Raw genomic sequence first — 71,007 nt, forward strand, 5'->3', positions numbered from 1 at the left:
GGCAATGAAGAAGCATGATCCGATTCATCCATTTCGAGCACATAAAAATATGCTGGGAAGACTAAATGATCAACCTGCACCAAAACGTCTTCCAACACTCCCTTTGGATAAGCGTTAGATCTATTGGCCAATTGTATGATTACACCATCATGTTTCAACTCACCTAAGTTCATAGATACATAAATGGAGTATGGCATAACATTTATAGAGGCTCCTAAATCTAGCATGGCAGATTTGAAACGAGTGTTACCAATGACGCACGGAATTGTAAAGCTACCCGGATCTTTGCATTTGGGGGGTAGTTTACGTTGCAAGATGGTGGAGACATTTTCACCTACCTTCACAACCTCCTTGGTTGAAATCCTCTTCCTAGTGGTGCATAGCTCCTTTAAAAACTTAGCGTATCTCGGGACTTGCTTAATGGCATCCAACAAGGGTATGTTGACTTGAACTTTCCTAAGTGTCTCAAGGATGTCCTTTTCAGCTTCTTCCTTCTTTGTTTGCACAAACCTGCTAGGAAAGGGAGCATTCGAAGGCACAACATTAGTAGAAACCGAATTTGACACATTCTTACCTTTATTGGATGAATTGGACAGATTTGGAGCCATGGGGGCTTGCGGCATAGGTGTGTCCACCTTTGCCGTGGGTGGGCATGCTTCCTCCTCCTCAAATTGAAGTTTTTCATCCTCTTTGTGACCTGTTTTTTATGAAGAACCTGCCCCAATCTCTTTTCCACTTCTCAAGAGTATGGCCTTTGCACTTTCAAAGCCTCCCTTCGGGTTTGGAATGGTAGAACTAGGAAGCCTTCCTTGGTCTCTAATCTACCTAACAACCTCGGCAATCTGCCCCATTTGTTTCTTTAGTTGGTCCACTCTTTTGTTTTGATTTTCCTGCCCATTAGTCAAAGTGGTTAGTAACTTAACAAGTGTATCATTATCCAAAGCATTACCTGAAGTATTTGGGGCAGATTATGGTTGGACTTGAGGGGGTGCGTATGGTTTGTTGTAGAAGCCCGGGGGTTGTTGCCTAAAGCCTCGTTGTGGTTGGGCTTGTTGTGGCTCTCTCCATTTGAAGTTTGGATGGTCTCTCCACCCCGGATTATACGTGTTGGAATATGGATCATGTCTTGGCTGATTTTGGCTTTGAAACCCAATGGCATTAGCACTCTCCCATCCACCATTCTCAATGAGTTGAGGACACTTTTCGGATGCATGTCCTTGGATAGAACATACGCCACACACCATGGGTCCTTGAATCTTCATTCCCTCGGCCATCTGTGAAACAAGAGAAGATTAGCTAACTGAGATTGAATATTGGAAGTGGAACTTACCTCATACACTTGTTGCCGTGGGGGTCCTCTTTGGCCTACACCCTCGTATTGTTGAGCGTTCAATGCTCGATTAGCAATCAAGATTTTTGCAACCATGGGCGTTTTGTCTACCAATGCTCCACCCGCCGAGGCATCGAGCATTTGACGTTCTAGTGGTAGGAGCCCTTCGTAGAAGTATTGCAAAAGAAATTCCTCCTTCATCTGATGCTGTGGACAAGAAGCAACAAGTGATTTAAATCGTTCATAATATGTAGGAAAAGACTCACCTTCATCTTGTTGAATTCCACTTATTTTTTTACGAAGAAGAATGATGTGAGAAGTTGAGAAAAACTTCTCCAGAAACGCCCTCTTCATACTCTCCCAAGATGTAACTGTACCGGGAGCCAACTCGTATAACCAATCCTTGGCTTTGTCCATTAAAGAGAATGGAAAAGCCTTCATCTTTAAAATACTTCCGTCAACGGTAACCGGAGTCATACTTGAGCACACCACTTCAAATTCTTTCAAATGTTTGTTCGGATCCTCCATGGACAGCCCATGGAACTTTGGAATGTGGTGGAGCAAACTTGACTTTAACTCGAACTCTTCGGTTTTACCTTGAGCAGCCATGGGATATTGGATACACAATGGTGCGGCATTATCCAAACCTGAGGCGGCAAGCTCCTTGAGCGTACGTATGTCCATGGCTATACCTTGCTCTTCTCCACCCACTTGTGCCGTGGGATCCTCCTTGTGCTGTTGTTTCCTCCTTCTTCTCAAAGTTCTCTCGAAGTCGTCATCAAAGTCCAAAATATGCTCACGAACAGGTCGGGAACTTCGAGTCATGCACTAGTACCTAAAAACAAAGAAAACAAAACAAATCAGCAACTTAAACAGAAACTTAAACAAAATACAATAATTCGAAAGAAAACAATCCAAGAGATTAGCAAAGTTGCTAATCCCCGGCAACGGCACCAAAATTTGATGTGAAAAATAAGTTAACACACAAATTAACCCTCTTGTTGACAATTATAGTATGGATAAGTAGGGATCGTTCTTAAACCGGGGATTAGGAGGGATTGCTAAAACACTCTAAACTGACTTGAAAACGTAAAAACAAAGTTTAAAACACTAAACTAGACTCAAAGAATGCAAAACTAAACTCTAAAACACTAAAACGAACCAAAAGAATCAAAACAGCAACCAAACACTCAAAACTGCCTAAAAACCACTTTCTGGGTAGTTTTGAACACAAAGCATCAAATTGGACGAATTTGGGTTTTAACTTGTACCAAAACACTTAAAAACATAAACCAACACACTTTCCAATTAATCTAGGAATTCAAAATAATTGGGGACTTGATTTGGACGAAAATAAACTTAAATGGCAGATTGTAAGAGAAACAAATTGTAATACAAAGTTATGTAGAATCAATGGATGATGGAATGGCTAAGGGGTTCTTCTCCACACATGAAATATATGCAACGTAAATCAATTTCCAGTTATCAATTCAATAAGTTATGAACCTCAACACTCCAAGTTAATTAGGTCCGCTTAAATTAACCTTCAGATTTCCCTAGGATCATTGAATTGGATGAATATGCATCGCAAACAAATTATTCCTAACAAGTTCTTTATATGAACAGCATGATAAAGACACAAGTTAGAATCATTACGTTCTTTGGAAATCATAAGCATCGACAAGGCATTCGTAACTATGAAAAGCATGATACTCTTGCCAGGAATCTACTTAACACGATCGTGACTAGCGACCTTCACTACTTACAAATATAAATTCATAACGATTAGGTGAAACAAATTTATATCCTAGCATCAAATTCAAGCATGCAATTTAAGCGTGCACTCTCAATCAACATACAAGAATAAGTTCTAAATCAAATGGTTAAGCAAATTGTATTCACGACTTATGTAACAATAACTGGAAGTAATCAACTCATTTCACATATATAATCATGGTTTTGAATACACCCTTAGCCAAAAACGAAATTAGCCAATCATACTTAAAGAAAAACAAAGATTACATGAATTAGACATTAAAATCCAAAGAAAGAAAACACCTAGAATGCTCCAACTTGGCAACAAGTGCATCCAAGATTCCTCCTTTCCCTTGCTTGCGGCAGATTAGGTTATGGACAGGTTTTGGGTAGTTTTATGGTGTAGAATGGATGGGGAATGGTATGGAAAGGTTTAGGGTGAGTGTGGAGGAGTGTTTGATGGTTGGAGGGTGGTAGAAAACTCGGCAAAGATGGTGGAATAACGTGGAGTGGCTGTTATGTTTTCTGGGCACTAGAATGGTGTTTTTGGGGTGTTTTGCTGCCTAGGGTGAGTATGGACGAATTTTCTGCATGAATGATGAATATGGGAGGTTCAACCCTTTGCCAAGGGTTGTAAACATGTATATATAGGCCCCAAAAAAACCCTAGAGAATCAGATTAGGCTGTGGGGGAAATGCACAGCAAGGAGGGTGAATTTGTGGTGTGCAATGGTCCAAGGATGAAAATGGAGCAATGATGCAAAGTATGGAGGGTAAAATGGAGTGGTATTTCAGTTAGAGAGCATGAATGATTGTGTTCATTGCATGGAAATGAAAAGGGGAGGTGAAATGTTTCAGAAATTAGTCAAAGGTGCAGCAACATGTGTTGCACATGGCATTGGATCCCAAATATGGATGATGGAGCATCAATTGGTGCATGGAATGGTTGTGAAAGTTGTGTGAAATCAGATGGGTGAAGGGAACAAGAGGTATGCAGCAATTGAGTGTGATAATTGAGTGTATTAGGGCATGAAATCAGAAATATTTTAGGGGACAAAGATGATTAAGCATGCATGGGAATCCAAAGGGAATGCAATGTGGATTGCACGACAAAGATGCTCTTGTTCTTTTGTGGCTGAATTCATGATCCTTTGTACACTAATTCTTCACACTCTTAGCCTCTTTAAGTCTTCAATTTCGTCCAAACCTTGGTTCCAAATATGTGACATGCATTCCAAGCTCCATTTTGCTCCAAAATGCTCCAAAATGCATCTTCTTGCCTACTTTGTCCTTAAAATCTGAAAACACATGAAAATGACTTTAAACATTAAAATAACTAAGGAAACACGACATAAATGCACAAGAACAAGTCAACTAAGTCGCATAAATATGCTCCTATCAGAATGTCATCGGAAGTGGTGTCTGCCTCCTCTTCAGGTGGTACCAGGTCTAACATAAAAAGCTGTTTGGTATGGCATTTGTGACCTCGAGTCTACTTTTCATCACAAAACCAACAATCTCCTTGTTCACGTTTTTTTTTCTGAATGTCCTCAGGGGTCAGACGCTTAATAGGGAAATTGAATGCCCAGGGAGGTGGGGGTAAAGGGGTAGGGTTGAGAGGTGGTCGAAATAGGGGAAGGGGTTTGGCAAAACCAGATTTTAGAGCAGCAAATTTAGCATCCAATTGAAGAGATAAGGCAATAGCATCATGCACAATATTGGCACGCAATAACTTGACATTAGACATGAGTTCACATTTAAGGCCACCAATAAAACAACTCTTAAGCGGATTAGGACCCAAATCTGAAGTGCAAGTGGCCAAACGGTGGAATTCAAGTATATAATCCTACAGTGTACCGGTTTGGCGAAGTTTAAAAAGGGCATCCGCATTGTCCTCGAAGTTACTGGGGCCGAATTCGTGGCAAAAAGCTCGAGTGAAGTCCTCCCAACGAGGAGTAGATTGTAAACAATCCATCAACCGAAACCATTACAAGGGTTACCGTCAAGATGGAATGAGATAGTGATGACCTTCTGATGATCCGGAGTGGAGTAGTAGGTGAAAAATTGATCAGCCCTGTAGATCCAAACGAGAGGGTTATCATCCGAAACAAAGCGAGGGAAATCAATACGATGTTGCTGTTGGAAATGTGCCCTAAAACCAATCATATGATGATACTTTCCGGACATTTCACATGTTAAACTAATCTAGTTTAATATCAAGGGCAAAGATTATTGTTTGAGCCATCTCATATAAATGTTATACGCCTAAACGATAAGTCCAAGGAATATGTGATTGGGAGAATGCGATCTAAAGAAGTTAGATTCATGAGACCATTCTTTCGTAGACACATCATAAACGTTCCTGATCATAGGATTGCCAATTGGGCATTGACAGTCCGTTAAGATCAGTACGTGCTATGTCTTCTCTCAGGGAGAGTGAATAGCCTCGAGTCATTGGTGTGTGTGACATCAAGACAAGCATGTAGGTGCTCAATAATGAATGAGTCCACTGAACACGATCAACGAGGAGTTCTCATTCTCATGTCACATGAGAACTCATGGTTGGGATAATGCAAAGTAGTCCTTTGACCTGAGGCATCATAGTTGTCTTATGGTTAAGTCCTTGATCTTTGATTATGTCAAAGTCACTCCATCAGGCGGGTGTCCACGGCATCGTCGGGGTTAAGCCACTTAGTCATGGAGGCAAGTGAATGCGCAACAAGGGATCTTTAACCTTCAAACCGTTTGGGGGAGAATACTCTATGATATGATTATGAATCTCTGGCCAGAGTATGAATGAGATTTAGGAAGTCGTTCCAAATCACATTCAAGGTAATCATATAAGCACACGAATCACATTGGATAGTAGACATGAATAAACTATCAAACCAAACAATGTGGTCAAGAGTATTGTATTAGAGAAATACCATATTGCATTTGTAATCCTAAACTGAATAGGTTCTCCACCTCTTCTGATTAGCTTGGGTAACCATGATATGCTGCTAGGTGTCACTCATGGTTTGTGGAAGCCCTAAACGTGTATAATTACTAAAGGGAGAATTGAAAGTAAGTTTCAATTCACAATCAATTTGAAAGAGTTTTAATCGCCCACTGCCTCGCTAAAAGGAACCTAATGGATCGTACACCGTGTAAGGCATAGATTGAAGAAACAATGGAGATGAGTAAGAATAATTAAATGGTTTAATTATTTATGGCAAGGATTAATTAATATGTTAATTAATCAAATGAATCAAGTTCGTTAAAAGACCACGGGTTAGTTTTGGGCCTCAAGGCCCAATGGGCTTCGAACATCAAGTCAATTGACTTAAGTTGTATGACAACTTAATGACAAATAATTCACAAAGGCCTTAAAAGCCCAATGAAACCTTATGGCCGGCCATTTTGTTAAAGGAGTGGGTTTTGGACTTAATTACAAGTTTGCCACTCCAATGAATAAAGGTATAAATATGACTTTATAGCCAAAATTCATTAAGGGTTTTCTTTTGGGGAAAGGATGAGAACATAAGCTCTCCTTTCTCTCTAAAGTGGCCGGCCTCCTTGGAGGGTTTAGCTAGCAATCCTACTACTCCAAGGTCACTCATTTCTTCTCCAATCTAACCTTGGTGAAGCGACTTAGAGGTTCTCAATTTTGGGAACTTGGAGAACCATTTCATCCATCCAAATCCATGGATCTAAGATGCAAGGAATGAAGGCCCTCTCTTTGGGTGATTAGCCTTTGCTTATGCAAAGAGTAATCTACAAAGGTATAATTTCTCAACTAACAAATGTTGTTTTAAGTTGAATCAAGGTTCACCAATCTACTAGGCTTTGAATTTCATGGTTAATGTTTTGTTTTTGAGTGCATGCAAGCATGATTCCGCCTTTTAATTGTTTATTGCATGCTATAGATGTTGCTCAAATGAACATGTTTTTCACAATATTTCCTTCAGTTGCCAAGGGGTGTGGGGCGAGCCACCCACGTCGATGAAGGCACGGCGAGGAGTGCGAGGGGATCTAGGTCTCGCGAGTCAGGAGACTCGATGTGAATTGGAGGAATGACGTTAGTCGCACCGGAAGAAAAGTCGATACCACCACGGTGACAAGTGAATTCACGACGAGATTGCTTGAGATAGGCGGCGAAGCGGGCGTCCATGGAATCTGCGAGGGCCGCGACTGAAGTGGTGAGATTCGACACCAAGGTTTCCAAATCAGCAACGCGAGAATCCATAACGTTGAGATGAGTGTTGTGGTTGTGGCGGGGCATACAATGAGGGATAGCACCAGGATCGAATAAGGGTGATACCAATGATAACAACCAACCTAAATCCGGTAGCTCAACCTTAACAAGTTGCAATAATGGAGGAAAGGCGAAAGGAAGAAGAAGAGCACGGAGAACGTGCTTGGATATTGTTTATATATTTTCTTTCAATTTTTCGTTACAAAAGCAAGGGAGTCATTGCTCCATTTAAAGAGTTTGGCCCAAAGTGCCAGCTCAGCCTATGAAGACTCGAAATTTTTTTCCAAGTATTTAATTATTTATATTATAACACTTGGTTTATTTAGTTGTATTTTTTATACATCACAAATATCTCATATTTTTCTTTTAGCAAATTAGCACCCAAGAGTTTGGCTTTTACGATGGAAATTAGATGGTGCTTAATTCAAAGAATTTTTAAGTATAACCATAATTATTTATATTATAGACATTTTAATATAAATTAATTAATATTAATTTTTTAATCAATTAATTACAGAATATTTGGTCGAATTCTTCTATATGCTTTTGTAGAGTATGTTTTTGCATAGTTTTTCTATTTATCAGTGGCATTCTTCCTTGTTGAAGTCTCTTACGCGATGGGCTCACAATTTTATATGGTCAGATGAGGTGACCTCAAAGAAGATTGTCATGGTTTCTTGTTCACAAATTTGTGCACTAAAAATGAGGGTGGTTTGGGATTACGTGATCTTTGCTCTCCAAATACTATTGTTCTCTTAAAACTTGGATGCGTTATTATTACTTTTGATTCTCCATGGACTGTTTATTTTCGAGAGCGACTCCAGCTACATGGTCGTTTATACTCTTCTTGTTACAAACGATCTTTTATATGGCCTGGTGTTAAATCCATTCTTCATATCTTATTTCATTATGGTCGTTGGGTGGTTGGAAATGGCTATAGTACTTCTCTTTGGGTTGACAAGTGGTTGGATATGCCTATTATGGAGGTTATTGGTGCTACTGAACTTGCTCATTCTCTATCTCGCACTAAGGTCTCAAACATTATTCACATGGGAAAATGGATTATTTCTTCTATTATTTCTTCTACTTTTCTAGATTTGACTAAAGAGATTTTAGAGACACCTCTTCTAATTGATGAGGACAATGACGTGTCATTTTGGGAAACTTCTACATCTAGAGTCTTTTCATTTTATGATGGCTATGAAATTGTTTGTCATCGGTTTCCTGTTAAAATTTAGGCTTCCATTATTTGACGTCATTTCATTCCACCTCACTAATCTATTTTAGTTTGGAAGATTCTTTTCAAAAAACTCTCAACGGAGGATCAACTTCAACGACGAGGCATTCCTCTGGTTCCAATATGCCAACTATGTTACAATAACTCTAAATTTATGAGCCCTTATTCTTTTAGTTGTGAATTTACACAACATGCTTGGTGTTGGCTTGCCACTCAATTTGGCACTATTTTTCAGCTTACTGATTCCTTCTCGGATTTATAGCTTGCTTTTGTGTCAAGCAATTTTCTCCACAACTTTGCAATGTCTTACTAACATCAGGGTTTTTCTTACTAATGACTATTTGGAAGATGCGTAATAAAATGAAGTTTAAAAGTAAGCCTCCTTCTTTTTCATGCCTTTGTCGTTCCACCTTGGCATGGATTAGGCAGGTGTGAGTTTTCACTCATGGTCATGTCTATGTTTCTGGATAAGCAACTTTTAATGTCTTTTGCATCCCCTCCATTTTCCCAGGTCAAGTGAATACAAATGGCCTTACTAAGGTAAACCAGGTCCTACAGCTTGTGGTGGGGTTTTCCAAGATTCTACAGATTATTTTCTTGGTGGTTTCTCACTGGGCTTGGGGCATCATACTTCTTTCTATGTGGAGCTTCATGTTGTCATTTTTGCTATGGAATTGGCTCACGAACAGGGTTGACAAAATTTATGGCTTGAAAGTGACTCTTCTAGTGTGGTATCTTACTTTGCTTCTGGTTTTTTTTTTTTTTTTGTCCTCCTTGGCCGCTCTAGACTCATTGGAAGAACTGTATTTCTCGATTATAGCACATTTATTTCATTGCTCTTATACATTTCGAGAAGGGAATGCAGTTGCTGATAAATTGGCCAATTTATGGCTTCTCTCATCTTCATTTGTTTGGCATACTACTCCTCCTATAAAGATTCTTCCTTCTCTAAAATCAAATTTCTTGGGTATGCTGATCTACATGTGTCCCCCCTTCTTGATGTGTGGTTTCTTTTTAACTTTTTTTTGTTGGATTTTCCTTTTTTATTTTGCAGCTTATCTTGCAGGTTATTACCTTTTAGGTTTTATTTTGGAGAGGTTTGGTCCATGTCCACTTTCTCTTTTTCTTGTATTTTGGGTTAAGGTCTAGTCCCCCATTTTTTTTCTTGTATTTTTTTTTAAGGAGGGTAAGGTGTATGCCCCCCTCTGTTCTTGTATTTTATTTTATTTTTTAGTTTTTTTTTTAATTTTAGTACTCATGACAACAAAATAAGAAGGGTGTATTTAATTGAGTTTTTGAGGGAATTTAAAGAATTTATAAATTCATAGGTTGTGATGGAGTTTAATTGATTTGTAGAGATTCCATATAAAATTTTGATTCAATTTCATCGAAATCTAAAAAGAGAGGTGAGATTTATTAATGCTTAAAATACATTACGAAATCCCTCAAATTCTCTCAAATTCCTTAACTTTTTAAAATTCTTTAAAATAAATTCATAATTAAATACACCTTATAAACTTCTTTAAAATTTTAATTAAATGTAGTTGGATTTCAAATGATTTTATCAAATCATCTTAAAATCTTAATTGAATACTGGTTGTGTGAAATCCCGTCCCTGAATTTCACTATTATAAACTACGTATGTGTATTAAGGAGTTATTATATTAATTTTAGGATTTGTATTAATTGTAGAGTGTTGAGATTGTGTATTCAAAAGATATCATGGTGAAAAAGCTATAATTAAAAAGTTGCCCTTAATTAATTAAGGAGAAGAAAACAAAAAAAAGAAAAAAAGAAGGGGAAGAGAACTCTAGAAGCTGCGGGATGGCAGCAGGGGAGAGGGAGAAAAGAAAGATGCGGGAAAGAGATCGAGGAGGGGAGAAGGGGAAGAACCCTCGATTCCGTCGACTCTGATTTCAGCGTTTCAAGGAGAACATCTTCCACGGGAGGCTCAGCCGATGGGATGGGCGATGAGGTTGCGAGTGGCTTGGTAACTTGCGCAAGCTTTAGAGTATTGCAGCAGTAAAGGGCAGGCATTGTACCATGATCTGAATGCTTACAGAGTCCTCTTTGGTAAGGTTGCGAATCCCAGACTCTCGGATTCCTACTGTATCAAATCAAATCCCCAAATCCAAACTCAATTCGATAATTTTGTGAATTTTTATTTGTTTTAGATTGGTTTGTTTCCTCTAAAATACCCACATCTCAAATTGTGATTTTATGTGATTTTTGATGGGTTTGGAAGTTGATTTTTTTAACAAGAGTATGAATGGTAGTATGCTACTATAGTTTTCGTAGGGAATAATGTTCTAATGAAAATTCATGTGGTGGTATGGTATTATGGATCTTGAGATGCATTTTGTTATGAAAAATAGTATGTGAATTTAATGCCCATGTTATTGGGTAAAGGTTACATCTTGCGTCTAGTTGGACTTTAAAAACATAGCTCCCATTTCTTACTTCCAAAAAATAAAAAAACTGATACGCAACTCAGACGAAAGCCATACCCAACTGCTGGAAGTTCAGTAGCATTTATTGCTTCAGTAATGTATGCAAACTTGAAGCTCAATCATTCGTATTCTTAAAATCTTGCACAGTTTTAACAGAGGAACTGTTGTATGTATTATGATCAGTTCCTTCCCTGCAGCTGGCTGTCCTACCTGATATTGAAGAATTCGCATACAAAAACGTGAATACATCTACCAATTCAAGTAAGTATATTTTTGACAACACTGATTATATGTTTTGGGCTTCCTGGTGAAATGAGCTCTTGCTGGCTGATGTCAAATTGAAGAAAGTTATGAACTATGAAGTACATTCTGTTCCAGTGGATACATTATTAGAGAAATTGGTTGCAATTTGAATTTGCACCGTTGCTATAAAATTTTATTGCTTTGCCAGCACTCCTCATGCTTTTATCATTTTAAAATGATACATTGAGTGTTGTGCTTATCGCAGGGTGCTACTTTCTTTCTTGACCATTTCATTGCTTCTTTTGTTTGGGCTAAGACAAGACTTAATTGATTGTGCTTGATATATAATATGTTCAGGAATTAATTCTTAGCCTTAGGAAGTGTATGTATGATTAGAATGGTGATATCGTATGCCCAGAAGGCTATGAATGAATGTATCATGTATTCTTTGTAAATTTGTTCGGATCTTATCTTCTGAAACTTTGTTTAGATGTTGCATCTTAATCAAAATAAAGTAAGACTCCATCAAAATCATACCTAATCTCTACTTCTCTTCCATCAATATTAATTTAAAATCAATGATTTTTTTGTTACTGAGGAACGACATAAAGTATAGGCGTCATGAATTAAAGCCCAAGGACAATATATGTTTTACAATCTAACCACAAGATGTGTTTCCATAATTCTCCCTTTTCTCTATCCTGTGTGTGGACCATTTGATATAAACATTTAAAAGGCATTGGCCAACCTTCAAAATACTGTCTCTAATCCCTGATTAACAGAATATGAAAGGTTTCAAGAAATTTCATGCATGGTTGGATTGGATACTTGAGAAGCTTAAATACAATAAACTGGAAAAAAAGGATTTGAGGAGAGAAAAAGAGGCATACAGAAGTTATTTAATCATTTTCCTACACCTACCCGTGGACAATTTTGATTTTCTAATTTTTTTTCTTCACCTTCGTCATTTGTCAAATCTTACATCTAGTTTAAACTGATTAAGATCCACTGTCTAGATTAATGGGTTTGTACTTAGTGAAGCTTCCTAAGAATTGAATAAATAATTCATAGGAACATTGGTGTATCTCAAGGTTCTATTATGAAATCGCTTCTGGAAGTGGAAGCTAACAAAAGTGTAGTGTGTTGCAGGTGAATGTCATGCTTAAGGAATTGCCAGAGGAGATATTTGGGCCCCAAATCGGTATTAGAGAATACTCATTCTTTGATAATCCATTGATGCCAAAACAGGTAAATGAGTCTGAAATTTTTAAGTCAAAAGCATCAGTTTTATTGATTCTGTCACTAAGCGGAAAACTTCATTTTTAGGTGAAAGAATCATGGCTTGATGTCCAGCTTTGTCAAGAAAGAACCCGAGGCTGTGTTGCTTTAAACACTACCAGCCCTTTAGGAGCACTCAGATTTCCAAGGAGAAGCAACGAAGAAATGGTAATCTGAATTAATATGTGTGTGCACGTTTGTGCGTGTGTGAGTGCATTTTATTTCTTTCTTGAAAGAGTATACATTAATATATGTGTATTTTATACCCTATTAATAAGTAGTGTCTTCTGAATCCTGATGTTCTAACTCTGAGTAACTTACACGAAATTGGATTTCACTTGTATATGCAGTTCAAGACGGTATTCTCCTCATTCAAGGATGTAAAAATAATTCAGTTTTCTTCTATGCAAGATGCATTCGCAGGTTTCACCGACAAGGCAAGCCTTTTCATCGTCTTTGGTTTTTCTTTTTTACTTTGGTTTTGTATTAATCCCTGAACATGCACTACATGCTTAGTTATCATGTGCTGATGTGATGCTTTGTGAAATTTATGGCCAGGCAACGGTGCTGTGTGGCCGAACACACTCCTGGTCACATATACTATGACATGTACTGGGATGAGAAACCAGGTTGGATACCTATCCCTCCTCGAACCCCTGAGGATGATCACCCACCACCGTGAAACCTAGCTACCCGTCAAAAGAAATACAAATCCGAGGAGCATTGGGGAAACGAAGAGGATTGCCGCATCCATGTTTGTACACGGAGCAGAGGCTCTTCCTTTTATCCATCCATATTAAGAATCTGTGTATCAATCAAATTGAAGAAATATTTTTCAAGTGCATCACTCATAATCTTCATATATAGCTCCAATAAAAGAAATGGAAAACTTTTTATTAATCTGCACCGTCTATTATTATTTTTTAAATGAAAATGGAAAAGGATTGGTGAGATTAACTCTTCGTCAATAATTGTGGGCGAGGGTTATTTAGTACTACAGTCTAGTAGTATTTCTCTTCAGTTGGAAGTGAGAGGTCGTATGTTCGATTCTCGTCAAAGACGTATTTGAAGCATAATATTGCTATCCCATCGTAAGATTTAGCCCACTTTCCTACTTCTTTGATGTAGATAATATTGTTTGTTAAAAAAATTAAATAATAATTGTATGCGAGGCATCAACCCTCTTCTGAAAGGGAAAGGACCATTGGACCCAGGGTAGGCGAGATTGGGTGTCTCTGGGGCTTTAGTGGCCGGAGCCTGTCGGGGTGGGAAATCTAGAACTTCCTTTGAGGGTTTTCCATAAAATCCAACCCAAATTTGTCGGGTTTAGACCTAAATTATGAGGGAGATCGAATGGCAACGACATGAGGGTCATTTGGCACCTTTGCCGTTGTCAAAGATGGCTGGAAACTCAAAATGTGGTCGGGTAGGGGCGCAGGTCGAGGGAAGACCCGGTTTGCAAAACTTTGTATGTATGTACTCACCTGATACCAGTGTGAGATCCAAATGCTGCAGATTTCATGGGTGACACGAGGGTCGGACAGGGCATCAACCTATTGGTGGAGGAATCGCTCTTGCCTGCAATGAACATTTAGATCATAAGCAAGCATGACGTTTGAATACATTTATTTCCACGTAGAGACATCATAGGGTTGCTAGGTACCTATCGGGTGCCCAAGATCTGTATCTCTCTCCAGGTTGCTTGAAGTTGTTCTCCTTCTTAATGATGCACTGCATAACCAACGAACTGATGCTCATCAATCTATGTTAGCACATGAGTCGAAGTTGCCTAATGCGACCTGTACGACAGTATTGGGTGTAAATGCGACATGTACGACAGTACTGGGTGTAATCAGAATATACACTCTAGTGCTACAATCACGTGAAGACTGTCCCTATTCGCGATCACCTACGAGTCAGAGTTGCCTAATGCAACCTGTACGACAGGACTGACACCTACTTGGATCCAAGGCGAGCGTGCGGTGCAGAAGTGAACATACACGTGAAAGATTGGCCCTGGCCCTGGGCGAGCAATAACACCGTGGTGCAGCAATGATGAGCTGACTACATAAATATAAGCATGGCACAGTGATTCGATGGTTCTAATTAACATACTAACATTCATAGCCGTAGATATAATTATGGCATCAAAGATTATAAGTATACCTGTGCATCCCATAGGATGTAGCATATTTCATAAATTCCGTCATTTTGCTAATTCTTATAAACTTTAGTCTAATCCAGGCGTACTTAAGAAATTCTTTTTCAAATGCATAAATGGAAACCATCAATCATATATATATACACACTATAAAAAGGAAAAGACCCACTCACCTGAAGTCCACGCTACAACTCCCTAGCACGAATATCGAGGTGTCACGAACGATCGTCACCTAGAACAATTATCAAATCACGTCTCATAATTCTTATTGATAGAACACGTAACTTACATACAACACATCCCTAATGACATTCTAGAATGATTTGTAACCCATTAACCAAAAGTCAACCGTCGTCAAACGTTGACGGTAGGGTCCACAACTCTACGTAACTCGATCCGAAAGATCCGCACCTCGGATTTTCGATCTGTAACTTCTCAAGAGTTTCAATAAGCTTCTAGAACAATTGCTAGAATTGGTAGAATTGGGTTGCTTATTGAAACCCTACGTAACTACGATTCAACGGTCGGATCTCCGCCAATTGCTAGAATTGGGTTGCTATCAATGTTTTATTTTACGAACTTACAAATCCAATTCGGGAAGATCAGTACGTTGGATTCCTGATCTGAAAGTTCCTATGGTCCTTAAATATTACGTACTATAACATACTAAGGTTTGGTGACGATCCAAAGGTCGGATCGTCGATTCACATAATGTTCAAGTGGTGGACCTTGGCGAAATTATACCCAACCAATGAAATTTCATTAATCAGATGTCAAATATGGAATCGGGGCATCCAAATTAGCCTAGGAAGGTCAGGTGGGGTCTCGGCCCATGCGGCGGATGGCCGCCCCGACTCGTCGGAAAAATTCAACTATTTCTAAAAATTCTCAAATTTTATAAGAGTGAAGATCTCAACGAGTAGAGCAAGTTTTATACATGTGGTCAAGTCTAATTTGGCCGGGAAAAGCTTCAAATCGCCATGAACCCACCAAAACCCTAGAATTTGGGTGTTCTTGATTCGTCCTCAAATCAACTCCGATGCTCCAACCAATAATTGGGCATTGTTCCTGAGCTAAAGGGAAGTTTTTTGATGGTGGATATCGACGGGAAAGGTTGCAAAAAAGGGCGAATTGCAACAGGGTGTCCTCGAAGCCGTCGGCTTCGTTCCTAGTGAAATTGAGGCCAAAACCCTCATAATTTAAGTGGAAATGAGAGAATGGAGGTTAGGGTTGTGTATACAGGTAAGGGTTGGGTAGAATTCGTTGGAAAAATGGATGAGAATCACCGGAAAACTCTCCGGGTCGAAACTGGGTTACGGGTCGAAGGGGAACTCGGCCGGTTCCCTCCTTCCTCCTTTCCCCTCCTTTCTTCTCTTCTCATTGGTCAGACTCTCCTCCCTTTTCTCTTAATTGATCCATCCCCCTTTTTCTCTGATTGGGTAGCCAATGCTCTCCTTTCTTTCTCTTCTTCTTATCTTTCCGATTGGCCAATGCTCCCACTCTTTTCTATCAACGAATAATAAAATAATAATATAATGATTTCAAAACAAATGTGTTGATGCACAAAATCAGCGAGGACTTTGATACAACAGAAAGTTTTAAGTTTGAGACATTCGCTAGATTGCTCCGGTCACTAGTGTGGATAAGTATGTAAATGGATAGGGATAGGGAAGCAAACACAAGATGTACGCGGTTCACCTAGATTGGCTACGTCCACAGAGTAGAGGAGTTCTCATTAATTGTGAAGGGTTTACACAAGTACATAGGTTCAAGCTCTCATTTAGTGAGTACTAGCGAATGATTTAGTACAAATGACATTAGGAAATATTGTGAGAGAATGATCTTTATTTATAGAAGAGAGTTTCTAGTTTTATTCTGACATTGACACGTGTTGTGTTGTGATTGGCTTCTGATGTTGACACGTGTCGCTCTATGATTGGCTTCTGATGTCGACACGTGTCGCGCTGTGATGGCCTCCTGGTTGGAGGGAAACTCTTATGGGTTCTTGACGGTATAACGTTGACTGGTGCACAATAGTTTTGGGATTGGTCAAGTATGGTACAAACAAAATGTATAAAATATAAATTACTAATTTTTCACAAAAGTAATTCTCGGATTCGTAGTTCCATAAAATTTTCATCGCAATTCCAATCTTGATTCCGCTTGCGCTTTTGGATTCGTAGTGACGAGCACTATGAGGATACGCTAAAACAATGTTTCATATGTTTCCCAATACACAGGTCAACACAAGTTAACACCTTCACCTCAAGGGGTATTTTTCGTCAAGTCACTAATTTAAAATAAATAAAATCATAAAATTAGGGACGGGTTGTCACAGAGATGTTTAGAGTGGTAATTTGTTGGAATTTTAGTTGATAAACATAATTTTATAAATATGTAGTTTAAATAAATCTAAATAAAGACATTAGATATGAGAGATCGTTAACACACAGTTCCTCAACCTTTCTTCATCTTCTTATTGCCTCACCTTCCTTTTCCCTCTCTATATTTTAGGTCACATGTTAGAATGGATAAGGATCCTCTTCGGATCCTTTTTGTAGGGATCCAAAAATCAATCAATCGTGTCCGATCATCGTACACCGTGTAGTTAATTTTCATCATGTATTATTTATATTTAATTTTAAATTAAAAATTAAAAATAATTTCTAACCACACAATTTATAATGAACAAACACGATTAATTAATTCTCCAGATCCACAAAGAGAATTAAAAAAGAATCCTATTAAAAATCACCCCCACTGATTCTCTCAATCTCTTTTTTTCTATTTTTTTTATTTTTTTATTCATTTCAACTTTTCTATTTTAGAAAGACTTGACTGTTCGAGATTCCTTTTCATTTTTTTTCTCCTCTTCAATTTATTTGACCGATTCAAAGAATGTCATGCCTATTATAAAATATTCAGTAAAAATTATTTTTAAATAAAATTAATTAAAATTAATGTTATTTAGTTGACTAAGTATACTTTGAATTTTAGTCAGCAAATAGATAATCACAACAAATGACTTAGTGGTAAGAGCGCAACTCTCAACTAGATAAAAAATGTGAAAGGTTTTGAATTTGATGTTTCGAGTTGGTGAGTCTGCTTAATAGCCAAACCATTTCATATATAATTATTTTTTTACAAAATTAAAACAAATAAATAAATGATTCGTAATTCATTTATCGAATCTATGTATATATTTCTATACCGTTGGATAACCAAATCATTTCATATATAATTGATTTTTTACAAAATAAAAAATAATTTATAATATAAAGACGTTTGAGCGTAAGCACGAAATTTCAAAATATGGGCTGCACAGAGAATTGAAAGAAACTCGTCATTCCTTCATCTTATATAACGATCAAGCTCGCTCTACTGACTCAGTCTCTGTCTGTGTAGTTTGGTGAGTTACTAGTTGACTTTAAAGCAAGAAGTAGAATGGCCATGCTGGGTTGCTACGTGTGTGGTGGGGTCCATTTGTTCTTTCTCACACAATGAGATTGCCTGGATTGGAATCAGAATATATTCTTAGTTTCTTCAAGGAAAAGATTGAAACTTTGGAATTGTGGGAAACAACCACCGCTTCAATCCAGAGGTCTTTTCTGAGGTTGTTTGTTGTTTGTTGTATTGCGGACAGCATTTTTATGGCTGAATAAAACCAAGAAAAATAAAATAAATACCCACTTCTACTTGACCTGGGTATCTACAAGAATCTTCACCACAGTGAGTTATTCTTATTCCTTTTTCTTTCTTTTTTATTTTTTGGGTTTTCTGGGTCTCAGAGACTGGATTGCTTCTTGTTTAGTGGAACTGCAGTGCTTGAATTTTCAACTGGAATCTTGAAAATCTGTGGGAAGTGGGTTTTATTTAATTTCTTGTGTTTTTGCCTTTTCATTTGAATCATTGACATTGGAAGATTTGAATCATTGCATCAATCTATTAATTATTGATTAGTTCTTGCATCATTGACTCGTATGGGATTTCTATGAGTGGAAAACAGAATATAATCTTAATCTTTGTACAGTAACAGATACATACACAATTTAATTCCTGTTTCTTTGCCTTTGTTTAGTTAGTTTTACCTTGTTAATTCTATGAAACGAGTTGTTTGCAATTTCTTATGTTATTTGTTCTTCTCTGAAGAATTTTGTTTATTATTTTGGGGAATTCAGACGGACTCGGATTTGAAGGCCGGGCACACAAGACTTGAATTCTTGCCAATATTAATGAGTTTTCGAACCTAAAGGTTGGGGGATACAGCGGAACTGAATCCGGAAAGTGAGGCTTCTGCAAGGGGCTGTAATGGATGATGGCGTTCTGTCACCAGCTACCATGCTGGGAGCTCAACCTGATTCCGCTATGGATTTGGATTTCATGGATGAACTCTTCTTAGAGGGATGCTGGTTGGAAGCGAGAGATGGACCTGAGTTTCCTAATCAGAGCCTCCCCAATACCCCCTTGAACCCCTCCTTTTTTTGGCATACGTTGGAGACCAATGGCAATATGGCCATGACCCCGTCTCAAAACAGTAATCAAGAGGAGATGCAAACCCCATTCTTTAAACAACTCGAGGAAGGTCCTGTGAATCCTCAGTCTCCTTGCCAGAGTATGATAGAAGATGTTGTGGCCTACTCTGGTCAATCAGAGGATCCTACAATAGGTCGTGAATTGAGCAGAAGGTGGTGGATTGGTCCCACTGGAAATGATGGGTCTGCATCATCTGTGACGCAGAGATTAATGACGGCACTCATGTACATCAGAGAGGTCATGAGAAACAAAGATGTCCTAGTACAAGTATGGGTGCCAGTGAATAGAGGGGGTAGAGATGTTTTAACAACGAATGAACTTTTCTGTCTTGATCCTAACTGTTCCAGGCTTGCTAAATATCGAGATATCTCTGTTAATTACCAGTTCTCAACTGGGGAGGATTCAACAGAGATGGTCAAGGGATTGCCTGGCCGGGTTTTCTCGGGTAAGGTTCCTGAGTGGACTCCTGATGCTCGATATTTTACAAGTGATGAATATCCACGGGTTGGCTATGCTCAACAGTATGATGTAAGTGGAACTCTAGCCCTTCCAATCTTTGAACAAGGTAGTAGGACTTGCTTGGGTGTAATTGAGGTTGTTACGACCGACCAGAAGATAAGGTATCAACCTGACATTGATGGCATTTGCAAGGCACTTGAGGTCTGTACTCTTTCCATGTATCATAATTTCATTCATTTGGTTTTCTTTCTTTTGTTGAGAATGAGTTCCACATTGATGGGAGGATGGACCTTGCATGGGCTTTAAGAGGTTGGGCTACTTCCTCATATTGCCAATTGGTTTTATAGTGGAACCTCAACTTTTTTCATGGTATCAGAGCAAGTTGTGTTATCCATGTGTTAGGCTCAAAAATTCGCCATATGTGAGGGGGCGTGTTGAGAATGAGTCCCACATTGAGAGGTTGGGCTACTCCTCTTATTGCCAATTGGTTTTATGATGGAATCTCAACTTTCTTCACCTTTTGACAAATAATATTACAAGAGTTTCCCATGATTCTTAGAGATGATATAACTATAATCAAGATGTCGTATCACACTATTTCTTTAGTTTTTGATGACTTTCAATTTTTCTTAAGGGCATCCTCATACCAAATCAAACTGTATGCGTGGCATCTAACTTGACATTGTAAAGGTTCTTGCTTTATCTTCTTTTGTGTTCATGTTAATGGAGCAAGTTTCTCTTTTGTTAATCCTCTAAGCCTGTTTTCCAAACTGAGAGAATAGTTAATGGATTTAAACTTTTAAAAGATATTCCGTCACACCCATGAATTGGAAACTCAATTCTGGTGTTTATCACTATGAGCTTCTGAATTTGAGGATGGACATACGAGTAGAAACCTCTTTTTTCCGTTCCTGTGTTTATTTCGTTCAATTTACTGGAAAAAAGAGGGAAAACTTATTTTTAGTATTACGCAGATAAACTTTTATTAGGTCCATGCTCCTAGAAAAAGACTTTTGAAATTCACATGAATCTTGTTTTCTGATGTAGACAAGCTTTACAATTTGCAGGCTGTTGATCTTCGAAGTTCTAGAAATTTGAGTACTGAAAATGTAAAGGTAAACGGATAGATCTGAAGGAAGCTTGATTTATCACGTATTAGCATATTTTGATTTTTGTTCTAAGGTCATTTGGTGGAATTATCTTAGCAGGGGTGTGACAAGCCCTATCACGCTGCGTTACCTGAGATCCAAGAGATCTTGAGATCTGCATGTGAGACGCACAAATTGCCCTTGGCACAAACCTGGGTGTCATGCATCGAACAGGGTAAAGATGGGTGTCGACATTCTGATGACAACTACATCCACTGTGTTTCAACTGTGGATCATGCTTGTCATGTGGCTGATCCTTATATCCAGGGTTTTCATGAAGCGTGCTCTGAGCATCACTTGCTAAGAGGCCAAGGCATCGTTGGAAGAGCTTTTATGACCAATCAGCCATGTTTCTCAGATGATATAACTTCCTTTTTCAAGACAGAGTATCCTCTATCTCACCATGCCAGGATGTTCAATTTGCATGCAGCTGTTGCAATACGTCTACGGAGCACCGACACTAGTTCAACTGATTTTGTCCTGGAGTTCTTCTTGCCACTGGAGTGCAGGGATCCTAAAGAACAGAAAAAGATGCTTAATTCACTGTCCTTGATTATACAACAGACATGCCGGAGCTTACGGGTTGTCACAGACAAGGAAGTTGAGGAGGAAACTAAATTTCATGTCAGTGAGGTGATAGTCCCGTCAGATCCCGGACCAAGTAATATTGCCTGTTTCACAGAGGTCCAACAGAATGGTAATGCTGTCTCAATGTTCCCAAACAAAAAACAACGCAAGGTGCTGAGTGTGAAATTGTCGAAATTAAGGCAGCATCAGGAATATTCAAACCTAAAAAGTGTTGAGTGTGGAGAAGAGTTTTCTGTTTTGGGTGAGGGTGAGGGTAGCTTTTCAACTGTTGGTGCGAGTAAGACAAGAGAGAAAAGACGTGCCAAGGCAGAAAAAGATATCAACTTGCAAGTTCTTCGAAAATATTTTTCCGGTAGTCTAAAAGATGCTGCAAAGAGTATTGGAGGTAAGCATTTCTTGTGATAAACCTGCTTCCTGTTTGATGTTTTAGTTGTGAATATTCCTATGGAATTTTGGTGGCATTCAGAGTAGTGGGACCGATGTATGTATACTTTGTGCAATTTATGATCGTTTTACTTGTACAATCTGTATGGTTTACATATACACACTGCAATCTTCCAAAATAAAGTTTCCCACATTAGTATTTTCTGTTTCTCCAGGTAATACCAATTGGACTTCAAAAATATCTACTAGCACGCTAATGTCTTGCAGCATTCTATATTTATGTGGATTATGTACTTTCTACTATGAAGGTTTCATCGTTCAAAATTTTAATGCATTTCTTTTACAAATTGTTCATGTTTAGTTTGCTCAACAACCTTGAAAAGGATATGCAGACAACATGGGATTAAACGTTGGCCATCTCGAAAAATAAAGAAGGTTGGTCACTCTTTACAGAAACTCCAACGTGTAATCGACTCAGTTGAAGGCGCATCTGGTGCTTTCCAAATCAACTCTTTCTATACGAACTTCCCAGAGCTAACGTCTCCAAAGTTATTGGGGACCAGCCCATTTTCAAATTCAAAGCTGAGTGACCAACCAAATCAGGAAAACTTGTCACCTGAAGGTGGTGATTTTAGCCCCCAAGCTACCGCATCAAAATCTCCCCCATCTTCGTGCAGTCAGAATTCCAGTTCAAGCCAATGCTGTTCCAGCAAGACACGGCAACATCCCTTCTCATGTAACGTTGCTGGTAATGATGATCCAGTTGGAGATAACTCAAGAGATGGTGTGCTAAAGAGGGTTAGAAGTGAGGCAGGATTGCATGATTTTTGCCAAGATCGAACGGAGCTACTGCCAAGATCCCAGAGCCAGAAAATTCTCTCTGAGCAACAAAATCTGCAGTCGATTCCACCTTCACTGAAAAATAATGGCCGGGTAGCTCAAGTAGAGGTTCAAAGAGTAAAAGTTGCATATGGGGATGAGAAAACCCGGTTCCGCATGCAGAGTAATTGGAGATATGAAGATTTGGTGCAAGAAATCGCAAAGCGATTTAGCATACAAGACATGAGTAATTTTGATATAAAATACTTGGATGATGACTCAGAAAGGGTGTTGTTAACATGTGATGATGATTTAGAGGAGTGTGTGGATGTATGCCGATCTTCACAGAGCCACACAATTAAGCTCTCTCTCCAGATTTCTCGTCACCATTTGAAAGGTTTGATAGGTAGACCGTCGTGATTGTAAGATGCTTCTCTGAGGTTGCAGACACTGAAGTAGCACAAGTTTGCAGTCAACAAAATGGGGATGCATCGGTTAGCTTTAGTAGGGATGTTCATGGGTGCTTGGAGCGTATGAAATCTTTGCAATGTAAATATGGAAGGTTCGGGTCGTGCGGAACGAAAAGCAAGGATGCTGGAAAATAGTCGTCCGGGAGATCCCTCCATCTGAAACTGCAGGCTGGCTTAACTCTACTTTGCTGGTCTATCAGTATTAGCTAGCTGTTAGTGATTTCCCTCTTTTTTTTTTCTTTCTTTTGTTAATTACAAGTTAGTTAATGGATGTCTGTATATTATTGACATATGTTTTTTTGCCAATTAAATAGCCCTGTTTATTTATTTACGTATCTGGATTGGTTTGTTAGAGATATCGAAGAAAATACGTAATGGTTTATAAACGGCCCCTTAATAAACCAGGAATTGGGTGCATCCTAAATCAAAACATTCATTAGTCGTCGTCTTTACTCTGGTTTTGTGAGCTGTGTTTTTGGGTTGAACTGGTTTTCTGAGTTGTTTTGTTCTCAGGTGAACCTACATTAATACATTTACCGAAAAAGAGGAGGAAGTTGATGTTAGATAATGTTTAAGAGAGTGACACTGACCAAGAAATACCCACTGCCATTACAAGATTAACAACAGAGACTGCATTCAATTGGATGTTCAGAATCGCCATCACACCCTGTAGAATGTTACCCAGTGAGCAAATGTGACAGCTAATTAAAAATCACCATGAGGAATGCACTAGTGAATCAAGCTAATTTATTACAGTTCAACTGTCCCAGTCCACACTGCTAGTGCAAGCTCCATGGCCGCCTTTAGCACAATCATTAGAGGGTAGAGCATTGAGGAACCATGCAAGTTTTTCTTTAAACTGTATGGTAGAGGGACGGTCATTTTGAACATCTGAGTGACGAAAGCACTGACCGCAAAATTGAAAAATGAGAATTGATCTATTCCCTCCTAGACAAACAAATTTAGTTAAAAACATTTCTCTATCATGCCATGCCTATATTACCATAATACACACTCCACCAAAGAACAATTAAAAACATACATACAAACGGACAATTCAAACACATATTAAAAAGCACTATACATGAAAGGGTAAAATGGAGACTACAAATAGTATATACTATAGTTGCCTTCGTATGTAGATGTTATGCATGCCAACTGTCTATGGGATGCCGGTTCCTAAAGGAAAGAGTAGTTCCCATAGCAGATAACCACTGTTGGGCTTGTAGATAGAAAATTAAATGAAATGCTGAAGCACATCATATGTTGAAAGGTGAAAAAGTTCATCTGAATGTATGTGATTTTCCAGATTTTCATAGTTGCCACATACATCCTAAAAGAGTGAAAATGAACAACAGTATAATTGAAGTTCTTCACAACAAAGTATAGTGGGGGTCCAATTCGGAGATACTCTGAAACATTATTGAAATACCCCTGCAATACATAAAAGTCAATGTTAACTCAAAGAAAAAACAGAATAATCAATAGCATAAGCGCATTTTGATAAGTAGGCAACCGACTTACAGACATGAAGATAGGAGTCTCGGGGAAGAACAATCTTTTGTTCCAAACCAGGCTGAATTCTGGTGCACAATGCCTGTAAAGTTTGAAAGAATCAGAAGTTAACTGAGGAAGGTGTGCGCACAAACAGTAAAATGGATATTCACATGGATATCAAATATATGATGAGTTAGGGGGGAAAATTATAAAACTCACAATGCTAGCCAATGCAAATGCAGCAAAGATGGAAATGACAACTATCTAGACTCCCCATAGGCTGAGAATGGGAGCATGGATCTCCTGCAAGTGCAAAACAAGAAAAAAGAGAAAAACAGCACTGTTAGAAATTTAGGTAAGCAGAAAGCAGACTATCATCACAGAATTACCACACTTTTGAAATAAAAAAATAGCATCGAAGTTTTTATTGATAACCCAACATTCTAATTCTTAAAGGTTTAAGCTCTTAAACATAGAAAAGTATGAAAATGATGGTAATTCCAACTGCCTATAACATCCCTATGATCTATCCATGTTGTTTTGTACGAGTAAAAAAGCAATCACCTTCATATAACGAGTCAGTAAACCAGGATTTTTCTGATCAATACCTAAATAAGACAGCATTCAAAAGAAAAACATAATATGAGAATAAAAGTAGGGTAGATTGAAAATTAGTGTTGGCATTAAGGAAAATGCATCAATCTGAGGTGCAGTTTGGGATTGAGGTGCTTAATAAAAAAGCTGGGATGAAAAAAAGTTATGAGAATTTTTGTTGTTTGGTAAACTTTGAAAAACAGCTTTATTTCAAAGTTAGGGTTGAGAAAAAGCCCAAAACGTGAAGAAGACCTGAAGTTGCAAATAGCAGCTTCCAAAAACAGCTTATTTTGAAAACACGGATGAACAGTGTTACGTTTAATGAAACTTTCAACAACCCACAATTACCCTCCGCTCTCGCCTTCCTCTCGCCTTCAGAGCTCTCGCGTACCTCCCAAACTGCACCGTAAACCACTCTCTCGTCCTCTCGTTCCAAAAACTAGCGATCTCTCTCCTTCTCTCGTTTTCCAGGTTTCTCCAGGTTCCTTTGGTAAGCTTCTCTTGTAAAAATTTGTTATTAATTTGTTTGGACTTTTCAATTTGGGGATGGGAGATTGACGGGAAAGAGGGGTGGGAAGAGCAAAGCGATGAGGGTATGGGTGTCGGGAAAAACAATGAGGGTATGGTTTCTCCAGGTTTCTCCCCAAACGTTCCTATGAGAATTTCTCAAATACCCAGATCAATTTTACCGCCCAATCGACCTAACCACTCACTTTTACTGAACTCAAAGCAAAAATTGCAACATGGGTTTCAAAGATTTGGACTATCAGTTGCCAAACCGACGAGAAGTCTCTGCACCAAGGCTGTGCTGTCTGAAATTCCGAACCAGGAGCTGTATGGGAAAGTTGGGGCCAATTCAACTGGACCAATTCCAATTGGTCAGCTCGTTGGAGCGGTTGAGAAGGCTGCCAAGACTGGCGCTGAGGTTTTCTCTTTAGCACTTTGCTTTTGTGATTCTTTGAATGTGCCGGCATTTCGTAAATTCTGTAATTTGAAGAAGAACCCAGATGGAATATGCATTTGTTTCTTCTGGGGAATGCTTGAATTTTATTGTTTCAGCCTTCATAATTCTTGCTTCAATACTTTTGACAATTACTTTTTCCATAACTAATGTTAGCTACAAAACCTTATGTTTATATAGATAGCCGAAGTTCACATGAGTGAAGGTGTAGAGTTGGACTTTCTAATGGCTGAAATAAAATTGGAAAGAGATTTTTAGAGTTTTATACATTTTTGATCATTTCACACAGTCACAGCTGTTTTACATAAAAGTTTACCAAACCCTATCATACAGCTTTTTTTTCTAAAAGCATTTTTACAAAAAAGTTTGTCAAACACTTTGCTGCTTTATTTCACAGCCGCTTATTCTCACAGCAACTTTTTTTTAAAGCACAACAATACCAAACCAACCCTGAATCAAGTTATAGAAAATATTCTGATACCTTTGTCAGAGTTAGTATATGATGAAATTTTCATGCATGGGTAATTGTTGTTGATAATTGCAAGTGTACAATATCGTCCAAGTAATATAGTGATAAGTAGAGTGTCGTTCAAACAAGGATCGGATTAACCTAAATTTACTATTGAGATTGACTTCAAACTAAACTTAAATAAAAGATGGATTACGATGACAAATTCAAATATGCAAAGAACCCAAACGAAAGTGAAAATATCAATTGAACAAACACGAAGTAAAAGTGAATGAATTATGAAAAATTAATATATTGAAGCACTAGGACATCAGGTTCCTTGTTCTCAATCCCATCTAATCCCATTATTCATATTAAACTCAAATTATTCCCATGTTGCTAGCAATTATCCCTTGATTCGTCAATATTTCCTTTCAGAATATACTAACTGTGTTTCTAACTATCTACCCATGCTATGTCTAGCCACAAAAGTAGATAATCGAAACCCTTTACGATAAATGGATAATTTCACAATACTACACAAGTCATAACCAGTATGTCTACTCAATTATGTAATTCATGGTAATTGTTATGAGAAGCAATCTACTAAACTCAACCTGTCAGTCCCAATTTAGTTCTTCACACAAATAATGGCCAGTTATTTGATAACGATAAAGCACAATAACAATTACTCAACATGGAAATAGCCGAGATCAATATGAAATAATAAGAATTAGATGTTCATGATAAGAGTACACCCTAATCCTAGCAAAAGGACTTAGTTCATGATCGAATTAAAATACACCACGCTAGAATTCGAAAACAAAGAAGGAAACAACTGAAATTCCATTCTCCACTCCACAACAAAGCTAGAATTCTCCAATTGCTTCATCTTTCTCTCGGCTTATGTATGTGTCTGCGCTGTGTTCTTTTTTTTTTTTTTGTCTCCCACTACCTTGCGGCTGCTGGATTCCTCTCCTTTTAATCTGCCCTCCTTTTCCTTTAAAATCCCCCTCCTCTTTTCCTTTCCCGCAACCTTCTTGATAAGGGGATTAAAAACCTTCCCTCCTTGGAATAGTCCAACGCCAGTTTTTATGAAGCCCAAATTGGACTTAATTTGATAAAGCCCAAATTCCAGCACCAATCTCACATAGCATCAGTCCACTTCGTTATTCTTTCGTGCTTTCCTTGTAATTCTTCTAAAAATCCAGTTTTCTCCGAAAAAATAACTTCTATAAAATTCGCACAAAATACATCAAATCCAACTGTTTTATATCAAACCATGACTAAATTAATAGGTAAAAGAGATACAAAATATACCTATCATATCAACCTAACAAATACCCCCAAACCTATCTTTTGCTAGTCCTCGAGCAAAACATAAAATGAAAAACAAATAAAATTAACTAAAAACAAAAACCTAATTAAGCCCACTTTCGCTGGCGAAACGATTGCACTGAGCATGTGCAACAAGCCTTTAAACCCCTAGGTGTCCCTAGTCGGAGGAGTTGTGTCTCCTGAGGGTTTACCAGTTACGCTACCCACAAACGCTTTACTAAAAAAAAACAAAGGTGTTACAGTTATCACTTCCATCAATTAATGAAAACCAATGCATGCCAATCACACTTCCAAAACTAAAGTTATGCCCTTATAAATCAATGTATCACAATGGAAAGTATGAAGCCAACATCCCAAGCACTCAGGCTTAAAAACATCCACACTTGGCGTGTGTACAAATTCGCCTCGACTCTAAGCCTCACAAGATATCACTCAATTTTCTCATAGAACCTAGGCTTTCTCTCTTAACAAGCATATGTGATGAGTTTATGCAAAAGGAATCAATATATTATCACATATGATCAACATTGAAAAACAGCAATTTCTGAAAATAGATCTCATGAAAGGAATCGAATACTAAGAACATAGGTATCAACCTTCACCAAATAAGCTAGACTTCCCTATAAATCCGTTAGGTCTTTGAAACGGTTGTAATGTAAGGCTAGGTATTTGGGCTAAGAAAGAAACGATAAGGAAAAAAAAACAAAAACTTGAGAAACACCAAGACTTTTCGTATGTAGTTAGGTTGGCACCCCTTTGAAACTTGATATATGATTTGTGGCGTCCAGGACTCATGTTATAATGAATGGTACAATTTCTTTTTTTTTTCTTTTTCTTTTTCTTAACTCTTTTTCTCTCTCTTTTTTATTTTTATTTTATTTTTTTATTTTATTTTATTTTTTATTTTTTACTCTTGAAATAACTACAAGAAATAATAATAAGAACCATGGTACCTCGGTACACGCCACTACTTTGATGTAGAACTCAACCTTGATTTCTTTTGATATCACCTTGGTATCTCTCAAGCTATATGGTATGGCTAATATAGGGTAGAGTGGATAAGAATTTATGTGGGTAATGAAAGAAAAAGCTAAGTGTTTGGCTTCAATGGGGTTAATGGAGCACACAAAAGGATAGGGAATAGGCCTTTTAGCGGTGGAAAACATGCATAGCCTAACATCGTTTCTATAGTTCCGTCTAACCCAATGGCAAGAATACCCAACATATATTAAAGTTCTTTTGTACCCAATGCAAATTAATTTTAATGAGATCATGAAAATTAAAGAAAGAAATTGGAAAGTGTTTAAGAATAGAAACAAATTAACCCTCTCAAGAAAAGCTTAGGCACAACAACTCACATGGGTAGTCTCCACTATTTCTCCACATCATCCAAACATGGACAGTTTGTCCACCAAAGTACTTGAGACATGGCAAAATGAATGGTAAAAAGAATGTGATGCAAAAACCTTCTAGGCAACCCTTTAGCAAAGGAAGAATTCTTAGCAAGACATATACATCGCCATTAATGGAATAAAGTGATAACCTTAACAACTTATGCTTCCAAGTTCTTATTGTTTCCAACAAATTCTAACACTCAATCCCAAAATTTTAATTCCTACCTCATCCTTTAAATGTTAGCAACACAATTCATCACATAAAGATGTATAAATAAAAGCATGAAAGAAAATGAGATAAAGGAAAAGAATACACTTATTTTTGGGCATCATGGACGAGGGAATAGCTCTAAAAGTAATGAATTCCGAGCCAAAATTATTGCCTTCAACGTAGGATAAAAATCTGCAAAAATAAGCAAAATTGACTTTTAGTGACAAAAATAATTCCCAGAAACCGTTGCTAAAAGTATGAACATGTCTTTTGTGACAGAGAAAATCTTTGAAGATCGTCACTAAAGCTCTTTTATGACAGAAAATCTGCAGAAATTATGCAGCAAATTTACAAGCTTATTTTCACTTTTTGAGCTTCTAAACGTCCCAATTCACAATGTAGGTCGAATTTCTGTCCCAACCCTATTCCAACACATCATATTAAACATTCTAAACATGTTGGCATCATCAAATTAACTTGAAAAACATCCAAAATTAATTTAGGTAGCTAAGTTGATTATGACCAAAAGATGAACTCAAAGTGCAATTTTGCAATTTCTTTGGCACATAACAACAGAACCACTCCAAACACATTTGAAATGACAAACTAAACATGTTCAAATCATCATGTGGGTGAAGAAATCAATAATATTAAACTTGGAACATAAAAACCTTAACTTTTGACCTTAAAAACAAAAATGCAAATGAATCAACCAAACTAACAAAAAAACTAGGCTCTCCCCCCAAACCTAAACTAAACATTGTCCTCAATGCAAAATCACAACAAAAAGATGAACAATGAGTAGTATGGAACAGAAAGGAAGAAAATGCAAAACTAATAAACAAGGAAAGGAACGAATGAACCTGGTTGGGTTGCCTCCCAACAAGCGCTTAGTTTAAAGTCCTCAGCTCGACTTGGCATTGCAATCAATCGGGAGAAGCAAGGGTCACAACATTCGTGTTTCGCTCAAAACTGGCAGCAAGATATGGCTTCAATCGCTGTCCATTAACTTTGAATGTAGCATCCGTTGTATGATCACGAATTTCAATCGTTCCATATGGTAACACTTGAACAACTGTAAAAGGACCAGACCATCGTGTTCGCAACTTCCCAGGGAAAAGTTTCAGCCGAGAATTAAACAAAAGAACTTGCTGGCCAATATAAAACTCACGACGAAGAATATGTTGATCATGCCACTTTTTGGTACGTTCCTTGTAAATTTTAGCATTTTCATATGCATCATTCCGAAATTCTTCCATCTCGTTCAATTGAAGAGCTCTCTTTTCTCCCGCTGCGTCCATCTCAAAATTAAGCTTCTTCACTGCCCAAAATGCTTTATGTTCCAGTTCCACAGGTAGATGACATGCTTTTCCAAACACCAATCGATATGGAGACATGCCAATTGGAGTCTTGAATGCAGTCCGATACGCCCATAGCGCATCATCCAACTTTGCAGCCCAAAATGCTTTATGTTCCAGTTCCACAGGTAGATGACATGCTTTTCCAAACACCAATCGATATGGAGACATGCCAATTGGAGTCTTGAATGCAGTCCGATACGCCCATAGCGCATCATCCAACTTTGCAGCCCAATCTTTGCGTGAAAGTCCCACTGTCTTCTCTAAAATATTCTTGATCTCTCGATTGGAAATCTCAACCTGCCCACTAGTTTGTGGATGATAAGGTGTAGCAACCTTATGTGTGATTCCATATTTCGCCAAAAGAGCATTGAAGTGACGATTACAAAAGTGCTTGCCTCCATCACTAATAATGGCGCGCGGGGTGCCAAAGCGAGTGAAAATATGCTTCAGGAGAAAATGAACAAGAACCTTAGCATCATTAGTAGGTAAAGCAATTGCTTCAACCCATTTTGAAACATAATCCACAGCTACCAAGATGTATTGCTTGCCATAAGATGATGGAAATGGTCCCATGAAGTCAATACCCCAAACATCAAAAAGTTCGACTTCTAGAATATTATTCAACGGCATTTGATGTCTACTTGAGATATTTCCAATACGTTGGCAGCGATCACATGTAGAAACAAAAGTATGAGCATCCTTGAACAATGTAGGCCACCAAAAACCAGATTGTAGTACCTTGGCAGCAGTCTTTGTGGCACCAAAATGACCACCACATGCTAGAGAATGGCAATGTCGCAATATTTCCTCCATCTCGTCATCAGGAACACACCGTCTTATACATTGATCTGGACAATGCTTCCACAAGTACGGCTCATCCCAATAGTAATGTCTGACTAACGAAATGAATCTTTTCTTCTGTTGCCAAGTCAAATCAGGAGGCATGATATCACTAACTAAATAATTGACATAATCTGCATACCAAGGAGTGACTGAAGATTTGATGGTAAAGAGCTGCTCGTCAGGGAATGTTTCGGAGATAGGAACTAAGTCATTATCACCTTCATGATGCATAATTCGAGAAAGATGATCCGCCACCACATTTTCAGACCCCTTCTTATCCCGTATCTCTAAATCAAACTCTTGTAGTAACAACACCCATCGAATCAACCGAGGCTTTGCATCTTTCTTGGATAATAAATACTTCAAAGCTGAGTGATCGGTGTAGACAATTACCTTTGAACCAATGAGATAAGAACGGAACTTGTCTAAAGCAAAGACAACGGCTAGAAGCTCTTTCTCGGTAGTGGCATAATTCAATTGTGCGTCATTGAGAGTTCGACTAGCATAATAAATCACATGCAGTAGCTTATCTCTCCGCTGACCCAAAACTGCTCCAATAGCATAGTCACTTGCATCACACATAATCTCAAAAGGTAATTCCCAATCCGGTGCAACTATCACAGGAGCTGTCGTGAGCTTCATTTTCAACACATTGAACGCCTCAAAACATGATGAATCGAATACAAACTCCGCTTCTTTCAGGAGCAAGTTACACAACGGTTTTGTAATCTGAGAGAAATCCTTAATAAAACGTCGATAAAAACCAGCATGACCTAGGAAACTTTGAACTCCTTTGATGGAAGTGGGTGGCGGTAACTTTGAAATTGTCTCAATTTTCGCCTTGTCTACCTCAATGCCGTTGACCGAAACTTTATGACCCAAAACAATCCCTTCTTGCACCATAAAGTGACATTTTTCCCAATTTAGAACTAAATTGGTTTCTTCACATCTTTGCAACACCGAGGACAAATTATCTAGACAAGAATCAAACGATGAGCCAAAAACTGAGAAGTCATCCATGAATACCTCAATACAACGCTCTACCAAGTCAGAAAAAATACTCATCATGCACCTTTGAAAAGTAGCAGGCGCGTTACACAACCCAAAAGGCATACGCCTATATGCAAAAGTACCAAAAGGGCATGTGAATGTCGTCTTTTCTTGGTCTTCTGGTGCAATCGGAATCTGATTATAACCAGAGTACCCATCTAAAAAACAATAGTAAGCATATCCAGCAAGTCTATCCAACATCAAATCAATGAATGGAAAAGGAAAATGATCTTTTCGAGTCTCATTGTTCAATTTCCTATAGTCAGTGCATACTCTCCATCCTGTTGTAGTCCTCGTTGGAATTAACTCATTCTTGTCATTCTTAACCACTGTAACTCCACCCTTTTTCGGTACCAAATGCAAAGCACTCACCCATTTACTGTCCGAAATTGGATATATTATTCCAGCGTCTAATAACTTCAAAATCTCAGCTCGTACCACCTCCTTCATATTTGGATTTAATCTGCGTTGATGCTCAACTGAAGGCTTGTAATTGTCTTCCAACAAGATCCGATGCATACAAATGGACGGACTAATTCCTTTGATGTCAGCAATACTCCACCCAATTGCCATTCTATGCCTTCTTAACACTCTCAATAGTTTTTCTTCTTCAACTTCACTCAAATATGCAGAAATTATAACAGGTAAAGTCTCAGCAGCTCCCAAGAAAGCATACTTTAAATGTGATGGCAATGGCTTCAAATTTAAGGTAGGTGCGGCTATGATACTTGGTAGCGATTTTGAAGGTACAGATCCAAGGTCTTCGAATTCCAATCATCCACTCTTTGTAACTGATTTGAAAGCATCCAAATAAAGAGCACATTCCGCTAACAGTTGATTTTCATCTTCTGAAGTAGCAACATGAACTAGTGCAGATTCCATAGGATCACTGGGCTTCTCAACTCTGAATTTTTCAGAAATCGCGGTCTCGACTAAATCAATGCGAAAACAATCTTCCGTTTCTCTTGGAAATTTTCCAGCCTCGAACACTTTGAATGTTGCTTTCTCTTCCCCAATTTTCAATGTCAAAACCCCTTGTTCCACATCAATTAAAGTCCTAGCTGTGATAAGAAATGGCCGACCCAAAATCAACTGAGTCTCATAATCTTCTTCCATATCCAACACCAAGAAATCTGCTGGAAAAATCAGCTTGTCAACCTTCACTAACACATCTTCGATAATTCCCTCTGGATATGCAATTGATCTATCCGCCATCTGCAAAGACACAGTAGTGGGTTCAATTTCACCTATTCCAATGTTCTTAGCAACAGATAAAGGTAATAAATTAATACTAGACCCCAAATCACATAATGCTTTTTCAAATAAATTAGTGCCAATAATGCATGGAATTTTGAAACTCCCTCTATCTTTTTGCTTGAGCGGAAGCTTTCTTTGAAGGATTGCATTGCATTCTTCTGTCAACTGAATCTTCTCATGATCGCCAAATTTTCTTTTCTTTGAGATGATATCCTTCATGAATTTAGCATAATTCGGCATCTGCTCCAAAGCATCGGCAAATGGAATATTAATCTCCAATTTCTTAAACATCTCTAAGAATTTGAAATACTTCTCATCTAACATATTCTTCTTGAGCCGTTGAGGAAAAGGAATAGGGGGCACATATGGCTTCACGGGTTGGACAACAGGCTTAGGGAGTGGCGTGGCTGCAATGACTGATTGTGGTGAAGCTTTTGAAGTGGTTCCCAGTATAGCTAGTGGCTGTACAACATCGGACAGTGGCTGCTCCTCTTGTGAAATGGTTTCTACCTTTTCTTCCTCATTGTTTTTCTCAAAATCAGCTGCTGTTTTCACTTGTTTCCCTCTTCGAAGAGTTATTGCTTTAGCTTGCTCATGGTTTCTCGGATTAACTTCAGTTTGGCTTGGAAAAGAACCTTTTTCTCTAACTGCCAAAGAATGAGCTAACTGCCCCATTTGAATCTCCAAATTTTTTATTGAGGCAGCCTGGTTCTGAAGAGTTGTCTCAGTTTTGCTCATAAATTGATTTGTATTGACAGAAAGAGTATTCACGTTACCAGCAAGCTGTGCAATGACATCTTCCAAATTATTCTTCTTCTCTTGAGGTTGGAAACCAGATGGTGGCTTTTGTACATTCTGATTATTGACCCATGAGAGATTTGGATGGTTTCTCCATCCTTGATTATAAGTATTGGAGTATGGATCGTTACCAGGACGTCTGTAAGCATTCACCATGTTTGCTTGCTCTTGAACAAATTCTGGAAAATCAACACTATACGGACAACCAACTGTGGCATGACCAGGAACTGCACATATGGAACAAACCTCTTGAACTGATACTCTCCCATTCATAGAAAGCAAAGTGTCAAGTTTACTAGCAATCGCATCGACTTGTGCCTTTGAAGCAAATTCAGTAGAATTATTAATCTCAAAAACTCCTGCCCGTCTTCCTCTTGCTTCAGAATGTTGTGTTTCGAGTGCTAGATTATCAAAAAGTGCTTGACATTCGGCTGGCGTCTTGTTCTTAATTGATCTCCCTGCATAGTTGTTCACTGCAGCTTTGCTTGAAACTGTTAATCCTTTATAAAATATCCGCATGAGAACTAGAGTAGGCAAACCATGGTGCGGACACTGAATCAACAAATTATTAAATCTCTCCCATGCCTCAGAAAACATCTCATCTGCCTGTTGAGTGAACTGCATGATATTATCTCTAAGGGTATCGGTCTTCTGGGTCGAAAAGAATTTCTCCAAAAATTTATTCTGAATATCGTTCCAACTCGTCAAGGTTCTAGGCCTCAAAGAATTCAACCAAGTCTTCGCTTTGTCTTTCATAGTGTATGGAAAGACCTTCATCCTGAGATGTTCCTCGGTGACTCCTTCTACCAATGCCATGTTGGACACCATATTGAAGATATCTCTAATATGTGCCAATGGATCTTCAGTGCTCATGCCATGAAAAGAAGGCATCATATTAAAGTGGATAGTCTTCAATTCATAATTCCTTGCAGCTGCAGGAAGAGCTATGCTCGACGGTGATTCCGGAATGGTTGGCATATCAAGATCTCCCATCGTTTCATTTTGAACTAACGCCATCTTGCTCTCTTGCTGCTTTTCTTTCTCACTGACTTCTCTTTGTTCTCTTCGGATTTCACAGAGTATTTTCTCAATTTCTGGTTCAAACTCAAGTAGTACACAATCCGACGAACGAGTACCAAGCATTCACCTTCAAGAAACAATGAGACAAGGTGAGAATACTCCGAGAAAAAAAAATAATCAAAATAAAAAAAAAACGAAAAAAAAATTTAAATAAACTAAACAAAATCACAAAAGTAAAATAGAATTAAATTCGATCCCCGGCAGCGGCGCCAAAAACTTGTTGTTGATAATTGCAAGTGTACAATATCGTCCAAGTAATATAGTGATAAGTAGAGTGTCGTTCAAACAAGGATCGGATTAACCTAAATTTACTATTGAGATTGACTTCAAACTAAACTTAAATAAAAGATGGATTACGATGACAAATTCAAATATGCAAAGAACCCAAACGAAAGTGAAAATATCAATTGAACAAACACGAAGTAAAAGTGAATGAATTATGAAAAATTAATGTATTGAAGCACTAGGACATCAGGTTCCTCGTTCTCAATCCCATCTAATCCCGTTATTCATATTAAACTCAAATTATTCCCATGTTGCTAGCAATTATCCCTTGATTCGTCAATATTTCCTTTCAGAATATACTAACTGTGTTTCTAACTATCTACCCATGCTATGTCTAGCCACAAAAGTAGATAATCGAAACCCTTTACGCTAAATGGATAATTTCACAATACTACACAAGTCATAACCAGTATGTCTACTCAATTATGTAATTCATGGTAATTGTTATGAGAAGCAATCTACTAAACTCAACCTGTCAGTCCCAATTTAGTTCTTCACACAAATAATGGCCAGTTATTTGATAACGATAAAGCACAATAACAATTACTCAACATGGAAACAGCCGAGATCAATATGAAATAATAAGAATTAGATGTTCATGATAAGAGTACACCCTAATCCTAGCAAAAGGACTTAGTTCATGATCGAATTAAAATACACCACGCTAGAATTCGAAAACAAAGAAGGAAACAACTGAAATTCCATTCTCCACTCCACAACAAAGCTAGAATTCTCCAATTGCTTCTTCTTTCTCTCGGCTTATGTATGTGTCTGCGCTGTGTTTTTTTTTTTTTTTTTGTCTCCCACTACCTTGCGGCTGCTGGATTCCTCTCCTTTTAATCTGCCCTCCTTTTCCTTTAAAATCCCCCTCCTCTTTTCCTTTCCCGCAACCTTCTTGATAAGGGGATTAAAAACCTTCCCTCCTTGGAATAGTCCAACGCCAGTTTTTATGAAGCCCAAATTGGACTTAATTTGATAAAGCCCAAATTCCAGCACCACTCTCACATAGCATCAGTCCACTTCGTTATTCTTTCGTGCTTTCCTTGTAATTCTTCCAAAAATCCAGTTTTCTCCGAAAAAATAACTTCTATAAAATTCGCACAAAATACATCAAATCCAACTGTTTTATATCAAACCATGACTAAATTAATAGGTAAAAGAGATACAAAATATACCTATCATATCAACCAAACAGTAACAATCAACCCTCAGTTTTCCAAAAATAAAAAACAATCAAAGCTACAAATGCAGTAACTTGAAGGAGGAAGTCCAGCAAAACAGCTAGTGCTGCAGAAGAATGTGCAAGAGAAAGTTTGGAGAATAGGCCTGAGGTAAGACAGGAAGACAACAAAAACGTACTACAACTATTTCACTTATCCAAAGTTTATCATAGATCAGAATTTCCAACCTGCAAACATGGAGAATACGCGGCATGCTGACATAGGAATAAAACTTGTAAGTGCGAATGCTAAAACCTCTGATAGACTAGCTAGTGTTATTGATGGTCCAACTTCCACAACTTCCACAAGGCAACTGCAAGGGTTGCCGTTTGACAGCATTCACCAGTATACACATATTATCTACCCCAACCTGGTAAGATTATAGACTCCGGAATATTATAAACTGCGACAAAATCAGTCACCTGTAAACATTATGAACAATTTGGTTTGTATAGAAATATATATGATATACATTATATATATGTAGGGATGTCGAGGAACTTACAGCTAGAACAAGAAATGGGATAACTTCCATGATGATTAAGGTAGATTTTACACCTATAACACTGAAAAATCCCACTGATCCAAGAACGGACAGCATGACAAGCACAACACCAGAGAGACCAAGCAATACCTGAACTCAACCGTGCACAATTGTAGTTATATAAACGATGTCTCAGTTTTGAATCAAAGGAAAACCAAACAACGTACACATAAGGACGGTATTTTCCAGTCAATTAAAAAAGAAAACTAAAAATAGTTGAGAACATACCTTAGACGAAATGTAAAATGATGACAAACGAGGTGAGTCGCCCAAAGTAAGAGAGATATAAGCAAACATTACAAGGTAGCTTATCTGCAATGAAATACGAAACCATAAATGGATGGTAATTTAAAAGATTCAAATGATGGAACTTGTTCCATATACAACAACAACAACAACAAAGCCTTTTCCCACTAAGTGGGGTCGGCTATATGAATCCTAGAACGCCATTGCGCTCGGTTTTGTGTCATGTCTTCCGTTAGATCCAAGTACTCTAAGTCTTTTCTTAGGGTCTCTTCCAAAGTTTTCCTAGGTCTTCCTCTACCCCTTCGGCCCCGAACCTCTGTTCCGTAGTCACATCTTCGAACCGGAGCGTCAGTAGGCCTTCTTTGCACATGTCCAAACCACCGTAACCGATTTTCTCTCATCTTTCCTTCAACTTCGGCTAGTCCTACTTTACCTCGGATATCCTCATTCACAATCTTCTCCTTTCTCGTGTGCCCACACATCCCACGAATCATCCCACAAAGCATCCTTATCTCCGCTACACCCATTTTGTGTACGTGTTGATGCTTCATCGCCCAACATTCTGTGCCATACAACATCGCTGGCCTTATTGCCGTCCTATAAAATTTTCCCTTGAGCTTCAGTGACCTACGACGATCACACAACACGCCGGATGCACTCTTACACTTCATCCATCCAGCTTGTATTCTATGGTTGAGATCTCCATCTAATTCTCCGTTCTCTTGCAAGATAGATCCTAGGTAGCGAAAACGGTCGCTTTTTGTGATCGTCGCTAGATTGCTCCGGTCATTAGTGTGGATAAGTATATAAATGCATAGAGATAGGAAAGCAAACACCAGATGTACGTGGTTCACCCATATTGGCTACGTCCACGAAATAGAGGAGTTCTCATTAATTGTGAAGGGTTTACACAAGTACATAGGTTCAAGCTCTCTTTTAGTGAGTACAAGTGAATGATTTAGTACAAATGACATTATGAAATATTGTGGGAGAATGATCTCGTAATCACGAAACTTCTAAGTTCCGGAGTGTGGTATCGTCTTGACTTGCCTTATCTGTCTCGTAGGTAGATGTGGCATCTTCTCTGGAAGTACTCTTCCTCCATCCAGGGGTGGTATCTTTAACTGGTGGAGATGCACAAGGTAATGTATCAATTTCACTTGAAGCTTACTTGTAGTTTCGGGCTTGGTCAAGCGCGATACAAACCATGTAGTAGGAGTCCTCCAAGTCGCCGAGCTAGGGGATCTGCTGAAAGAGGTAACAGACAAGGTAAGCAATCAGAGCTCCAAGCAATCAGTCCCAGATCAGAACTTTGATTTCGAGTTCCGGCTGATTGTTCACATTCTCCCTATCTTGCAGGCAGCATGAAGGATAAAGAGAAGAAAAATGAGAAGAGATGCTATGGGATACTTTTGCTTTTGAAGAAGTAACTTTCCACAGGCTTATTCTTGAACTGGGCTGGAGGGTTTTCTGGTTTCCTCCAGAGTATAAGGCCGACTGAAGAATTTGAGGGTCAAAACAAGTCCATCAAATCTATAGTACGTTCGACCCTGCTGATATGGGATACTTTTTCTTTTGACAGAGTAGTGGATGTATCGGCACGTGTGCTGTTACGCTTGTCTCCACATGCTTCCTTGTATCCTTCTCACTTGCCCTATATGTTCCTCAGGCCGATGCGGTATCTTCCCTGGAAGCATAAGATGTTGAAGATGAGTACTCGAGAGCAATGCCAGGTAAGTAATCAAGTAAGGGGTTCCAGGCAGTCAGTTCCTGACTGGAAGCTTGATTCCAAGTGCTGACTGATTGCTCTCTTTCTCCTTGTCTTGTAGGTAAGAACAAGGCCAAAGGAAAAGACAGGGAAAAAACATGATATGGGATACTCTTGCTTTTAACCCTGATGATATGAGATATTCTTGCTCTAGTATAGCTTGTTTGCAGAGGTATTATCGGGAGGAAAGAAAGCTGAATATTTCGAAAGGCTTCTTTGGGAGTGCCCTCTCAGATATGAGGAAGGGTTGAGCATTTTTGCAGGTCTGCCTGTCTGTTGGGGATGGAGGTCAACATATATAGGAGTCTCCCTAACAACAAGTAGTAATGCTATTCCTTTACCCTGCTTGGTCATAACACGATAGTGGGAGCTGCCAGCTTCACATGTTTTAACTTTGTCAGAGCACTTTGAAAAAGTGGTCTATGGTATCTGGAAAGCTGATGTTGCGTGTAAAGATTACAGACAAGCTTTATTCAAGGAGATCCGGCTTTTGAAGTTGGGAAAATGGTGCCTCTTCGGTTTTCGAACCAGCAATCCAGTCGGAGATCTGGCTCTCGAGATTCGGAGAACGATGCCTTTTCGATTTTTGAGAAAGCCATCCTGCTAGGGGTTTGGCTCTCGAGATTCGAAGAGCGGTGTCTCTTCGATTTTTGAGAAAGTAATCATGTTGGGAGTCTGGCTCTCGAGATTCGGAGGGCGGTGCCTCTTCGATTTTGGAGCAAGCAATCTTGTTGGGAGTGTTTTCTCGAATGTGAGAAAAGGTTGGGCATGTTTGCTAGTCTATCTTGCCACGAAGCACAGAGGTTGACACACAGGGACTTTCCAATTATCCAGCAGTGGTACTGTTCCTTTACCCTTGTGGGTAATAATATGGTAGCTAGACCTTCAAAATTTATGTGTCTAAACTTTGTTAGTGCTGTTTCTTTGCTGTTTCTTTTACCCTTCTTGGTCAGAGCGGTGTAGTGGGAGCTGCAAGCTTCACGTGTCTCAACTTTGTCAGAGAACTTTGGCAAAGTTATCTGTGGTACCCATGAGCTAATGTTGCGTGTGGGAAGTGGGTGATTGAACAGTAAGATTCATGTGCTTTCTACTTCACCAGAAATCTTCGACATAATGCCCATAATTTTCGCAGAGCTGACAGGTGCTGACAAGGCTGGAAAAGTAGGTGCTTCTTCGATTTCTGAGATCGGCCCTCGTGGTCTCTGAGCAGCCTAGCTTTTGAGAAAGCAAGCGCCTCTTCGATTTCTGAGATCGGCCTTCGTGGTCTTTGAGCAGCCCAACTTTTGAGAAAGCAAACGTCTCGTGGTCTCTGAGTAGCCCAGCTTTTGAGAAAGCAAACGCCTCTTCGATTTCTGAAGCTTCGTCGAGTGCAGATTTTTATAGAGGCTGGCATTAAGTTCCAAAGCACACTTGAATCTCCACCAGTAGAAGCTCCATTCTTGCACTTCTAAGATCTTGATTTGTCCGACCTCTTCTCTCTTCAACACCTTTGAAAATGTCTGGCCCCTCCGACCGTCGTTTTGACTTGAACCTTGTTAAAGAGGCAGCCACGCCTTCTCCAGACAACATATGGCGCCCATCCTTCGTCTCCCCTACTGGTCCTCTTACTGTTGGGGATTCCGTGATGAAGAATGATATGACCGCTGCGGTAGTGGCCAGGAATCTTCTCACTCCCAAAGATAACAGACTACTTTCCAAACGGTCTGATGAGTTGGCTGTTAAGGATTCTCTGGCTCTCAGTGTTCAGTGTGCAGGTTCTGTGTCTAACATGGCCCAACGCCTATTTGCTCGAACCCGCCAAGTTGAATCATTGGCGGCGGAAGTGATGAGTCTCAAACAGGAGATTAGAGGGCTCAAGCATGAGAATAAACAGTTGCACCGGCTCGCACATGACTATGCTACAAACATGAAGAGGAAGCTTGACCAGATGAAGGAATCTGATGGTCAGGTTTTACTTGATCATCAGAGATTTGTGGGTTTGTTCCAAAGGCATTTATTGCCTTCGTCTTCTGGGGCTGTACCGCGTAATGAAGCTCCAAATGATCAACCTCTGCTGCCTCCTCCTTCTAGGGTTCTGTCCAGTACTGAGGCTCCAAATGATCCCCCTCCAGTGCCTGCTCTTTCTGGGGCTCTACCGACTGCTGAGACTTCTCCTAAGCAACCTTTGTGAAGGCTCCCTCTTGTTTGTTTATTTTGACTCATGTATATGTACATATTTGTGACTTATCGGGGATATCAATAAATAGCTTTCCTTCATTTCAACGTATTGTGTTGAATACACCAAAGCCTTCTTCGCTAAGTTCTCTGAATTTTCTTTTGTTGAAGCTTGTATGTTGAAGCTTTGTGAGTGGAGCATGTAGGTTGAGGTAGTATTCCCTTAATTTCCCGAGTGAGGAAAACTTCTCAGTTGGAGACTTGGAAAATCCAAGTCACTGAGTGGGATCGGCTATATGAATCTTTGAACGCCATTGTGCTCGGTCCTGTGTCATGTCCTCCGTTAGATCCAAGTACTCTAAGTCTTTTCTTATAAACGAATAAAAATACTTAAACCACAGAATACATCATGTACAGTACTTGTGCATTACAGTATTCTGAGCTTTGATTATAAAAGGAAGCAAGCAACTAAAACGAAAGAGAGAAAATACTTACCAATATTGTAATAGCATCTGCTGTACTTTCTCTTTGAAGTTCTTCTTCAACAGAACTTTCCGATGAAAAAGAAAGTGTTAAGTTTCTAGATTGCTCCATTTGCAACAATTCATCCTGTCACAGGCAAAAAACTAATACTAACGGTTATGAGAGAAATATGTCTACTTTCATTCAGGACAGGAAGGTAACATGAACAAGAACGCAAAAAATAAACAATTACAAGAATTATGCTAGACAAAGAGTAAACCTTTGCAAGCTCAATAAAGGCCTTCTCCCATGCCACTGCTCTTTCAATTTCATTCCCGTCATTACTAAGAGCATTGTTTACGGGATAAGTTTCAAGAAATGCTGATGCCTGCATTGAAAAAAAATCATAATGGTCAATAAATACTCAAAGAATTTAATCTTCTTATCAACTTGAGGAAAGGGGATCGTACAACTTGAAAGGATTGCAAAGTTATACCGGGAGAGAGCTTGGCTAATCAACATCGCTTGTTGGTGATGGATGTACATATCAAAAGAGGGAGAAAAAAGAACAAGACCTGGAAGTGCCCAAGGACTAGATGGTGGAATCTAAAAGGAGAAAAACAAGCCATTTTCAAAGAGAAAGTAATCACCCAATGCGTGTGGGATAGAGAGGGGGAAGCTAGCCAAATGTGGGATTTCATGGCTAGTTGTATCCGAAAAGTAGCAAAAGAGGTATTAGGAGAGTCCAAGGGCTTTGCTCCACACCAAAAGGAATCTTGGTGGTGGAATGAGGAGGTACAAACAAAGGTGAAGGCCAAGAAGGAATGTTGTAAAGCCCTATACAAGGATAGGACCGATGAAAATAGTGAAAGGTATAGAATAGCGAAGCAGGAGGCGAAGAAAGCTGTGAGAGAAGCTAAGTTAGCGGCTTATGACTATATGTATAAGCGACTAGATACCAAAGAAGGAGAGTTGGATATCTATAAACTAGCTAGAGCATGGGAAAAGAAGACAAGGGACCTAAACCAAGTGAGGTGCATCAAGGATGTGATGAGGATGGAAAAGTTCTTGCTACAGAGAACGCGGTCAAAGACAGATGGAGAGGTTATTTTCATAATCTTTTCAATGAAGGACATGAAATGAGTACTTCTTTGGGGGAGTTGAGTAACTCAGAAGAGTGTAGAAACTACTCATTTTACTACCGAATCAGGAAGGAAGAAGTGGTTGTAGCTTTGAAAAAGATGAAACATAGAAAAGCAATGGGTCCAGATGATATACCAATCGAAGTGTGGAAAGTCTTGGGAGAGATGGGTATAACATGGCTCACAGACCTTTTCAATAAAATTTTGAAAATGAAGAAGATGCCAAATGAGTGGCGAAAGAGCACTTTGGTGCCTATCTACAAGAATAAGGGTGACATACAAAATTGCATGAACTATAGGGGTATTAAGCTAATGAGTCATACAATGAAGCTCTGGGAGAGAGTCATTGAGCATAGATTGAGGCAAGAGACACGGGTTTCGGACAACCAATTCGGGTTCATGCCAAGGCGCTCAACCATGGAGGCAATCTATCTCTTACGAAGATTGATGGAAAGATATAGAGATAGGAAAAAGGATTTACACATGGTCCTTATAGATTTGGAAAAAGCGTATGATAGGGTCCCAATAGACATTCTTTGGAGGATTTTAGAGAAGAAAGGAGCACGAGTAGCATATATCCAAGCTATAAAGGATATATATGATGGAGCAAAGACTGCCGTAAGAACTCATGAAGGACAAACCGAAAGCTTCCCCATAACTGTTGGGTTACATCAAGGCTCATCCTTAAGTCCTTACCTTTTTGCATTGGTAATAGATGAGTTAATGAGACATATTCAAGATGATATTACTTGGTGTATGCTTTTCGCAGACGATATAGTGTTGATAGATGAAACTCAGGAAGGGATAAATGCGAAATTTAACCTTTGGAGAGAAGTGTTGGAATCTAAAGGTCTTCGCCTAAGCCGATCAAAGACAGAATATATGGAGTGCAAGTTCGATGCAAATGGAGGCCAAAATGAGTTAGGGGTGAGGATCAGAGATCAGGAAGTACCAAAGAGCGACCGCTTTCGCTACCTAGGATCTTTGTTGCAAAAGAACGGAGAATTAGATGGAGACCTCAACCATAAAATACAAGCTAGATGGATGAAGTGGAAGAGTGCATCCGACGTGTTGTGTGACCGCCGTATGCCACTGAAGCTCAAGGGCAAAATTTTATAGGACGACAATAAGGCCGGCGATGCTGTATGGCACAGAATGTTGGGCGGTGAAGCATCAACACGTACATAAAATGGGTGTAGCGGAGATGAGGATGCTTAGTTGGATGTGTGGGCACATAAGAAAGGATAAGATTAGGAATGAGGATATCCGAGGTAAAGTAGGAGTAGCCGAAATTAAAGGAAAGATGAGAGAAAATTGGTTACGGTGGTTTGGACATGTGCAAAGAAGGCCTACTAACGCTCCAGTTAGAAGATGTAACTATGGGACAGAGGTCCAGGGCCGAAAGGGTAGAGGAAGACCTAGGAAAACTTTGGAAGAGACTCTAAGAAAAGACTTAGAGTCCTTGGATCTAACGGAAGACATGACACAAAACCGAGCGCAATGACGTTCTAGGATTCATATAGCCGACCCCACTTAGTGGGAAAAAACTTTGTTGTTGTTGTTGTTGTTGTTGTTGATCAACTTGAAAAGATTAAAAAAATGAATTTGTTCATGAAAAAACAGAAAATCATTACCTCGGAGTAGTTTTTCCCAGAGAAGCTTCCTAATGCTGTGCTAGGATCAAGAGGACCTTTAAACGCACTCATACATGTGTCAGCAGATGAATAGTGCTTCAATAACACAAAACACAAATGTTAACAGGTCTACTTTCCATAACAGTATTTCCATATTGTTTGAGAAATTTGGAATGGTCAAGCAAGTAAATCAATTATAGAACATGCTGGAGAGAAATGTAAGCATATTAAAATGTGAGGATGGTCATCTGGCCAGATGACTCCGGCTTATCTAGAAGAAAAAAAGGGAAAATATGGACAGATATCTGCATCTCATCCTTTGAAAAAATGAGCAGAAAATAGATGCACATAATGTATATCAAGCAGTTTAACCGGTATCAGATGCATTAGTTCTATCCATCAGCCTTAAATAAAAATTAGTAAAAACAATATTTTTCATCACCAACCCTGGCATTTTAACAATAACATACCTATAATGATAATGATCATGCACACTACAATAATGCACGTATCATGGATCATGGACCATGAATCATGGATCATGAAGCAATAACAAACGCACCTCACTATCTAAAACAGCTTTAAAAAATATTACAAACATAATACTGTAGACCCAACTTTGTCTTACAAACCCTGATACTATCACATTCACATGTTAAATTTCACCATTCATGCTCTATCAAAAGTAACACACAGTTCATCGTTATGTTCATAGACATTGTCATTTCAGTAGTCGTTTACACTGGAAATGATGGCTCAAAAGAAACAAAAAATATCTAGAACAGTTGATATAGATATACATAATCTCAACAACAACAACAACAACAAAGCCTTTTCCCACTAAGTGGGATCGGCTATGTGAATCCTAGAACGCCATTACGCTCGGTTTTGTGTCATGTCCTCCGTTAGATCCAAGTACTCTAAGTCTTTTCTTAGGGTCTCTTCCAAAGTTTTCCTAGGTCTTCCTCTACCCCTTCGGCCCTGAACCTCTGTCCCGTAGTCACATCTTTGAACTGGAGCGTCAGTAGGCCTTTTTTGCACATGTCCAACCCACTCATTCCTAATCTTATCCTTTCTCGTGAGACCACACCTCCAACGAAGGATCCTCATCTCCGCTACACCCATTTTGTGTACGTGTTGATGCTTCACCACCCAACATTCTGTGACATACAGCATCGCCGACCTTATTGCTGTCCTATAAAATTTTCCCTTGAGCTTCAGTGGCATACGACGGTCACACAACACGCCGGATGCACTCTTCCACTTCATCCATCCCGCTTGTATTCTATATATTCTGTCTTTGATCGGCTTAGGTGAAGACCTTTAGATTCCAACACTTCTTTCCAAAGGTTAAGCTTCGCATTTACCCCTTCCTGAGTTTCATCTATCAACCCTATATCATCTGCTAAAAGCATACACCAAGGAATAACATCTTGAATATGTCCTGTTAACTCATCCATTACCAATGCAAAAAGGTAGGGACTTAAGGATTGTTGATGCACAAAATCAGTGAGGACTTTGGTACACCAGAAAGTATTAAGTTTGTGACATTCACTAGATTGCTCCGGTCATTAGTGTGGATAAGTATGTAAAAGGATAGAGACAGGAGAGCAAACACAAGATGTACGTGGTTCACCCAGATTGGTTACGTCCATGGAGTAGAGGAGTTCTCATTAATTGTGAAGGGTTTACATAAGTACATAGGTTCAAGTGAATGATTTAGTACAAATGGCATTAGGAAATATTTTGGGAGAATGATCTCCTTTTATAGAAGAGAGTTTCTAGCCTTGTTCTGACATTGACACGTGTCGTGTTGTGATTGGCTTCCGATGTTGACAAGTGTCGCGCTATGATTGGCTTCTGATGTCGACATGTGTCGCTCTGTGATTGGCCTCCTCGTTGGAGGGAAACTCTTCTAGGTCCTTGAGGGTATAACGTTGATCGGTGCTCGGTAGTTTCTGGATTGGTCAAGTATGGTACAAACAATGCTCCCCTAAGTTTCCAAGTGAGGGAAGCTCCTCGGTTGGGGACTTGCAAGATCCAAGCCGCTGAGTAATCACGAAACTTCTAAGTACCGAAGTGTGGTATCGTCTTCACTTGCCTTATCTATCTCATAGGTAGATGTGGCATCTTCTTTGGAAGTACTATTCCTCCGTCCAGGGGTGGTATCTTTAACTGGTGGAGATGCACAAGGTAATGTATCAATTTCACTTGAAGCTTACTTGTAGTTTCAGGCTTGGTCAAGCGCGATACAAACCATGTAGTAGGAGTCCCCCAAGTCGCCGAGCTAGGGGATCTGCTGAAAGAGGTGACAGACAAGGTAAGCAATCAGAGCTCCAAGCAATCAGTACCAGATCAGAAGTTTGATTTCGAGTTCCGACTGATTGTTCTCATTCTCCTTATCTTGTAGGCAGCATGAAGGATAAAGAGAAGAAAAGGAGAAGAAATGATATGAGATACTTTTGCTTTTGAAGAAGTAACTTTCCACAGGCTTATTCTTGAACTGGGTTGGAGGGTTTTCTGGTTTCCTCCAGAGTATAAGGCCGACTGAAGAATTTGAGGGTCAAAACAAGTCCATCAAATCTAGAGTACGTTTGACCCTGCTGATATGGGATACTTTTGTTGTTGACAAAGTAGTGGAAGTATCGACACGGGTTTTGTTACGCTTGTCTCCACATGCTTCCTTGTATCATTCTCACTTGCCCTATCTGTTCCTTAGGCAGATGTGGTATCTTCTCTGGAAGCATAAGATGTTGAAGATGAGTACTCGAGAGCAATGCAGGTAAGTAATCAGGTAAGGGGTTCCAGGCAGTTAGTTCCTGACTGGAAGCTTGATTCCAAGTGCTGACTGATTGCTCTTTTTCTCCTTGACTTGCAGGTAAGAATAAGGCCAAAGGAAAAGACAGGGAAAAAGCATGATATGGGATACTCTTGCTTTTAACCCTGATGATATGAGATATTCTTGCTCTGATGTAGCTTGTTTGTAGAGGTATTTTCGGGGGGAAAGAAAGCTGAGTATTTCGAGAGGCTTCGTTGGGAGTGCCCTCTCAGATATGAGGAAGGGTTGAACATTTTTGCAGGTCTGCCTGTCCGTTGAGGATGGAGGTTGACATATATAGAAATCTCCCTAACAACAAGTAGTAATGCTATTCCTTTACCCTTCTTGGTCATAGCACTAGATTCACACTTCAAATAATTTATAGATGGAAATTATAAGAATATACCTCAAAACAATACTTTAAGGGCGCGTTTACTAATCCGTAATTGGATTGAGGAGGAATTGGAATGAAGTGGAATCAGAATTAGATTCATGTTGAAGTTGTTTACCAAAACTGTCTGGAATCGGAGTAGGAATGACATTGATGTATACAAACTGTTTACTAATTCACATGAATCGGAATGATAACTAATGTGATTACTAAAGTACCCCTATTTTAACTAATTTATTTTATATGCTAATTATTTTTAGTAAAACTTTTATTCTTTTATTTTTTTTTAAATTTTTTACTAGAGAGAATAATTTTTTTTCTTTTATATAACTTTTAAATTTTCCTAATTGCATAGATTACTTCAAGTTTGATATGAAAGAATCAATTTTTATTTGCTTTTAACCCTTAATCACCCTAAATCCTATTAGAAATACCTACATAAAGTAAACTAAAATAACATTTTACTTCCTTCTCTCTTCCCCCTTTCTTTCCGCATTCTTTTTCTGCAACCCTTTCCCCTTTCTTTCCCCAATACGCAATATAACATTTTACTTCCTTCTCTCTCTTCCTCCTTTCTTTCCCCATTCTTTTTCTGCAACCCTTCCTTTCCCCTTTCTTTCACCAGTACGCAGTATCCACACCCCACCATCCAATCTCAGGAGGAACTACGAAGCCACGACCCACCCCATCAACAAAAAAAATCCAATTTTCAGGGTGAAAGTGATAAAAGTTCTTTCCTTCTCTTTTGTTTGAGTCTGCAAATCGCAATTTCCTTGAGGATTTGGGCGTTCGTTGTTCCAGATCATGTTCGTCGTTGTGCCGTCGTTTCAAACCCCGGTCGATCGTTGTTCCAAATCGTAGGCGTTCATCGTTCAGTGCTACTGTGTTTCAGATTGCAAAGGTGGGGTGGTATGTGCTGTGAGAGAAACAAATATAGAGGAGAATGATTGATGAAGGTAGAAGTTGTTTTAGGAATATACATGGGTATTTTGGGTAGAAAATTTTGATTCGTGATGGAGCTCTCTACCCGGAATTCAATTACCACCTCTATAGAGGGAATCCAAATCCGGAGAAATCCGAAATTGAACTCCTGAAATTGGCTAGACCCCACATAAAATCTGATTCCCCAGTTGCTAGTAAATTGCAGAATGCTTGGGGAGGAATTCAATTCCGTTTCTCTCCATTCCACTCCCGATTGGTAAACACGCCATAAGTGTTCAAGCCCACCATAATCATCATAAGTTACAGGATCCATTTTAAAATACTGGAACCATGAAGAGAAGAGAGAAAATGTTAATAACAATTTTAAAAATACCTAGGTTCTTCAGCTATACTGGAACCATTAGGCAATTCATGGATCCATTGGTGACAATGCAATAATTTTTTATTTTTTATTCTGAAAAAATGAAGAAATTGTGGTATAACACCTTAGAAAAGAAAACCAACACACTGTCAGTGCAAGTTACATATTTAGCTAAACAATCAAATCAAAATCAAAAGTTTTGTATACCATTTTAATATTGGTACCCATAATGCATCAACCAAAAGTAGGCCATCAAGAATAGTTACCTGTAGGACACTTTGAATGGCGCAATCTTTGTCCATTGGGTTCATGCAAATATCAGCAAGACATATCGCCGAACCAGAATAATTTGCTTTAATTCCATCAACCTGTCAAAGATGAGTAATGTAGTCTAAGACGTATTCTTTTACCACACCTGAAATTCAGAAAAACAGAAATAACAAAAAACAACTGGAGTACATATCAAAACAAAGAAAAATTTTAGTCTCGTATAGCCCATCCAATCTTATAAGATAAACACTTAAACTCTGAAGATAATATTAGAGTCTGGATTGGAAGGACAAATACCTTGTTCTGTATCTCAAAAAGTAGCTTAATATTGTCCTCTGTCACAATACTAGGCGAGTTACCATGAGTTGTCGCCTAATATTAGCTGCAAAAAAAAAAAAAAAAGGTGTGACATAAGTTTATCCGCAATTTCAACGCTAAAGGAGTAGAGTTGAAAAACAAATACAACTTCACCTATACTACAGCAGGCTTCTCATACCAACAAAAAAGTGATGAAGATATGTAACGTCTAGATAAAAAGAAAAGGCAACTCATTAATAAAAAGAAAAGTTGGCTCATCCCAATTCTGCTACATTGGAAAGTTAACCTCATTGCATTGAGTAAAGTATAACACCTCATAAGATGAAAAATGTTAGATTATTAAGTTTGTTGAAAGTAGTGGTTCTATCCACTACGTAAACTTAGGATTGTTCATGTAAGCAGTTTTAACTGCATGGCTAAATAAACCCTAGTTTTTAGGGATTAGTAGAAGTTGGTTTCTTTTAGACTTAGTCATTTACCACGTTTAGGTTACTGTTTAACGTGGGTTGCATTTTTACCTTTCAGTTATGTAAGGCTTATATATAGCCGGTTTGCTTTTGATAAATGTTAAGCGATTTTCCTCCCAGTTTGCAAAGATCTCATTCGATAAACACTTGGTTCTAACATTTGGTATCAGAGCCCCAACCTGGGGCTCTTGATTGAAGCTTGAGAGATAGTAATCTTTTGAGTGAAGAGGTACGAGAATATGGCAGGAGAAGGAAGTGGCTTTGTGCAAGCATCCATTCCAAAACTGGATGGGCATTATGACCACTGGGCGATGCTTATGGAAAACTTCCTACGTTTAAAGGAATATTGGAGTCTTGTGGAGCATGGAATCCTTGCAGCAGCAGAAGGAGCTCAATCCTCGGAGGGGCAACGAAAAGTGCTCGAAGATCAAAAGTTGAAGGATCTAAATGCTAAGAACTACTTGTTTCAAGCAATTGATTGAGCTGTTTTGGAAACAATCTTGAACAAGGATACGGCTAAGGAGATTTGGGATTCGTTGAAGCAGAAGTATCAAGGGACTGCTCGAGTCAAGCGAACACAGTTGCAGGCACTTCGAAAGGAGTTTGAGATGCTTCACATGAAGACAGGAGAAACTGTGAATGAGTTTTTTGGTCAAACTTTGACCATAGCCAACAAGAGAAGGATCAATGGTGACAAATTGACAGATGTAGAGGTCATTGAGAAGATCTTGAGATCGATGACTCCTAAATATGACTATGTGGTTTGTTCAATTGAGGAATCTAAAGATTTAGACATTCTCTCAATTGATGAACTGCAAAGCAGTTTGCTAGTGCATGAGCAGCGGATGATTGGACATATTGTGGAGGAGCAAGCACTAAAGGTGGCCTATGAAGAGAATTTTGGAGGAAGAGGACGTGGTCGAGGAAGCTATCGTGGAAAAGGTCGACAAAACTTCGACAAGTCAACGATTGAGTGCTATAATTGTCATGAATTAGGGCACTATCAGTATGAGTGTCCTAAGAAAGACAAGGAAGCAAAGGCTAACTATGCAGAAGCTAGTGAAGAAATGTTGCTAATGGCGTACATGGATACTCAGGAGATCAAAGAAGACATTTGGTTCCTAGACTCGGGTTGCAGCAATCATATGTGTGGTAAGAGATAAGTATTTTCTGATTTTGATGGAAGTTTTAGAGAAACTGTGAAACTAGGGAACAATACTAGTATGGCTGTTTTGGGAAAAGGAAACATTCGACTACAAGTGAATGGAATGACTCAGGTGATCACAGGAGTTTTCTATGTGCCTGCTTTAAAGAATAATCTTCTAAGTATTGGTCAACTTCAGGAGAGAGGTCTGTCTATTCTCATTCAACACGGGAGGTGCAAGATCTATCATCCTGAAAGAGGACTGATCATGGAGACCATTATGGCTGCAAACTGTATGTTCATTCTTGTTGCTCAGTATCAACTCAATGTCCAGGCATGTTTCAATGTTCTCACAGATGATCCAGTTCAGTTGTGGCATTGCCGATATGAGCACTTGAGTCTTGGTGCCTTAAAGACTCTATAATAGAAGCAGATGGTGAGTGGACTACCTCAGATAAAAGACTCGTCAAGAGTATGCGAGAATTGCTTGGTAGGCAAGTAATCGAGAGATCCTTTTCCAAAAAGGAGTACTTGGAGGGCTTGTCAAATTCTACAACTCGTTCATGCAAATATATGTGGACCAATAAAGCCTACATCCAATAGTAAGAAGAGGTATCTACTCACCTTTATAGATGATTTTAGTCGTAAGACTTGGATCTATTTTTTGATTGAGAAGTTATAAGCCTTTCGAACCTTTAAAGCTTTCAAAAGTCTTGTGGAGAAAGAAACTGATGCAAGTATTAGAAATTTGCGCACGGATCGTGGAGGGGAGTTTACATCTATCGAGTTTGTTGAGTTTTGTGTTGAGAATGGGATCCAACGACAACTGACAGCAGCTTACACCCCGCAGCAAAACGGAGTAGCTGAGCGTAAGAATCAGACTATCATGAACATGGTTCGAAGCTTATTAACCGAGAAGAAGATGCCAAAGACTTTTTGGCCTGAGGCAGCAAACTGGACAGTTCATGTGCTCAACAGGAGTCCCATATTTGCAGTAAAAAACAAAACACCCGAGGAGGCATGGAGTGGTAAGATACCATCAGTAAGTTATTTCAGGGTTTTTGGATGTATTTCATACGTACATATTCCAGACAACAAGAGAACCAAGCTAGATGATAAAAGTATGAAGTGTGTGCTGCTTGGAGTAAGCGTAGGATCGAAGGCCTATCGACTATTTGATCCAATCTCACAGAGGATCATAATCAGTCGTGATGTGAGATTTGATGAGAATAGCAGTTGGGATTGGGATGAGCTTCATCATGAAGCTGTCATAGCAGATTTGGAATGGGATGATGATGAAGATAAAGTAATTGAAGCTGATGAAGTTAATAGTCAGGGAGAAGATGAAGATGGATCCGATGGAAATGAAAATGACACAAGCAACAATAGTGGATCAGATGAAGTCTCAGAAGCAAGTTTATCAAGTCTAGAAGAAAGAAGGCCTAGGGCTCCGCCGGTGTGGATGAGAGATTACGTGACGGGAGAGGGATTATCTGAAGAAGAAGACATGGTGCACTTGGCTCTTTTAGCAGACAGTGATCCAATGCATTACAATGAAGCTGTGAAGAGTACTAAACGGAGGAAAGCTATGGATGTTGAAATAGCAGCCATCGAGAGGAACAACACTTGGGAATTGACAGATTTACCTTAAGGTGGGAAGATGATCGGAGTCAAATGGGTTTACAAGACTAAACTGAATGAGAATGGAGAGGTGGACAAGTACAAAGCTCGGCTTGTGGCTAAAGGGTATGCTCAAGAATATGGGGTCGACTATGCTGAAGTATTTGCTCCTGTGGCTAGATTAATACCATTTGGGTTGTAATTGCACTTGCTGCGCAAAGGGAGTGGACAATTCATCAATTGGACGTGAAAAGTGCCTTCTTACATGGAGAAATTAATGAAGAAGTGTTTGTAGAACAGCCACCTGGGTATGTGCAGAGAGGAAAGGAGCATAAAGTTTACAAATTAAGGAAAGCTTTATATGGACTTAAACAAGCTCCTCGTGCTTGGTAAAGTCGTATAGAAGCTTATTTCTTGGAGGAAGAGTTTGTGAAGTGTCCCTATGAACACACTTTGTTCATCAAAACTGGAGATGGAGGTAAAATACTCATTGTTTGTCTTTACGTTGATGATCTCATTTATACTGGCAATGATGAATGCATGTTCACTAAGTTTAAGCAGTCGATGATGAATGAATTTGAAATGACCGATCTTGGTAAGATGAGGTACTTCCTTGGAATTGAAGTATTGCAGCAGGTAGATGGAATATTTATCTGCCAAAAAAAATATGCTCAAGAAGTGTTGGAAAGATTTAAAATGGAAAACTGCAATCCAGTGCACAATCCTATTGTTCCAGGTACCAAGTTAACGAAGGATGTGACTGGTGAGAAGGTCGACAACACTTTCTATAAACAGATTGTGGGGAGCCTCATGTATCTCACAACCACTCGGCCTGACACTATGTTTGTGGTAAGCTTAATCAGCAGATTTATGGAGTGTCCAACAGAAATGCATTTGGCAGCGGCAAAAAGGGTTTTGAGGTATTTAAAAGGCACGATCAGCCTTGGAATTCTTTACAAAAAGGGAGGACACGTTGAGCTCAGAGGCTACTCAGATAGTGATTATGCAGGTGACTTAGATGATAGAAAGAGCACATCGGGGTATTTGTTCATGTTAAGTTCAGGAGCTGTGTGTTGGTCTTCCAAGAAGCAACCTGTGGTTACGTTATCAACAACTGAAGCCGAATTCATAGCAGCAGCTTCATGTGCTTGTCAGGCAATCTGGTTGAGAAGGATAATGAAGGAGTTAGGTCAAGCTCAGCAAGACTCTACAACGATTTTCTATGACAATAGCTCATCAATAAAGCTCTCCAGGAATCCTGTAATGCATGGTCGAAGCAAACACATAGATGTACGTTTCCACTTTCTTCGTGATCTGACTAAGGATGAAATTGTGCAGCTGGTTCATTGCAACACTCAAGAACAAATAGTAGACATATTAACCAAGCCTTTGAAGACTGATGTCTTTCTGAAGATGCGTGAGCTTATGGGAGTGTGTATGGAACCAGGTATAAACTGATTTCTTAGTAATCAGTTTAAGGGAGGATGTTAGATTATTAAGTTTGTTGAAAGTAGTGGTTCTATCCACTACGAAAACTTAGGATTGTTCATGTAAGCAGTTTTAACTGCATGGTTAAATAAACCCTAGTTTTTAGGGATCAGTAGAAGTTGGTTTCTTTCAGACTTAGTCATTTACCACGTTTAGGTTACTGTTTAACGTGGGTTGCATTTTTACCTTTCAGTTATGTAAGGCTTATATATAGCCGGTTTGCTTTTGATAAATGTTAAGCGATTTTCCTCCCAGTTTGCAAAGATCTCATTCGATAAACACTTGGTTCTAACAAAAAATAGTTCACCAGAAGAAGAGAGCGTAAGAATGTAGAACCTGCTCAATTCTGTAGAAAGGGGCTAGGTGACTATCAAAAAATTGCTTCTCTTCGGCTGCTTTACTCCCAGGCCCAACCCACAGCTGCAACATCATACATCTTAAGTTGAACAGAATGGTAGAAGTCCAATGATAACATAGAAGGCTTCTAAGGCAAAACAAATCAAAATGTAAACTTATTTATCTAATGACATAAAAAACCATTGCACGCATACAAGGGTTTAAATGCTAAATGTCCACAAGAGAACCCACATCGGGGTACACACGGGAGAGTATAATCTCAAAAAAGAATGGGTTATAAACCAACATCACAAGATTAAGAACTGATGATCCTCATAAGTTAACCATGTTCCATATCTCCTGTAAATCAAAAGGTAATCGTTTATGTAAGAAACCAATTCTGCCTTAAAAGAGTCACTGACAGAAAAGTTTGACATGGAGCAATCATTCTGCAAGGAATAGCAATAACCTGAAATTTTTTGACATGTATCCTTGCACAATTGAAAGTTGGACATCATCTCCAATGTGACAAACATCTTCAAATACCTATTACCAACAATTTTCATGAAACATGTGCTTACAGACTCGAGATTAAAAAAAAAGGTCGTACCCAGTGCACAAGGCTCCCGCTTTAAGCAGGGTCTGGGAGAGGTGAATGTCGGCTAGCCTTACCCCCATTTATGGAGAGGCTGCTCCCAAGTCTCGAACCCGAGACCTACCGCTCAAGATTATGGCAGTAATATAAGTTGAGCACAAACACAGAAAGCGATTTCATGAAGCAAGTTAACCACAGAAGCTAAAGAGGAAGATAATACCAGTAGAAAACTATATATTACGGAGACAGTTTTTTGTGGTAAAGAACTTTGCAGATATAGAAGCAAAGAAAATTCTGTAAGCATATGTCAGCCAGAGAGCAGTCTCAGTAAGCTAAAGAATATAACAGCAAAATAATTGAGCACAATATAGAAAATACATCAAGTGTTTAGACTACAGAAAGCTAAAGAGGAAGACTATACTAGAAGAAGAGGTGATAAAAAAATTCCACTGAGAATTCTTCTTTTATAAGAAACTGAAGAAATAGACTCAAAAAATTAACCTCCTAAGCATATTCCCCCTTTATGTGTATGGCTCATCAATGTGGGTGGGTAATCTGACATGATATAAATAATAAATTCATTATTTAACAGGAGAATTTGCAACGTGATAACATAACGGGAAAAGCAAAACATAAATCCAGGAATGTGGCTGGTGAGGTCAGGAATGACATATATGATCCATAAACCTTTGCAGATAGATGATGAAACACAGACAGCTAGCTAAAAGTAATAGAAATGAATGTCGCATGATAGAATGCACGGAAACCGTCAAATAAAAAAAATTCAAAGTAGATTCAAACTTGTAAACATAGACAACGTGAATGATATAAATTCAGATGAACACATGCATAAGTATATCGCGAAAGAAAGGAAATTGGTCTCCACCTGCATCGGAGGGTTCTCATTCTTCTCCCTGTTAGAATGAACTTCGCCATCGTCCATGACATTCCACCACGGTTCTGTCCTAGAAGCCGGTTTGGTTTTTCTAGTTCGATGAAACAAACCCCACCCAAAGAACACATAAACCAGTACAATATATAGAACAGCAACAGCAAGGTCGATACATTTACCCTGCAGTTGTCACAGAAGTAAAGCGTATAAACAACGCATATAGTTCTGACTTCACAGTATCTACATGAAATCTTCATCCAATATGACCAAGCTAATTCATGTAAGAGACAAAAGCTTAAATATACTAAAACATGCTCTCTCACCTTTATACTGAACATGAACCTCCTTTTCGGGAAACCGGAGAAACTGTGTTAGAACAAACTGTAGCTGAAGGGCAATCACCACAGGAACAGCCCAGTGAATTATCACCGCATGAATAAGTTAGATACATTCAACATAGGTTTCATCCCAGATGACTCAGTAACGCTTGAAAGGAATCTAATGGCATATGGAGAACCTGGCACTTCAGGAGGTGCTTGTTTACCGATAAAAGCAAACCAGTCTGCCATAAACCACAGTAAAAGCACCACTAGTTATTAAACAGCCGTAAGAAAAAAAACAATGACTGGTTTCATTTACGAATTTACCCTTGCTTTCGGTCGGTTTGTCGGAGAGCGTCGTATGTTGAATGATTTTTATGCAAGTGCCAAGTACTAGTTGCGGTTGGGAGTTGGGAGTTTCGGTTTTGGGGTCCGTGGAGGGTTTTACTGTATTTTCACGAAATTAGAAAGGAAAGATTGGGAGAGCAATTTACATAGAAAACTTTGATCATTCCATTTAAGTGTTTGAGGAGGTTATTGGGGGTGTGCTGTTTTAGTAAGTTGAAAATACGTTGCAATGTTTTAGGTAGACAGAGATGAGAGATTTTTTAGTGTGATTATCACACGAAGTGGTACATTACGTGTCTCTGTATAAATAGTGGGTTATGTGTGTTAAAAGGTTAATAACTTAAAAATTAAAATTTTCTACCACTTTCATAAAAACACGTAGTGTATCGTCCGTATTCCTGTCACAACTAAAAATTATGCGACAGAGGATTTATTTGGTTAGTGATTACGATACGTGATAGGTTGATACGTGAATTCTAATTTAGTCCGTTTTGGAAGAGAGAGAGGGAGAGAAGCCAAAGCCCAGAGTGATGTGTTTGGAATGGAAGTGTGTGAACAAGACTTTGTTAGGAGTTCGAGATATATTGCTTTGGGATTGACTGTGGTTGTCAAGTTATAAAGACGCATGTCTGTGTTATTAAGAATAGATAATCCCACCTTCATATTTTCACAAACACCCATAAACCTTCACCTTCTTAAATGCTAAGGAAATTCTTTCAAAAAAAAATTATCTGCCATCTCATATTTTTTTTGACATAATTTTTGTGTTAATATTATAAAATATTGTGCCGAAAACATGAAGTGATTGAAAATTCATAAAAAGTCTCACCTTGAGCATTTCTCACCTTCATATTTCGTTTAGGGGATAATATATGTGAACAACAAAAATGAAAAAGAAAAGTATACCAAAACAAAAGCTAGCTTAAAAAACAAAAATTTAAAAGTGAAAATATCTTTTAGTTTTTATATTTTAATTCTCTTTTTATTTTTGTTATCAAAACCCAATTTTTCTACAATACAACTTATTATTGAATACTCCAAAAAATAAAGAACAAGACTTTTTTTTGTTTTGTTTTTTGTTTTTAACAAATAATAGTATCTACACTAAGAAGGAGGATGTGAGCTTAGGGAAAATCGAACCTAAGACATTTCATTTATAAATGAAGATGAATACCACTAGATTGTAGTACTAAGTGACTATAAACAAACAACGAGATTTGAACATTGAGATCTAAAACAAAAAAAAAAAGATTGTATGATTACAAATCCAAAGTATTCTATACAACGGGGGAATTGAGTCATACGCCATCCAAATATTCATTTCACATTTCTTTCACCATCTTTCCTTGGGTTCCTTCATCCTTTTTCATCTATCTTTTCTCCCACATTTCTTCACTATATAGGGTAGGGTTGGGCACGGGCCGGGCCGGGCTCAAAATTGAAGGAACCGGACCGGACCCGTTCGTAAATACAACGGGGCGGGGAGAGGCAGGTTTTGGATTTTTCAAAATAGGATCCGGACCTAACCCAGTCCTTTTGAAACAGGCTGGTTTCTACAGGTCCCCACGGGTCCAAATCTTTCACTCACGCCTCAAGTCTGGTGGTCTTTCCTCTTCCTCTTCGTTCTCCTCATTTGAAGATTTTCTTCTTCGAACAACATCATTATCAGCGGTTCCATCAAAACAACCATCGCAAGATCTACACTCTCAAGGCAAATTAGGGATTAAATTAGGGTTTTCACATAACTCCTTCATACAAACCCACAAATCCTATTTGCCTTCTCATCGGCTATGAATTCAAAGAATAAAAGAAAGGGAATATGAATCTAAGCAATTTCAATCAATTCCCTTGTAATTCCTCTTCCTACTCATCGACCAAAAGGTTCTGCAAATAGGGGGGGGGGAAAGAGGCATTGATCTATAATTTCAAGTCCCTAATAAAACATAAAATTTCATGTTCACAAAACCTAAATAGTTTCACCTTGTGATTGGGTTGCAGATGCTCTCCAACTCCATCTTGTCTTTGAACTCATCGGCATCCGACAACTGGTTGTTGCCCAATTATTGAATGGCAGTCTCTCGATTGAGTCCTCAATCTTCTTGTCCTTAATGGAGTTTGGGGATCGTGGGTCTCTTGGGATGGAGAAGAAGGTCTGAGTGAAAAAAAAAAGTGAAATGAGTGAAAAAAATGAAACAGAAATAAAGAAAGAAAGAGTGAAAAAAAGTAAGTGAAATGTAGTACAAGTACTAGTGTACTGCACAAAACCAACACAGTACTTGGACTTTTGGACCGGAAAATTGAGTGGGCTTGGGAGAAACGGGTCCGGTCGAGGCCCTGTTTCTTGGGCCTTTTGGACCCGCCCCGCCCCGTTAATTTCTTGAACATGTCCCGGCCCGTCGCGTTTGTGTTTTACAATTTTAAGACCTGCCCCATACCCGCCCCGCCCTATGGGTCTAGTATCTGTTTGCCCACCCTTAGTATAGGGTACAAAAGTCAAAGTCTCCTTGATGCAAATTGAGGCCTCTGATGGAAATGCAAGGAAGGCCTTTCTAATATAGTAGTTAATATGTCTTTTTTTTTTGTTTGTTACAAAAGTAAGTTAATTTTCTGTTTTTAACATGTTTGTGAACTAAAATACTTTTTTTTATTCATCTTCACAACACTATGAATTTGAGGTACATTTGAAAAGATTTAGGACATTAAAAAAAATTTCAATTGTCGAGAATACGATAAAATAGGACATTTTATGATGAGGGTGGAACTAGTGATTATGATGAGGGCAATAATGATGCAAATCATGTGAATTGAATGAACTAGAGATTTGATGTGGTGGATAGCTAGGATTGAATAAACCATGAAATCAACTATTATAAATGAATAAGAAAAACTGAATGAAGGACTCATCTGTGTTTACCTTGAATTTGAGATATTCGATGAATTGACTATGAGTAAAAATTTTATGCCATTCAAAAGTAGTAGTTATGAAAATATTCATAATGAAAATAATGAATTCAAAATAATGATGTAATTATAATTTGAAAATAAGTTTTATTGCAAAACTTATACTAAGACTTACAATGAATTTATTGACGATTGAGTCAACAAGTAAGAAATTGATTTGTGAAAAGGATATTGGTGCACGCAGACATCCTTGATATTTGAGAATATAAATTGTTTACAATTTTGTTATCTTTGGATACAGTGTGTGTGACGACCCGTCCCTATTTTCTATATAATTTTCTCCCCGAGTGTGTAAAGTGACGTTTATGCCCTGGTTGGCTAAATGACGTGGACGTACTTACTCAATTTAAATTGTTTTTCTCGCTATCATCGTACGGATTTTTTTTTCTTTTTGAAACTTTGACCCGTGCTTATCTTTAAGAACCAATTAATTTATTTCCTATTTTCTATAACCCAATTAGATCACTCTTTCTCTTCCTTTTTGAACCAATTAGATATATCTCTCTTCCCTCTGCCCAATCAGACACCTGTGACTCTCTATCTCTCTTCTTCTCGTATCTTCTTCTTCCTTCTCGCACCCGAGCCACTCGCAGCACATACACATACCTTAAATCTTCACAGATCGAACCTGCAAAGACCATCATCGTGTTCATCTTGGCCTTACGAACCCAGCCATACCATTTAATCTTAGAACGGACGAGCTTTAACTCGCCAAAGCGGAAGCTACGACTCGGTGGAGTTGGTATCGTCGTGATCCCAACGAGATTACAAGGTTTTAGGATGTGGGGAAACCTTTGAAGGAAATTTTGTGAAAAATATGTTCATTTGAGCAACATCTATGGCATGCAATTAACAATTGAAGGCGGAATCATGCTTGTATGCACTCAAAAACAAAACATAACCCATGAAATTCAAAGCCTAGTAGTTATGTGAACCAAGACTCAACTTAAGAACAAAGTGAGTTGAGAAATTTTATACCTTTGAAGCACCTCTTTGTTTAGCAAATGTTAATCACCCATGTGAAGGCCTTCTTTCCTTTGTCACCTTATTCCTTGGCTCCATGGATGTGGATGGAGGAACTTTGCTTCTTGGCTCCATGCCTTCTTGGATATGGATGGAAGAATTTGTTTCTCCATAAGTCTCCAAAGTTGGAGACCTCTAAGTTCTGACACCAAGGATGGTTGAGGAAGAAGATGAGTGGCCATGGAAGAGTTAGATGCTAGTAAACTCTAAGTCCCATGGTGGCCGGCTATTCTAGAGAGAAAAGAGAGAGAGTTTTTTTCACTTTTCATCCTTAGAAAACCTTAATGAGGATGGAGCAAAGATACCCCTTCTATGCTTTCAACTTTTGCATGCATTTTGGACCAAAAGGCCTTTCCTCTCTCTATAGCCGGTTTTCCCAAGCCTTTGGGCTGTTTTGGGCTTCTTGAATTTTGTTTGTTAAGTTATCATACAACTTAAGCTAATGGGCTTGATGATTTGAAGCCCAATTTGGGCTTTAAGGCCCAAAACTAACTCAAGGTTTAAAACGAACTTATTCGTTTGATTAATTAACATATTAATTAATTCTTGCCATAAACAATTAAACCATTTAATTGTCCTTACTCATCTCCGTCAAATCCTTCAAGCATTACCTTACACGGTGTGCGATCCATTAGGTTCCTTTTAGCGAGGCAGTGGGCGATTAGAACTCTTTCAAATTGATTGTGAATTGAAACTTACTTTCAATTCTCCCTTTAGTGATTATACACGTTTAGGGCTTCCACAAACCATGAGTGACACCTAGCAGTATGTCATGGTTACCCAAGCTAATCAGAAGAAGTGGAGAACCTATTCAGTTTAGGATTACAATGCAATACGGTCTTTCTCTAATACAATACTCTTGACCACATTGTTTGGTTTGATAGTTTATTCATGTCTACTATCCAATTTGATTCATTTACTTATATGATTACCTTGAATGTGATTTGGAACGACTTCCTATATCTCATTCATACTCTGGCCAGAGATTCTTAATCATATCATAGAGTATTCTCCCTCAAACAGTTTGAAGGTTAGAGATCCCTTGTTGCGCATTCACTTGCCTCCATGGCTAAGTGGCTTAACCCCAACTATGTCGTGGACACCCTCGGATGGAGTGACTTTGACATAGTAAAAAATCAAGGACCTAACCACATGACAACTATGATGCCTTAGGTCAAAGGACTACTTTGCATTATCCCAACCATGAGTTCTCATGTGACATGATTATGAGAACTTCTTGTTGATCGCGTTCAGTGAACTCATTCTCTATTGAGCACCTATGTACTTGTCTTGGTGTCAGTCACACCAATGACTCGAGACCAGTCACTCTCCCTAAGAGAAGACATAGCACATATTGATCTTAACGGACTGTCAATGCCCAATTGGCAATCCTATGATCAGGAACATTTAGGATATGTATACGAAAGAGAATGGTCTCATGAATCTAACTTCTTTAGATCGCATTCTCCCAATTACATATTCCTTGGACTTATCGTTTAAGCGTATAACATTTATATGAGACGGCTTCAAACAATAATCTTTGCCCTTTAAATTAAACTATATTTGTTTAACATATGAAATGTCCGTAAAGTATCATCATATGATTGGTTTTAGGGCACATTTCCAACAATTCTACTTAACTTCCCGAGGTCTGTAGTGAAGGTTTGAGGAAACTTTGTTGTGAAACAAACCTATTTCGAGAAGTTGGAGTTTTGGATGAATCTTTCAAGGGATTTTCAGGCCATTTTCCGTTTGATTTTGGACTCTCAAGAGATATGAACTTGTTCTATTCCTCAAGAGCTTCAAATCCATATAAATTTTTGGGATTTTGGTTGATAAATGAGTTAGATATAAAGGTTTGAAAATTTTCCTAGAATCCAGCGAACTAGACGACGACGGACGACGAAGCTAATCGTAGAAGAAGGCGAATATTCCATCACAATTGACGGAATCTTTTGACAGCGTCAGGTAACACCGTTACTATTTAGCGAAATATTCTGTCTATTCTGACGGAATATTCCTAACATCCGTTAGGGTTTTCGTTGCGCATGTCATGTACATGCTTGCGCATGGTTGGGTGTATGGCCGTGGGTTGGACGGCACGTGAGGGTGCATCCGACCTCCAGGCTGCAAGTGGTTTTCATGTGCGGGTTCGTGACTTCGAGTAGATCATTTTCATATATTCAAACCTTCTGTTTGAGCAAACTATGAGAAGTTATTCCTAAATTCTTATGTATGTGCTATTTAATTAACTAAAAATAGTTGTTTTGCATATAGGGGAGACATACCTTGAGGATGAACGGGGACAAGCAAGGCTAGGGGGCTACGATCCTTCAACATATCAATGAGTGGGCATTTGTTTTCGTGTGTGTGTATATATTATATATATATATATATATAAACTTTATTGTTTCCAGAAATATTTAAAGTTGATTTATGCATAGCATGCCTTGGTTTAATTGAGTTATATTTAAATATGCATTGTTATGAGATTGTGAATATGCCATATAATCCTATGAGAAGTACATATAAGTTTAGGTGAGTTGTTATGTGATTGAAATGGTTGCATTATATTGGTGTGCTTATATTTATTTAGAGCTCATCATTGTTGCACCCCGGTGTTAGTGCTCTCGCCCTGGGCCAGGGCCAGTCCTTCACGTGATGTTCACTTCCCGCATCGCACACTCACCTTGGATCCAAGTTTGGTGCTAGCCCTATTGTACAGGTCGCACTAGGTGACTCCGACTCGTGTGCAAGCATAGATTGATGAACAATAGGTCAAGTCGTACATGTCACATTAGGTGACTCCAACTGGCATGTTAGCTTAGACTGATTTCACACCTAACTTACATTTGTTATTGCTGAGATATTGTGACATGGCATGCTCCTGTTTTCACTGCTCTTGTGCATTAATTTTCATACTCACCCTTCTGTTTTTTGCCCTTCCAGGTCCTAGATAGCGGTTCTTCTTTGTGGCACATGAGGATCACCCGGCGGTTCTGACATTCCACTAAATAATGTAGGGATCTTTTCTTTGGTTATGTATTTAGTACTTAGTCAATTCAACTGCACCTTTATGTTACCTATGCTCTGAATGTGTGTAACTTAGGTTTGACCACTTCCGCATACTTACATATTTTTATTTATATAAGTTTAGTTGTAGTTTTAATTTGCTCTCATTTTTTAATTACTTCTTTTGCACTCATGGCTACGTTACTCTCACGTGACGGCCATCACGTCTCGACTCCGATCAAGGTGTGTTAGTGTGAACCCAAAGAAATTTTGACTGAGAAAAGATGTAGAAATTAACTTGATGTCTTCTTCATCTGAGTCCTCTTCATCTTAGCCCTCTTCATATAGACTTGGAAAAGAGACTTGGATGATTGATTGCTTTACTGTTGAAGCACGGGATGGATGATGACTTGCTTTTACTGTTGATGAATAGTGAACTTGTTGGAATAATTGTTGTTTTTACTGTGGAATGTGCATATGACTAAATGATTCCATGCTTTGTTGGAATTATTGATATGAATATTGTCTGAACACTTCAGATGGTGACTTGGAAAGATGACTGAATTTTCACATGGTAATTGTTATAGTGTTCACATGATGACTGAATTTTCACATGGCCTTATGCAAAATGGTCTTGCGAATCCTGGTAGTTGATCCACTTAGCTGACTGTGTTTTTTGACTTATTGATTTGGCTGGTTGCTATGAGGACACATCTGAAGATTCGGAGTCTGAAGCTTCTTCTTTTTCAGTGTGGAGCATCACTGCTTCTGCAAGTAATTGTTGTGCTAAATCTTGGAGCTGAGTGACTTTATTCTTCTTTGAGCCTGGCGATTTGGAAGACTTGACTGTTCCTTTGAGGGATAAAGATGGACTAATGTCTGCTAATGACTAGCAGTGATGGCTGTGCTAGTTGTGTTGGAATGACTAGAGGTAGAGTAAAGGGAAATTCGGTGAGGACCTGGCTGATGGTCTTTTGATGGTTGAATTTATCCCATCACTTGACTGATCTGACTCTGTAGACTTCACCTGTTTCGACTTCATAATTCCACTTCATGATCCATGGGACTTTGTACTTGGCCATGAATATTGGGAGAAGTGTAATGCTGTAGTTAAATTGGCTTCTATCAAATTTCTGCTGGAAACTAACGGAGATGACCTGCATAAGTTCTTCTAGTTGGAGACTGGCTATTGGCCGTGGATTGACCACCATTTTAGGAACCATGTAGGAAAATTTAATATGAAACTCTTGTCAAAATTAATGAACCATGAATGACTAAAATCTTATGTTTGATGAAGAAATATGTTAATCCATGCATCAATGTAATCAAAGTAATTGTAAAGGTTATTGGGAATGTGGATATATTGGGTATGAAGAGGTTTGGTTTTGTAAAAGGGGATTCCCCAATCTGATTCGGTTAAAAACCAGCCAATGTAAAGAGAATGGTAAAAGATTTTGTTTTCATGGGTTTTACTATAAAGTGGTTTGATAGGGATAGACTTTGTTTCGCCGAGAATGACTTGATAATATTTCAATGTTTTGTGTGGTGCTGTAGGGTGATAATGAAAATTAGGTGGAAATATGGTTTTGGCTAATTTATCTGGTGCTTGTTCTTGATTGAGATTGAAAAGGATGCTAAAAAGATATTCACTGAGATTTTTCTTAACATACGATGATGTTTTAGTATAACCGACTGGTTGGGATGATGATGATTGGTATGTAGGGGTTGAATAAGGATCATATCGACTAACTAATGCCGTTTGGTAATTGGGACGTGGTGACTGGTAATTTGGCCTAATGTTTTCTATTGTGGAACCTAGGGGAGTGAAATGGTTGGTAATGGCTAAGGTCGATGAAGAATCTGGGCTTGATTCTTGTTTTACTAGTGGTGGTGGTAGAGTGGCTAGAAGCCTCATTTGATCAGGTTTTCTTGCTGTCATTCTTCCCCTGTAGAAATTCTTTGGTTAGGAAATCAGTGATGCAATTTTGACTACCTTTGATGTATTCGATTTCAAAATAAAAAATACTTAATATAGCTTGTCATTGTGCAAAAAACTGCTTTGATGCAATGTTTTGAACATCTTTTTGTAAAACATGTTTTGCATATTTGCAATCGACTCTGACTAAATTTTTTTTATTTAATAAATCATCTTGAAATTTACTGATACATAATATTATAGATAATATTTCTTTCTTAATAGTACTATAATTACCTTGTGTTGTATTCCATACTCCTGAATGGAAACAAACAATTTGTTCAGGAGATCCGGAAGAAATTGACTGTTTGAAAATACCCCCATAACCAATTTCAGAGGCATCAATTTCAATGATCTTGAATGAATTAAAAGTTGGAATGCCAAGACAGGGCAACGTCTTAACATGTGACTTGATCTGTTTAAGTATGGAAGTATAAATATTAGACCATGATGATGGATTTTCTTTTAGACGATCAAACAAAGGTTTGCATTGTTGCCTAAGATGTGGATAAATTTCTACAACATAATTTAAAGATCCTAGAAATCTCTGTAATTGGGTTTTGTCAGTGATTTCATCTGGGAATTTATCTGCAAACTGAATTACTGTATCTATTGGTTGAATGGTTAACTGGTGGATATTGTATCCTAAAAACCTAATTTTGGTTTGGAATAACTTAATTTTGGCTGCTGAGACAACTAATCCATTTGACTTAATTATCTTAGCAAACAAATTTAAGTGTTTCCAATGCTCATCTATTGATTTGGAATAAATGAGAACATCTTCAATATAAACAATTAAGAAATGAGTGTGTTGATGCACAAAATCAGTAAGGACTTCGGTACAACAGAAAGAGTTAAGTTTGTGACCTTCGCTAGATTGCTCCGGTCACTAGTGTGGATAAATATGTAAATGGATAGGGATAGGGGAGGCAAACACAAGATGTACATGGTTCACCCAGATTGGCTACGTCCACGGAGTAGAGGAGGTCTCATTAATTGTGAAGGGTTTACACAAGTACGTAGGTTCAAGCTGTCCTTTTGTGAGTACTAGTGAATGATTTAGTACAAATGACATTAGGAAATATTGTGAGAGAATGATCTCTATTTATAGAAGAGAGTTTCTAGTTTCATTCTAACATTGACACGTGTCGTGTTGTGATTGGCTTCTGATGTTAACACGTGTCGCGCTATGATTGGCTTCTGATGTCGACACGTGTCACGCTGTGATTGGCCTTCGGGTTGGAGGGAAACTCTTCTGGGTCCTTGATGGTATAACGTTGATTGGTGCTCAGTAGTTTTGGGATTGGTCAAGTATGGTACAAACAGTGCTCCCCTAAGTTCCCGAGTGAGGGAAGCTCCTCGGTTGGGGACTTGCAAGATCCAAGCCATTGAGTAATCACGAAACTTCTAAGTACCGAAGTGTGGTATCATTTTCACTTGTCTTATCTATCTCATATGTAGATGTGGCATCTTCTCTGGAAGTACTTTTCCTCCATCCAGGGGTGGTATCTTTAACCGATGAAGATGCACAAGGTAATGTATCAATTTCACTTAAAGCTTACTTGTAGTTTCGAGCTTGGTCAAGTGCGATACAAACCTTATAGTAGGAGTCCTCCAAGTCGCCGAACTAGGAGATTTTCTGAAGGAGGTAACAGACAAGGTAAGCAATCAGACTTCCAAGCAAGCAACCTGGATCAGAGGTTTGACTTTGGCTTTCGTTTGATTGTTCTCCTTCTCCTTGTGTCGTAAACAACAACAAGGATAAGGAGAAGCAAATAGAGAAGAGATGATATAAGATACTTTTTCTTTTAAAGAAGTAACTTTCCACGGGCTTATTCTTGAACTGGGCTGGAGGGTTTTCTGGTTTCCTCCAGAGTATAAGGCCGACTCAAGAATTTGAGGGTCAAAACAAGTCCATCAAATCTAGAGTACGTTTGACCCTGATGGTATGAGATACTTTTGTTGTTGACAAAGTAGTGGATGTATCGGCACATGTTCTGTTACACTCTCTCCATATGCTTCCTTGTATCCTTCTCACTTGCCCTATCTGTTCCTCAACAGATGTGGTATCTTTTCTGGAAGCATAGGATGTTGAAGATGAGTACTCGAGAGCAATGCCAGGTAAGTAATCAGGCAAGGGGTTCCAGGCAGTCAGTTCCTGACTAGAAGCTTGATTCCAAGTGCTGACTGATTGCTCTCTTTCTCCTTGTCTTGAGGGTAAGAACAAGGCCAAAGGAAAAGACAGGGAAAAAGCATGGTATGAGATACTTTTGCTTTTAACCCTGATGATATAAGATACTCTTGCTCTGGTGTGGCTTGTTTGCAGAGGTATTATCGGGAGAAAAAGAAGCTGAGTATTTCGAGACACTCTGCTGAGAGTGCCCTCTCGGATGTGAAGAAAAGTTGAGCATTTTTTTTATTTGCAGGTCTGCCTGGCTGTGGAGATTGGAGGTCGACATATATAGGAGTATCCCTAACAACAAGTAGTAGTGCTATTCCTTTACCCTTTTTGGTCATAGCAATGTAGTGGGAGCTGCAAGCTTCACGTGTTTTAACTTTGTCAAAGCACTTTGAAAAAGTGGTCTGTGGTATCTGGAAAACTGATGTTGCGTGTGAAGATTACAGACAAGCTTTATCCAAGGAAATCTGGCTCTCAAAGTTCGAAAGGTGCCTATTCAGTTTTCGAACAAGCAATCCTGTCGGGGATTTGGCTCTCGAGATTCAGAGAACGGTGCCTCTTCGATTTTTGAGAAAGTAATCCTGTTGGGAGTCTGACTCTTGAGATTCGGAGAGTAGTGTTTCTTCGATTTTTGAGAAAGTAATCCTGTTGGGAGTCTGGCTCTCGAGATTCGGAGGGCGGTGCCTCTTCGATTTTTGAGCATGTAATCCTGTTGGGAGTCTGGCTCTCGAGATTCGGAGAGCAGTGCCTTTTCGATTTTTTAAAAAGCAATCTTGTTGGGAGTCTAACTCTTGAGATTTGGAGAGCAGTGTCTCTTCAATTTTTGAGAAAGTAATCCTGTTGGGAGTCTGGCTCTCGAGATTCGGAGGGCGATGCCTCTTCGATTTTTGAGCACGTAATCCTACTAGGAGTCTGGCTCTCGAGATTCAGAGAGCGGTGCCTCTTTGATTTTTGAGCAAGCAATCTTGTTAGGAGTGTTTTCTCGAATGTGAGTAAAGGTTAGGCATTTTTGCCAGTCTGCCTTGCCACAGAGCACGGAGGTTGACACACATTGTGACTTTCTAGTTATCAAGCAGTGGTGCTGTTCCTTTACCCTTGTGGGTAATAGTAGGGTAGCTGGACCTTCAACATTTATGTGTCTAAACTTTGTCAGAGATCTTTGGTAAAGTTATCTGTGGTACTCGAGGAGCTGATGTTGTGTGTGGAAAGTGGTGCCTCTACCAACGGCCCTATTGCCCTTTCTTTTATAAGGGCACCAATTGTGTGCAAGAAGTACATTCAGAGAGTTATTGCTTGTAGAAATTTTCCCCTTACTTCAGAGATTTATTGCACCTCATTTCTCCTTCATCATTTCTGAGAATGTCTGGCACATCCGATCGTCGTTTTGACTTGAACTTTGGTGAAAAGGCAGCCATGTCTTCTCAAGACAACATATGGCGCCCATCCTTTTTATCCCCTACTGGTCATCTTACCGTTGGGGACTCTGTGATGAAGAATGATATGACAGTTGTGGTGGTGGCCAGGAACCTTCTCACTGCCAAAGATAACAGACTACTTTCCAAACGGTCTGATGAGTTGGCTATTAAGGATTCTCTAGCTCTTAGTGTTCAGTGTGCAGGTTCAGCGTCTAATATGGCCCAACGCCTATTTGCTCGAACTCGCCAGGTTGAATCATTGGTGGCTGAAGTGATAAGTCTCAAACAGGAGATCAAAGGGCTCAAGCATGAGAATAAACAGTTGCACAGGCTTGGACATGACTACGCTACAAACATGAAGAGGAAGCTCGACCAGTTGCAGGAATTTGATGGTCAGATTTTACTTGATCATCAGAGGTTTGTGGATTTGTTCAAAAGGCATTTATTGCCATCGTCTTCTGGGGCTGTACCGCGTAATGAAGCTCCAAATGATCAACCTTTGGTGCCTCATTTTTCTGGGGTTCTGCCTAGTTCTGAGGCTCCGAATAATCACCCTTTGGTGCCTCTTCTTTCTGGGGCTCTGTCGATTGCTGAGACTTCTCCTGAGCAACCTTTGTGAAGGCTTCCTCTTGTTTGTTTATTTTGATTCATGTATATGTACATATTTGTAACTTATCAGAGATATCAATAAACAAGCTTTACTTCATTTCAACGTATTGTGTTAAATACACCAAGGCCTTCTTCACCAAGTTCT

At 38.8% G+C, this 71,007-nt stretch overlaps 4 protein-coding genes, 1 long non-coding RNA gene and 1 other non-coding gene across 18 annotated transcripts; 3 read left to right on the forward strand and 3 right to left on the reverse strand.

Moving 5' to 3' along the window:
• The first annotated feature begins 10,308 nt into the window (after nt 1-10,308).
• On the forward strand, nt 10,309-13,429 carry LOC114822157 (arabinosyltransferase XEG113-like). Of its 6 annotated transcripts, none has more exons than XM_070815733.1 (6): nt 10,309-10,631; nt 11,206-11,269; nt 12,401-12,499; nt 12,578-12,697; nt 12,880-12,988; nt 13,088-13,429. In XM_070815733.1, exons 3-6 carry the CDS (start codon nt 12,410-12,412, stop codon nt 13,216-13,218), a joined length of 450 nt encoding a protein of 149 aa, XP_070671834.1. In that variant the 5' UTR covers nt 10,309-10,631; nt 11,206-11,269; nt 12,401-12,409; the 3' UTR covers nt 13,219-13,429. The 6 variants fall into 6 exon arrangements, 3 of the variants coding, with proteins under 3 accessions (XP_070671834.1, XP_070671836.1, XP_070671835.1); XR_011577388.1 differs by having other exon boundaries at nt 10,332-10,631; nt 12,391-12,499; nt 12,880-12,966; XR_003770300.2 differs by having other exon boundaries at nt 10,332-10,631; nt 12,880-12,966.
• A 4,581-nt stretch (nt 13,430-18,010) lies between these two features.
• On the forward strand, nt 18,011-23,418 carry LOC103436750 (protein NLP5-like). Of its 2 annotated transcripts, none has more exons than XM_029095479.2 (5): nt 18,011-18,419; nt 18,869-19,883; nt 20,750-20,797; nt 20,888-21,803; nt 22,164-23,418. In XM_029095479.2, the coding sequence occupies exons 2-5, from the start codon at nt 18,999-19,001 to the stop codon at nt 23,039-23,041; spliced, it is 2,727 nt and encodes a 908-aa protein (XP_028951312.1). In that variant the 5' UTR covers nt 18,011-18,419; nt 18,869-18,998; the 3' UTR covers nt 23,042-23,418. The 2 variants fall into 2 exon arrangements, with proteins under 2 accessions (XP_028951312.1, XP_028951313.1); XM_029095480.2 differs by having other exon boundaries at nt 20,891-21,803.
• Nucleotides 23,419-24,619: 1,201 nt separating this feature from the next.
• On the reverse strand, nt 24,620-25,278 carry LOC139192731 (uncharacterized). The gene is made up of 3 exons (XR_011577094.1): nt 25,153-25,278; nt 24,808-24,891; nt 24,620-24,688 (listed from the first exon to the last, which is right to left on the reverse strand). It is a non-coding gene; the product is annotated as an uncharacterized lncRNA (long non-coding RNA).
• Nucleotides 25,279-33,562: 8,284 nt separating this feature from the next.
• On the reverse strand, nt 33,563-35,836 carry LOC114822329 (uncharacterized). Its single transcript, XM_070816130.1, has one exon. The coding sequence runs from the start codon at nt 35,834-35,836 to the stop codon at nt 33,563-33,565; it is 2,274 nt and encodes a 757-aa protein (XP_070672231.1).
• LOC114822362 (small nucleolar RNA R71) lies at nt 35,379-35,485 on the forward strand. The gene has a single exon (XR_003770438.1). It is a non-coding gene; the product is annotated as a small nucleolar RNA R71 (small nucleolar RNA).
• Nucleotides 35,837-36,761: 925 nt separating the features above from the next.
• LOC114822328 (uncharacterized) lies at nt 36,762-57,589 on the reverse strand. Of its 7 annotated transcripts, none has more exons than XR_011577090.1 (13): nt 57,344-57,589; nt 57,015-57,200; nt 56,003-56,079; nt 55,534-55,617; nt 50,458-50,542; nt 50,157-50,258; nt 45,379-45,474; nt 42,883-42,990; nt 42,636-42,749; nt 38,201-38,284; nt 37,934-38,062; nt 37,617-37,798; nt 37,413-37,495 (listed from the first exon to the last, which is right to left on the reverse strand). XR_011577090.1 is itself a non-coding variant. In XM_070815357.1 (12 exons), exons 6-12 carry the CDS (start codon nt 50,199-50,201, stop codon nt 37,694-37,696), a joined length of 681 nt encoding a protein of 226 aa, XP_070671458.1. In that variant the 5' UTR covers nt 50,202-50,258; nt 50,458-50,542; nt 55,534-55,617; nt 56,003-56,079; nt 57,015-57,200; nt 57,344-57,589; the 3' UTR covers nt 37,562-37,693. The 7 variants fall into 7 exon arrangements, 3 of the variants coding, with proteins under 3 accessions (XP_070671459.1, XP_070671458.1, XP_070671460.1); XR_011577091.1 differs by having other exon boundaries at nt 50,157-50,305; XM_070815357.1 differs by lacking the exon at nt 37,413-37,495 and having other exon boundaries at nt 37,562-37,798.
• Nucleotides 57,590-71,007: the final 13,418 nt, after the last annotated feature.

Source organism: Malus domestica, chromosome 16 (assembly GCF_042453785.1).
Source record: "Malus domestica chromosome 16, GDT2T_hap1".
Classification (NCBI taxonomy): domain Eukaryota; kingdom Viridiplantae; phylum Streptophyta; class Magnoliopsida; order Rosales; family Rosaceae; genus Malus; species Malus domestica.

Excerpts from the sequence above, each read along its gene's own strand:
- LOC114822157 (XM_070815733.1), top strand. The coding sequence starts at position 12,410 with ATGCTTAAGGAATTGCCAGAGGAGATATTTGGGCCCCAAATCGGTATT. Across the intron at positions 12,500-12,577 it reads ATCCATTGATGCCAAAACAG|GTGAAAGAATCATGGCTTGA; the intron begins GTAAATGAGTCT and ends CTTCATTTTTAG. Across the intron at positions 12,698-12,879 it reads GGAGAAGCAACGAAGAAATG|TTCAAGACGGTATTCTCCTC; the intron begins GTAATCTGAATT and ends TTGTATATGCAG.
- LOC103436750 (XM_029095479.2), top strand. The coding sequence starts at position 18,999 with ATGGATGATGGCGTTCTGTCACCAGCTACCATGCTGGGAGCTCAACCT. Across the intron at positions 19,884-20,749 it reads GCATTTGCAAGGCACTTGAG|GCTGTTGATCTTCGAAGTTC; the intron begins GTCTGTACTCTT and ends TACAATTTGCAG. Across the intron at positions 21,804-22,163 it reads TGCTGCAAAGAGTATTGGAG|TTTGCTCAACAACCTTGAAA; the intron begins GTAAGCATTTCT and ends GTTCATGTTTAG.
- LOC114822329 (XM_070816130.1), bottom strand. The coding sequence starts at position 35,836 with ATGGGAGATCTTGATATGCCAACCATTCCGGAATCACCGTCGAGCATA.
- LOC114822328 (XM_070815358.1), bottom strand. The coding sequence starts at position 50,201 with ATGAACCCAATGGACAAAGATTGCGCCATTCAAAGTGTCCTACAG. Across the intron at positions 45,475-50,156 it reads CCATTCAAAGTGTCCTACAG|CACTATTCATCTGCTGACAC; the intron begins GTAACTATTCTT and ends GTGTTATTGAAG. Across the intron at positions 38,063-38,200 it reads CATTTTACATTTCGTCTAAG|GTATTGCTTGGTCTCTCTGG; the intron begins GTATGTTCTCAA and ends GGTTGAGTTCAG.